This window comes from Mauremys reevesii, linkage group 8 (genome assembly GCF_016161935.1).
Source record: "Mauremys reevesii isolate NIE-2019 linkage group 8, ASM1616193v1, whole genome shotgun sequence".
In the NCBI taxonomy this organism is placed as follows: Eukaryota; Metazoa; Chordata; order Testudines; family Geoemydidae; genus Mauremys; species Mauremys reevesii.
This window is the reverse complement of record NC_052630.1, coordinates 69,658,081-69,730,169: the sequence shown is the minus strand read 5'-3', so window position 1 is coordinate 69,730,169 and position 72,089 is coordinate 69,658,081.

Sequence of the window (72,089 nt, the reverse complement as noted above, 5' to 3'; positions counted from 1 at the left end):
GACACTGCAATTGAACCATCCAGGTTACGTTTAAACAGGTAAGAGGACAACCAAGGCACCTATGATTAAGTAGTAATAAGCACTAAACAAGATAAGCAGATGGATTGAGGAAAAATATAAACCATCTGGAAAGAAGTAAGTTTGGGAGAGGGAGAAAAAAATCAAGTTGATAAACAGGAGTAAAAAGAAATTCTGACAATTAAAAGTGATGTGTTTTCAATTAGTGAGAAAAAGTTAAGCAAATGCATCTGCAACAAAGAGAAATGTGTGCAGCCCACTTTATAGAGATAGTGGGGATTGGGGGACAAAAGGTAACATGGTAAATTTATTAAACGTGTTGTTTTGCTTTTGTTGTTATTGTATTGGGAAAGGAGAAGTGAAATCTGCCAGGGACCATATTTCTTCATGTGAGTAAGCTATGGTTTGGAAAAGTACCAGGTAGAAACATACATCTGTGACTGTTAATGGAAATAAGTAAGCATAACAATTATAACAAGTTTGTTTTAAAGAATTACTGACTTCTTATGGAAACCTTTTCTAAATGTGTGGTTTTAAAACAATTCTGGTTATTTATTAAACTATGCGCTTTGATTTCTTTTCATTCTTTGTCAAAGTCATTGCTCTCTCTCTCACACACACGCACACACTCTATTGCTTAAAACTAATCTGTTTCCATTGATTATTCATACAGTTCTTCCCAATAGCATCATTAGCATGGATTAATAGCACGGTTAGCTCTTATTTTCATTGGAAAAAAATGGTTTTCAACTATTGTCTCTCAGCTGGAGCAATCATGTTATATCTCAGGTCATCTCATTCATGCCAACTCTTAAAAATAATCTTAATTGCATGTATGTTGCAGGATTTATAAAGAGAACATCATGAATCTCTTTAGACACTCCACAGTATGGATTTAATTTCATTTTTTTTTAATTTTTAGATTTTGATCAGGTTTAACAGATCATTCTTCAGGAAACTCTGTAGAGCAGAAGTTTATCCTCCCTAGAAGCCCAGTCCTGCACTCCCCTATTCAAGCAAAATTTCCAAAGTACTTCTCTAGAAATTCACCCAAGTAAAGATTGCTGGATTGGGTTTGGAAAATAAAAGATCAAGGTAAAAGAATTCTATCTTTCTAGCAGATTTTATAAAAGTGAACAAGATACTATGGCAGGTAGTATGGCCTAGAGAAGGGCACTGGATTTGGATTCAGGAGACCTGAATTCTATTTTGGGCTCTATCAATGACTTCTTGTGTCATCCTGGGCAACTCACTTCACCTCTATGTCTCAGGGCTGTTTTACACTACAAAGTTAGGTTGGCTTAACTACCTCACTCAGGGCTGTGAGTTTTTTCATGCTCTGCAATGTAATTGCACTGACATAAACTCCAGTGTAGACTCTGCTACGTTAATAGAAGAATTCTTCTGTTGACCCAGCTGCCACCTCTCGGAGAGGTAGATTTACTAAAGCAAAGAAGAACTCCTTCCATCGCTGTAGTGTCTACATTACACAACATAACTACAGCACTCCAGCTGTAGCATTTCTAGTGTACACATACCCTTAGTTTCCCAATCTATAAAACTGAAATAATGATACTTACCTCCTTTGTCAAGTGCTTTGGGATGTATGGATGAATAGTGCTATGTAAGTGGTAGGTATTATCATCATTAGTTACAAGTATTAATACAGAGATAAGGAATTACTGGAGAAGAATAAGCCACTCAGTCTATCTGTTTCTAGTTCTTATGTCCTTAATATAAACTGAAGTTTCCTTTATTATATCCAAAATTCATAGGACCTCTCCTGAAATGGTGCATATTGGACAGCTTCATTAACTTCTGCCTAAGGCCAAGTCTACACTTACAAGCTTACAGTGGCACAGCTGTACTGATATAGCTGTGTTGCTGTAAGATGGATCATGTAGCTGCATTATGCCGATGGGAGAGAGCTGTCCTTTCTACATAATGAGGAGTGGTAGCTATGTTGGTGGGAGAGCATCTTCCGCCGACATAACATTGTGCACATGACCGCTTTTGCAGGCAAAACTTATGTCACTCAGGGAGGTGGTTTCTTTCACAACCCTGAATGACAAAAGTTTTGCTGACGTAAGTTCTTGTTTAGACAGAACTTGGCCTCAAGAATATAGGATAATTATCTAGAGTGAAACTGACCCCTGTGCAGAGGACCACTTAAACCATTTTTTTAAAGCTTTAAGTGACATTTAAATAATGCATAGGCCTTATCCGCGTGAATTTTACTCTTAGCCCCTCTTGTCTGCAATTGGTTATGACCTTCTATTAGCGTATTCATGCTTTGCTGCCTCTTTTCCTGTTACTAAATTCAATGATAACTATGTCTAAAGCCAAATTAATGTAATCAACAACTTATGAATGGGAATAAAAAACAAGTGAGGCTTCCCTATCATCAAAATAACAGCAAACATTTCCATCTAACATCTGGGCACTTCTTTTAATAGAAAGATATCACAAGTTTAAACACAGAGGAAAATGACTCACAAATCCAATAAAATTTGGAATGCACAGTACCAGCAATACCAGGGGATTTTCACCCAATATATTTGCCAACAAATCAATAACAAGAGTAAATCCTTTTCACTGTGTGCAATCAAATGCTCACTAACAGGTACTACCGCTTAAATTAATATAATCCCCAAAGTGCTCTGTATGTGTCAAAGTTAATACCAAGGGAAGCTTACGCTTCACATGTGATAAGCTGAAGGATATTTCTTAATAATGGTTTAAATAGAAGGAAATTATGTGGAGATTTTGAATTAAATGATCCTGAACTGACTTGGCTCAGCTGAAGTCTCTTCCTTCCCTAGATGTTATGTTTTTTCAGCCTTGTGAGCCTGCTGGGCCAACAGATCCTTTATGCTGAACTTGAAAATGAAGTCCCAGTGCAGTTGATCTAGAGACTGATTGTCCTACAAAAAGTGACAATTGTTTATTTTAGCATAATGTTTATATGCACAATGTTTTCTGAACCTTGGAAGCCATTAATTTCTGCCTTTATTTCATAAACAATAATGGTAAATTATAAACCTTTTAACACTACGGGATAAAAAGAAAAGGAACTGTCGACATTTAGAATAAATACTTGATCAATATTCAGCACTCACTTTTCAGCTGGATTGTGATTAAATAAGGAGGCATTAGGCCACTCCAAATAATCTTACTTGAAGGGATTATTTCTAGGGATTGTCTTTAAAAATAATTTAAAAAAAACACGTTGGTAATAACTTCACCCTTAGGGTAAGTGTTTAAGAAGTCTTGGGACAAGTACTATCCTTTTGTTCTATGTTTGTGCAGTGCCTAGCATAACAGGGTCTTAATCCATGACTGGAGTTCCTAAATGCTACCACAATACAAATAACACAATAGCAGTCTAAATAACACTGAATATATTTCCAGAGGAATTCAAATATGTCAGAAGTCACTTGGAATACAATGTGATTGGCTGAATTTTCCTCAAAATATTCTAAGTAAGCAATAATGGGAACGATATTTCCTAGCAATTTATGAATGGCTGGAGGAACTGATCCATTGAGGAAGGATGACCTTGTGCTTAAGGCACTTAACTAGGATTTTGGAACTGGCTCACTGGTGCATGTCCCAAGTGACCTGGAAGAAGATGCATGATCACCCCTGCCTCAGTTTCCCATAAGTAAAATGGGGATAATATTCTCGTATCTTAGTAGGGTGTTGGGAGGCTAAATTTATTAATGATTGTGAGGTGCTCTAACACTACACTGATGTGGACCATTTGAATAAATACGTAGTTAGCAGCAAAAGTGTTAGGTCATGCATCATGTGAATTGTATGTACAGAGTATTGAGAAAAGTTCTTAACTAGCCACAATTCTTGATAATGGATCCTTGTGAGGCTTGGAAAACCCTCCTTGTTTTACATAGTGAAAGACTAGATGTTGAACTGCACATTGCTATGGATATGGTGGTTATTGATTTCTTCTGAGCATTTAAAGACCAGCAGAGCAAGGCACAGAAGAGCAGGAATTTCTTATTAGTGTCCATTACAAGTTTGGGTATTTATCTGTACTATTTGAGGGTCCCTCATCTTCCTCTCCCTATGATCAATCCAAGGTTTCTTGATGTCCCTTGCCTCGCTAATAGTCCCTCAGTCATTGGTTTAAAATTAGAGCTGAGAAGTAACAGGATTTTATGTTCTGTGAAAAATTCTGAGATTTTGGGGAAAAATTGTTCTGCAGTGGAAGAAAAAACAAATAAAAATAAAATCTCTCAACTTTTCAGAGAACAGCTGTCCAGCTCCCAGGTCAGCAGCTGAAGAGCCAGGTATGACGGGTTCGGTCACAGAGACCCCCTTGGGAATGTCACCTGGCGTGCTGGAATTACCAATCCTTTCCCCTGGTACAGTCCTTGTTAGTTCCAGCAGGCCTCTTAGGTGAAAAGCAGGGGCTCTCTCATGACTGGACCCCTTTGTCCTGCTCCACCTCTTTTACAGCTCTGGCCCAAGGCGGGAATCCTTTGTCTCTCTGGATCCCCCACCCCTTCTAAATGGAAAAGCACCAGAATTAAGATGGACATGGTCACATGTCCTGTGAGACCCCAGCCTTCATTCTTCCAAGGCTGCCCCACATGCACCCAGGAACAGGGTTGGCAGGTTTGTAGAAATTTTGGTGGTGCCCAGAACCCGCCCCTGCCCAAACTCCACCCCCCACCTGCCCAAGGCTCTGGGAGGGAGTTTGGGTGAGGGAGGAGGTCTGGGGTGCAGGCCCTAGGCTGGGACAGGGGATTGGGGTGCAGGATCTGGGGGGGAGTTTGGGGACAGGAGGGGTGCAGAGGGATAGGGTGAAGGAGTGAGGGCTGTGGGGTGTGGCTGCAGATGAGGGGTTTGGAGTGTGGGAGAGGCTCAGGGCAAGAGTAGGGGTGTAGGAGGTGAGGGCTCTGTCTGGGGCTGGTAATGGGGGGCTTGGGGTGTGGGAAGGGCTCAGGGCAAGAGTAGGAGTGTGGAGGGTGAGGGCTCCGGCTGAGACTGGGGATAAGGTGTTTGGGGTGCTGGAGGGGCTCAGGGCTAGGGTAAAGGGTTGAGGGTGTGGTGGGGGGGGTGTGAAATCTCTGACTGCCCCAGCCTCAAATTTTGGTGGAGGTGGGCCCTGGTCTGAATATTGCTGGTGCCCAAACGTGGGTTATGGAACTCGCAGCCTATGCCCAGGAAGGTTTGCAAGTAAACAGATCATTTTACAACCAATTGTCGCCATCAAACTTCCAAACCACCATTAATAGCCCACACTTTGAATAATTACAATAGGACCTCATAATTATACTTCATATTCCTAGATTCAGATACAAGAATGCTACATACATACAAATAGGATGAACACACTCAGTAGATTATAAGCTTTGCAATGATACCTTATAAGAGACCTTTTGCATAAAGCATATTCCAGTTACATTATATTCACACTCATAAGCGTATTTCCATAAAACATTTTGGAGTGCAGCGTCACACCAGGCAGCCCACCATGAGGGCAATCCAGAAGCCAGCCACCCCATTCCCTGAGGAGCTGGGGATCCTTTGGAGACCTGACTCCATGGCATCCTGCCAGACAAGTTGCTGCAGAGCCATGGATCCTGGGAGCCCTGAGAACCTGCCAGGTGTGCTGCAGAGAAGCTAGGGGTTTGCCTGGTAGCCTAGCCTGGAGGGAGGGATCCTGGAACCCTAGGAACCCAGGTTACTGAGGAGTTACAAACCTGGAGACTAGGCGCTAGGACTCTTGGTTCCCTGCTGCCTGCCAGGAAGGCTATTAAGAAGCCAGGAGTCAGGAAGCCAGAATACTCTAGCAGCCAGTCAAAATGGCTGCTGAGGAGCCAGGTGGGCAAGCTCACAGGAAACCAGGCAGGTTTCTGATAGACACCTGCTTGGAAAAGACAGTTTCATCAGAAACTTGTCAGGTTTCTGTTGTAATTTTGTCTAAATTGACAGGTTCTCACAGAACATTTCAATTTCAGTGAATCAGCATTTCCTGACAGAAAATTTCTGACCAGCTCTACTGTTATTGGTGTCATAATATAATATATGGAATCGAAGATCTTAAACAGCAGGTGTTTGTTAAAGAAAACACCTTCATTAATGACTCAAGTTCCAACTTTGTCTCTCTTGTTTACCAGCAACCATAGCTGCTTCAGACTCTATAAAGCTCCCAGAGCTCTCTCATGGCTGAGTAATATACTACACCAATCCATCTCCCCTCTGTTGTTCCAGATAACACAATAATGAGCCAATAGCCTGCCTTTTATTTCCTTCCTGTGATCCTACAATATCTCTGACTTTTTTCCTGACTGCATTCCCTGCAACACCACCTCATGTATCACAGGGCTCAGCAGCCTTTTGGCCTTAGTTACTTCTGAATCTAATTTGTGCATGGTCTGTGACTGTCTCACAAGGTATATTGCATACTCCAGGTCATCAGAGTTGAATTCAGCAGTATATGGGGGCCTAGCAGAGAAGCTTTCAGAACTTCTGGGAGGGCTATGGGAAATTTGCCATGGACATGGTGAAGATCAGATAGAAGGAGGGGGAGAAAGTCCTCATCTGAACTAATCTGAACCTGATAGAAAAAGTCAAGTTTGGTTCTGTGTCAGGCACAGGCAAAAATGCAACTGGTCCCTTTTTTGTATGAACCTCTTTGGCCATCCTTATATCGCAGTTCATTGCATAAAAATATATGACTTAACACTAGGAGTGACAGAAAGCAATGAAATGTGACAAAATTTGTTAGAAGTGGAACATTCTCTTTTAGCTAGGTATTATTGTTATCATGGTAATGAAGAAGTACTCTAATTGGAACTAGCTGAAGTGAGTTTGAGATGCCATACAGATGAGTCACAACCCCCCCAAAGTGTGGGTTTATATAGCTGAATATGATATACCAAGTCACCTTTCAGGAAACACTAAGTACTTTAATGATACTCTACAATCTGATGCAGTATGGAGGCACTTTTTGAAGAGCACATCAACAAATCAAAAGGAATTTTCCAAATGTATGTTTAGTGGATGAGAGGGAAAGAGACCTTTCCCAGTATAATTCTTCAAAAGCAGAACAAGTTAATGCTGGCTACATGGTTTAAGAATAATAAGAAGGGATTTTAAAAATATACCAGAGGAAAAGAAAGTGCTAGAGAGAAAGTGGAGCTGTTAATAAATGTAGAAGGAGGGGAAAAATCATGCTGATTCTAAAATGGCTGTGCTATTAAACTGCTTTTATAAATTGGCCTCACAACATGAGAGAGAGAGTGCAGAATCAATAATTAAGAAGTAATGAAGACTTTGGGCCTGATTCTGATCCTCCTTACACTGTTTTCCCCCTGGTATAACTGTCTACTTCAATGGAGTTAATACTGATTTATACCAGGATAAACAAGGTCAGAATCAGGTCCCTTGTCACCATAGCTGCTGATTATAATCTGGTAAAGTATTATGCAGAAACCTAATGTATACAGATTAGCCATTTTGGATGACGTACAGCCTAGGGGCTCATGGGAATTACTTTATAAGATTAACCAATGGTATTTATTTATGAAAATGTTTTAGGCCCTGATCCAGCAAAAAGTCATGCACATGCTAAAATTTGAACATATTAATAGTTCCATTCACTTCAATGGGATTCGTGTGCGTAAGGCTTTGAATGATCAGGCCTTTGGAGACAGCAGAGGGCTGGATGAAAATATGGTACTGAACTTTAGTAGACAAAGAGCAATCCTGGAAATGATATCATCTGGTAAATCAAATTACAATCCCTAGTAAAATAATGGAATAAATAGTAAGATTTTTTTTTAAAATGTAAGTATGCAGAAGATAGCAGAACTGTGAGCAAATGGGCACCACCGAGTGAAATAATGATAATAGCCATGCTTGCTGAAATGGAGGCTGACTTAAGTGGGATTGCAATGGTGTAATGAAGAGCAGCTTTTGGCCCAGTATCAGGCGTCAATAAGGAACTGGATAAAATGCCTCAAATTATACTTGAAAATTAATTTGAATTGGCTTGGAAATTAGCATTGTCTCATGGATTTTAAATTGGCCCGTTATGAAAAGCAATGATAAATGGCAAGGTATTGAGTTTAGGGGAAAAAGCAATGTAAATGTTTAAGGGCTAGGGCAATTTGATGGAGGTGGAATATTTACAAGAACTATGTATAACTTGGCTGAAGACTGACTAAGAGTGATATGACAGCCAATACCAAGCTGAGAGAAGAATTATTTAGAGAGGGCCAAGAGACATAACAAGAAATAATGGGATATAATTAAACGAATGACTATATGGAAAAATGTCCTGAGACATCTATATAGTATGGAACAGAACTGTCTCCCAAGGACATCAGAGCACATTTTCCCCCAAAGATGCCAAAGCACTGTACAAAGCTGGCTAAGCTTTATTACCTCAATTTTACAGAGGGGGGAACTGAGGCAGAGAGGCCTTGTCCTCCTCATTCCATGGAGTGATTTCAGAGCTACTCCATGGCTGCTTTCACAGTGCTGGGGCTGCTGTAGCAGTGTGTATTTTGCCCTTGCCCTGCTCATGCCTTGGTCACTTTCAATATATGCACTCTGGAGGCGCTGAGCTGTATGCCATACGTCCTGTGCAGCCTGACTCTTTTACTGTTATGTACCCCCTGTGCAGCCTGACCCCTTTACTGTCCTTGGACAGCAGAACCACATTGGCTGAACTGCAAGGGAATTCTCTGTACCACAGAGCAGGTAGTGGGATTTAATTCTCTGTGAAGTAGCAGATCAAAAGAAGAACAAGTGTGCATTGATTGGCTATATCATCATACAATATAGGCACTGAACTTTTCATTTGTTCTTTAATCCTCATTGCTAAATAATCAACCTGCCTACCCCTCTGCCTTCCCCTCTCTTCATATTGTGGTGTTTCTGGCTTAAAAATGCTAATGCAGAAACAAAGAACTAAAGCTCATGAAAAGCCATTAATCTATAGTATTGTGTTGCAAATGAATGTCGTAAAATAATTCTGACTGCTGTCTTTCCCATCCAAACATCTATCAGATTCTTCCAACTTAATAGGGGGCATTGATTGAACCCTATAAGTGCTGTCAAGGTAATGATATCGTGTCAAACTGGGAGTCACCACTACTTTTACTGCTTTAATAACTGGGGTAAAAACAAAAACTGACTGAAGCTATTTCGGAGAAAAAAGAAAGCAAACATGCAGCCGTGAAAATTTCACAAGGTAGATCAGTAACATCTACAAGCCAGCCTCAAGCTGTTTTTTATCCTCAGCTGCACTTCATGAATTGTGTTAAATAATACCATGGCACCACTTTTAAATTCACCTATTTTTCCATATAATCGAAGAAATGTTCACACAGCTTTAAATGAACGGCAGGGGATTACAGATTACTCTAACACTATCTAAGGTTGTTTTTCCGTCTATAGAATATTCAGAAAAGTAAATATAACCATGGACCAGGCAAGGAAAGCTATGGGAGAGGGGAGAGGGATGGAGAGAGAATATCTATTGTGAAGAATCAGAGAAGTTGATCATAAAAAGAAGGATGTATAGCAATTTTATGGTTATACTAACAAAAATCAAAATAAATTATCATATCAGAAAAGTGAGGGTCTGCTGTAACATTCATAGATTCTGATTTTTATGATCAAGGCAATTGTTCTGACAGATTTGAGGCACATATTATTATTATGAGTGTTCTAGTACTCAGGCAAGATTTTTTTTAAAAAAAGTTTTGGACTCCAAATCCAAGGAGGTCTAAATAACCAATATATTTAAATCCAGTCAACTAATAATCAAATTCCACAAAGTTAGGGGTTTTTTTGGATTTGACCAGTCATTAGCTACACATCTCTAATAGCTAGTATCCTATTCAGGCAATCTTATAGCTTTACTCTTACCATTTGTATAAACATTGGTCACCATTAAAAAGTCCTCATTCTCCAACAGTTACTACACAATACCAAAAAAGACAAAGTTAGTAAATCCACTACATTTTCTCAGTTTATTGTATCTCTCTCTTGAATCACAAAAAATGATGCTTAGTTTGAGACTGGAGTTCAGTATTCTATAGCTTGCAAGCATAGTCAAAATGAAAGATGCTGCAGTTTGACAATTCAAGATACAGGGCCCCTGCTTCATCCCCTTTTGCTCTGCTCCCTCAAAAATGTGCACGTCTGACACTTAATTATATAGTGCTTGTGTTATTTTATAGCCTTTTAACATGTATGACCATAAAGGAATGAAAGAACATTACAAATCCCTGGTTAGATCAATAGCATATTGAAAGGAAATCGTTACCCAGTCCTCATTAGGGGCCCAATCCTGCCAGGTACTTTGTGAACTTTGCAGGCAGTGCTCAGCACTGTCAAAAAATCAATAATTAATTTACCAGAGGGATCTGAACATGGTCTCATTAACACAAGTTCTTACAAGTCCCATTTTTAAATAATTCCAACTCCTAAACTAATTAGCAGATTTACTTGTAACTTCCCAGAAAACTAATTCTTCGCTCAAAAGAATAAATATTGAGAATTTGAGGATGGAACACTACATTATTCAGACACCGCAAAGAGGTTTAATCTCTGCTTTAAGTACAAATCTCAATGCAACATTGAGAATTTAAGGATGTAAGAAAAACCTAGCCTTAACTTATATCATAGAATCATAGAAACATGGAAATATAGAGCTGGAAGAGTCCTTGAGAACTCATCAAATCCAGCTCTGAGAGCTGTGGCAGGACCAAATAAAGCTAGACTATCCCTGACAAGTGTTTGTTAAAAACCTCCAATGATGGGGATTCCACAAGCTCCCTTGGAATCTTATTCCAACCTTTTTATCACATAAACTCTTAGCTACTCAATCAGTAACTGGCAATATTTCTAATGGTTACGACAAGGCTGGTCCTGAACATTTATTTCTACTGAACTTTACATAATGTCCAATATATCCACTTGTTAGATTGCTACTATCCCACTGAATGTGAACCAGGGTAAAATGGTAGTTTCTCCAGTGATTAACAAGATTCAAGCTCACTGACAAAACCTAGCCTAACTACAGGAGCCATTGTTACAATGCTTTCTCACAAACTTCATATTTTAGGGTCTGAGAAACACTGTGCAACATTATTATGGAAAGGCAGGGTTTATGGAGGCACAGAGTTATACCTGTGAGCTGTGCCCCCACCATACCCCAGAAGTGAACTAATGAGGCAATTTCTCTTCACAGTTTCACCCATCCTGATATCTCTCTGTTGTGTATGTTAAATTCAATAGACCTCTTCTTTTGCATTTACTCTTTTCCTCCTTCATGCATTTGAACTTCTTTTAATCACTAAATAAAAGCATTACCTTTCAATAAAATCAGAAAGGGCTGCAGCAATAAGTCCGCACACCACATGGTGGTCCACATCATATGCCTGACTTTTGCCAAGGACTCTGGGTGCAAGCCTTCTGAATTAAACAGAAATTTTTATGACAGCACTGTCCTGTAGTGCAAATCAATCACTCAATACCTTTTGAGCTCTCTTGGACCTTTAGGATTCCAAAGACAGACTCCTCTGCTTATATTTACAGAGGATACATGGAGACAGAAGCAGGTAGAGCAGCCACTAGCATGCCATGTTCAGGATCCCAGCATGATATGCAATAATGACCTGTCAGGAAAGCAGGCTGTGTACCATCATACTGTGAAATATCCTGGGGGACTTTCTTTATGAATTCTAAAAAGATTCAGCAGGCCTGTAGGCAAGAATGAAGTCACACATCATTTAAATATTGTTTCATGCTTTCCTTTTAGGATGTATCATTCTTTCTTTGTTCTGTTTTAATCTGTATTTCTAAAAATTATCAAAATTAAAATGATGTCTTGAAACCACCACCCCTCGCCTCCTGCAAACTTTTATCTCAGTAGGGGTCTGTAAAAGACACCCTGAAAAATATTTTGCTAACTATTATCTGATCATTTAAAACAGGAATTGATTTCTTTGTTTTCTTATCTTCAGAATTTGGCAGCAGTTTGCAAGCAGAAGTACATGTTTATGTGGAACTGGGAAGCACAGCGCATTTTAGAATCTGCTTGCAAAGACTGTCAGAGGGAAAAAAATAGAATTTAATTACAGAACGGCTGTCCATAGCACACTTACAATGAAACCTCTGTAAACTGAGAGTCCTTTACGTACCATGGCTTTCTTTAGTGATTTTTTAAAACCAAGCTAGAATTGCCACTTCAGTAATCTAGATTCTACAAGAAAAATTCCTTCCTTCCTTCCTTTCTTCCTTCCAGAGTACTGATGCATTACCACAGTCACATATAGATTGCCAACTGGTGCTTCACACAATTGCTGTTAATCATCTATGCCACTTTGGGAGCATCAGCAGTAGAGTGGCTGGGAAGAACTAAAAGGAGTGGTAGAATGTAGAAGCAACCTTTGGAGGAATAGAGTGAAACCTTGTGACATTTTTGTTGGCCATGTGACCACATGCAGTCTTTGGGTCACATGGTGAAGCTGTCTGACTTGACAGGTACAAAGCAGAAGAAACATATTTAGAAACAAAATGGCTGGTTGCTTGACCTTTTCCCCCAACCATCAAGGTACTGTAAATATAGGTAAGGGTCCTTTCTCTTGGGTAGAAATGGCTTGAGTGTACTGTGGATGGATAGTAGGAAGGAGTGTTCACTTCCTCTGTTGTAACCTTGTCTTGCCAAGAAAAAGCTTTTTCCTTGCCTAAAATGAGGTTAAAAAATTAATTGGATGGGTCAGGAATATTCTATGAAGATCCTTTCTGCATATTGCTCAAGGTGCTACAAATGAATCACACAGGCATGAGTCAGATAGAGAAATACAATTCAGACAGCTGGATAGGTATTCATGCAAGGCTGAAAATTATCTTACTTTACATAGAAAACAAAGGAGAGGTGTGGGTATGCACCTCATTTTCTCAGCAAGATATCACCAATAACAGCAATTCATAAGCCCCTTCATTTGGAACTACCTGTTGTTTCACTCTCTCAACATCCACAGAAACAATGTCACAGATGAGAGCCACCTCTGCCAAAGAAAATCTTTCATTTCTTTTCTCTTCTATTAGGAATTCAACATTAAAATGCCAAACAAATAAAGTTTGCTATAGCTAGCTGCAGAATAACTGTTACACAAGGAATTTCCCTTAAATAGTGAGTTGAAGTGCTATCAAAGTAGGGCTTGTAATAGTAAATACATATATTTTATTGAACAGTAGAGCAGAAAATCTACATAACTTGTTGAAATATACAGTGAGTCACTCCAGCCCTGGTGCTGCATTTTATTAGACACTCTCCTCCTAAATATACAGAACTTTTAAAAGGTTTTCAACACTATATATATATATCTTATACAGTAGATGTAACAGTCCTCTTTTGGCTGTTTCACCATTTCATGTGGCTGAATTGTGTCTGAGGTGCATAAATGCAGATGGGCTTATGTCTTTGCTGTAGAAGGAGGTGAATGACTCACAGAAAAGCAGTCTGCCATGGATAAAACATGGCCATTTACCAGACATTTCTTCTAAATAAAGAACTTAAGATCTGCATAGAAATGGCTTCATTTGAGAGAGAGGAGGGGAAAAAAAGAGCCAGGCAGAAGGATGCTCATTTTTAAAAGAAGGGTTCTATTCCATTTATACACCTAATTTAACTCCTGGTGAGTGCACCTCACTACCCTTGTCTATTCACATAAGCAAGTGAATATATGATTGTGAAGGGGGTGTTGACAGTTCTGTATCTATTATGTATTCAACCCAAGGTGCCCTTATACATGTATTATACACTTGGGTATTTTTAATATGCAGTTTGCAGCTATTTAAAGCCTTGCTAATACCTCATGGAAAATTTTGGAAAAGTCTATCGAGACAATTTTACCTATATAGCATGTATCTTCCATGCTTCTTTTGCCTCACTATTTTATAACTAGAGAGACAATGTGGGTGAGGTAATATCTTTTATTGGATCGACTTCTATTAGTGAAAGAGGAAAAGCTTTCAAATGACAGAGGTCTTCTTTGGGTCTGGGTCACTATAACTAGTTACTATAACTAGTGACATTTGCACTAAAGCAGAATCTTTGCCAGTAAAGGGTTCAACTAATTTTCCTCTCCAACCCTTGTATGAACCCATAGTTATCTCTGACATATCTTCAAGTCAACCAGTTGTAACAACCCAAACAGTGTGGGTGGCAGGAATTGTGTTCTAGTTTCCTTTATAAAATTAAAAAAAGATTTAAATTTGTTCAACTTCTGTCAGAGTAGCTTGCACATACAGTACTGCTAAAATAAGCATCCAATCCAATGGATTAATTTAATCTCTTCCTAGCACTATTTATTCAGCAGGGAACTTTTTGTGAACATCGCAATCAGTGTTTCATCTAATTTCTAATAATTACAGCATTCTTAAATTATCTGTTTGACAGCATTTTGTTAATAAGTGCATGTAAAAATTGCTTCATTTATCTGACCCATTTTCTAGATGACAGTTGTTTGGATTTGTTTTTTGATTATGCATGGCAGTCAAAGGCAATGACAATGATTAAAACATCCAAAATTTTCAGCAAATTGAGATACTATTTAATATTACAATACTGCATACATTTTCAGAGACTATCACTTTCACACTGAAATAAAAATATTATGAATAGTAAGGGTCTCACACAATTCAAATGTAACAGGGATACAAAGAGCTAAAATTGAACCTCGCTCTGTTTCTAATTTAGGTGTACATAGATATTATGTTTCAAATCTTATGTATATGTTAGAACTACAGCCTGTTAGCATGTGAATAAAGCTAATATTAATTTTGTTTGGCTACCTGTGGTTCTACAATACTGAGAAGAAATGAGATATAATCTGTCCTACCCTAAATTATAGGTCAGATGCTCAGTGCTTATTTGAACAATAATCTCCCAGGTTCAAAGATAGCCTTATCAAACTTACCTTGTTCCTATTATATTGTCTTAAAGATAAATGTATTTATAGTTTTTCATGGACATGGTAAAACTTTCACCTTTAGGATGCTGATCTGAATCCAACCCAGCTCAGTTGAAATGAACTAAAATGAACCTTATGAATTGATAGTAGTTTTGTATCCTTTGTGAAATGAGTTGGTGTTCTCAATCCATTTCCCAGTGGGCAGTTGTTCACATCACAAACATGATCACCACTAATTAATATCCTTCTTTGCAGACTCAGCTGAAAGGCCAGGAACTGAATAAATTGAATGACCGAATATCAATTTAGAAATAGTCTCTCCCATCCTCTAGACATGAGCCCTAAACAGAGTCTATTTGCTATACAAATAGAAAATATATTCTGCTCATTGATGTGGGTAGAGAAGAGTCTGTTGAAATATTATTGGCGGAGCTGATAGTGCTGCCTCTAGTTAAAGTTGTCCAACACTTCCTGTTATAAGACCTTGTTTTCAGTTGGTAATGTTCAGATTAAGTTTGTAAAGCACTTTGGGCTCTTGATATAGAATGCACTGTAAGAGTAAATTATTAATCATAATTAGAAATATGTATTATATATGATTGATAAGTCTGAAGTACATTGGTAGGGAAGAGAACTTCATTATCCAGACCTGTAAATCATAAGGCCTAAACTCATAAAATATATTAAAATATTCCTACATAGGCTACCACTACCAGGGATAAGTTGTTCCTTTTTACTGGCCTACGACACTGAAATAATGGGAGTTTTTTCCTTTGACTTTAGTGGGAGCAAGATTAACCCCTAAATGTGGATGTTGCTGTGTTTCCCTGGAACAAGATGCTCTATGGTATATAACTTTTGTATGTTGCATAGAGGAAGGGTGTTATAGCAAACGCTGGTCTTTAATTTTAGAGGTATCGGACAAGCACCATCACTATTACCTATATGGAAATACCTATGTTGAATTTAGGGGTTCCTCAATTGGTATGCAAAGCAAATAGAGTTCATGCATTGGCATTTATGCAACAAAGGCCCTGATATCTGGTAAGTGTTACTATCTAGCCTGGTAACTCAGTCATCTAAATGATGTGGAGTGATTAGCACACATAGTTGGGAATCATGCAAGATGGGTTCTATTCTTGATTTTGCCAACAACCACAGCTCAGATCAGATAAGTAACATGTTTTTAGTCCTTAGCAAGTGTGACACAGAAGCCCATTGGTGGTTCACTACTCTGTGTCAGCAACTCTTGTCAGGCCTGACATACTCAATTCGCCTCTCACACTGTTGTAATAATTCGTATCTAAAAGGTGTCATGTAAGATATTACATACAAACTAGTAACATACTGGTCCTGAAAATTGTTGCATGATATATGTATGGGGTGCGTACAAATGGTTATAAATGTGTGCTAGATTTATGTTCTTAAAATTTATTTGACAAGCAGTTTGTAAGCCATGCCTACTCCAGACAAAGGAATGTGGTTCAACCTTCTAGAATGTCTCCTATGTAAATTAGGTAAGGTGTGACTGAAGAAAAAGAAAAGCACATTTATATGCAAGATAAAGCCATCAGGAGAGCAAGTGTGGAAAGATGAATATTTAAGCAATCTCAACAAGGGATCGAGATTGTTCCACCAGGGAGCCTTCCTGCCTCTTGAAGTAGGGTTAATGAACTCTGGAAGACAGCATGATGTCTACACCCCAAAGGAGCTTTGTCCGGGACTACTTTTCAAAGAATACATTTCAAAAGTTTCCTGGGCTATAAAGACGGGGGTCTGAACCTCAAACAACAAGCAATTGAATCAATTGATTGTACACAATATTACTGTACTATAAAAGTGTATTGAGTAAGGTCTTTTATGAAAGCAGGTCACACACTGGTGATTAATATCATTGTGAAATGTATGTAGTACTGACACTATATGAGGAATTATGGATACTCACTGATATTATGCTTTAAATTCTGTGACCAAACAAAGGAAGAGAAAGATTTTCTCCAAGACTGGAGGGAAGGCAGCTATCTACCTGTCTCCAATGTAAATGAAGCAGCAGAGGCAATGAAGTTTGGAGTGATACATGGGAGGCAAAAAGACATTTGAATTATCTATCATGTGAGAGATTAAAGGGGCCAGAGCTCTTGAAATTACAGAACGGTAGATCCTTCAACCAAGGATATTGAAGTCTCTGGGAACTGAGATAAGGTGAGAAATTTGCTTAGGCAACGATAGTAACTTGCTGAAATTAAGTTTTAGTCCTAGAAACATATTTTTACTTTTGTTTGCTTGTGACCCTCTCTCTTTTTATTCCTTATACCTGATATCACTTAATCCTATGACTTTTGTTTAATAAACTTGTTTTACTTTTATTATAAACCAATGCAATGCTGTGATTGAAATAAGAGTTTGTCAAACAAAAGAACCCTGGGATCAGGTCAGCTAGATGTCCCCTCCTATGTTTATGAGTTGGTGCAGTCACATTTTGTCCATTTGCTCCTGGATTTCAGTTTGTTGCAGAGGCAGAGCTAACACTCCAGAAGCCCTACAACAGGGGTTCTCAAACTTCACTGCACCGCGACCCCCTTCTGACAATGGAAATTACTACACAACCCCAATAGGTGGGACAAAAGCCTGAGCCTGCCTGAGCAGGGGAGGGCAAAGCCAAAGCCCCACCCTGGGTGGGAGGGCCAAAGTCAAAGCCTAAGGGGTTCAGCCCCAGGCAAGGAGCCTGTAACCTGAGCCCAACCACCCAGGTCCTTGTGCTTGAAGTCCTTGGGCTTTGGCCTTGGTGGTGGGGCTGGGGCTTCTGCTACAGCCCCGGGCCCCAGCAAGTCTGACCCACAGTTTGAGATCTGCTGTTCTATGCTTTGAGCAGCTGCTTGGAGCTAGGCTGAGACCCTGGATCTCATTGGCATCTGGGGAGAAACATTGGTACGGGAAGCTCTTGTGGCCAGCCACTGAAATAAAGATCTTTTTGTGGCCATTGCAAGACAGATGTCTGCAAGAGGACATGGCTGGACACTGAATAGTGCCAGATAAACAGCAAACAGCTCAGGGGCATCTACATTAAAACAAGGGACAACAGGAAAAAATTCATCAGGCAACATGATACCTGTCCATTTGTTGAGGAGCAAATGGACAGGTATCATGTTTGCTCCTCAACAAATGGACAGGTTGTTGGATTTTACATAACTACATAACTACCCAATCTAAGCAGCTTGCAGTGCGGCCACCTTCTCCCTCCATCTGCCTCTCAAGGATGACCAGCAAAACCAGCAAGGCTTCTCAAGGGATAAGCATGAGGAGGCCAGAGAAGAAATCTATTTGAAACGCCAGAATCTAGTCAGCACTCAGGACCCTGACACCAGCCAGATAGAAGGCAAACCTGATTCCTGCCCTGCAGCAACCAATCCTGATTCCCGGGCAGCAATCTAGATTGGGACCAAGGAGGCTGATTGTGTGGAGGGAATCGCAGCACATATGGAGTTTTTTTGGTTTTTGTTTTTAATAATTTACGATCTACGTTTTAATGTATATGCTATACTGCCTAGCAAGCTTCCATTCTGGGTACCCGGGTAGGACCAGGGGAGCTAGAAGCCTTTCTAAGTCCAAGCTCTACATCAGCCTTCCTCCCTGACTTGGCCTACATTGTCCATCTGAGACCCCGTCATATTCCTTTTCAAAATGGCAGCTACTCTGGACAGGCAATCACACTAATGCACTGACAAAGGACCATTTCAGTCCCACATTGCAGAAGGTTTATGATGACCATGTACTACAAAGAGTACAGCTCCCCGCTGAAGTATAAATGCACTGTAACACCATTCTTACAGACTAGTAACAGTGAATGCTTCAGGCAGTCCTTGCAGATCCCTAGCTATTTTTCTCTTCACTTTGAACATATCTGCAGGGGAGATAAAGCAAAATCTAAGGCAGAGAAATGGCTCAGTTTTTAATCAGAGATTATGAGGAATAGTTGGATGGCTTTCCCTACTGGTATAGCTTGCGTCTCCCTTCCACTCCTGCAACACTTCTGGGGGGGACCATCTTGGCAAATAGTTTCACAGCAGGTCTGCTCTTTTTACCTTTTTGAATAAGGCCACTCTCTGACTTCTAATCATCTGCCTCAGTGTAAAGTAATTCAGTCAGGACAGCCTGCATGGGAAGTAGAGGGGATTACTATACAGCTCATCCCCATATTCACTCCTCCAACACCATAAAAACACCTCCAAAGCATAGGAAAACTGTGCAGTGAGACTGGGAATATAATTCCCAAGACCATCCCCAGATGAAGAACATAATTCCCCACCCAATCCCATCCTACCCCCAGCCTCCAAAGCACAACGGCAAAGCTACCTAGCATATACTGCACACACCACATCTCTGAGGTTCCTCCAAGACTGGGAAGAATCTCAGGGAAGTAAAGCCAGAAATGCATGTAAAACAAAATGCTACCACAGGCTCCTGAGAATATGAACAACAGCTATGTCATTTTCTTAACACCCCTTGTTATGGAACATGCACTGGCCAAATCCTTAAGGAAAGGCCCCTTATCAACAGCTGAGTATCTGGCAAACCTAAATATATAGAGATATGCCTATATCTCATAGAACTGGAAGGGACCCTGAAAGGTCATTGAGTCTAGGCCCTTGCCTTCACTAGCAGGACCAACTACTGCTTTTTGCCCCAGATCCCTAAGTGGCCCCCTCAAGGATTGAAATCACAACCTGGGTTTAGCAGACCAATGCTCAAACCACTGAGCTACCCCCCCATGGGGGAGAAAATGGGAAACTCATGATGAAATGTTTGCAGACACCTTGGCTGTGCCTTTAAGTCCTTGCATTGTGCCCTGCACTGTTACGCTTTTCTGTTTTGTTTCACTGTTGATTTACTGAAAAGGCACTTTGTAGTTAGCTAATAGATTGGTTTTTAATATATTGTTTCATAATTAAAAGCTGTTGATTCATTTTTGTTTCAGTTGAAGGTTCCTTTCTGTTTGTTTCATCATAGATTAATAATAAAAATCTTTAAAAATTCCATTCCTAGAGTTGACAGTTCATTTTACACAGAAAATAATTAAGTTTGCACTAACTTATGAATTTTTACAACCATATATAGGCAAAGACACAATGGGACTTGCTACAACACTGAACAGCACAAAAACCTTCCACCCACCTGCCCCTCCACGAGTTAGTGGCTGGATGTACAACTGCACATTTTCAGGCCTGAGACAAAACAAGAGAAATAGGCATCCCTCCCTGACAATACTGCACCAGCTGTTTGCATTTTGTAGTGGACTCCTTACTAGCTACTCAAATCACTTAGCAAGTCTCTGCACCTCAGTCTCCTACACATCACTAACATTTTCTTCCTTACTTTCACAAATACTGAGCAAAATATAACATGCTGCTTTAATTGTTGGGATGTTTTCTTTTGCTGCTTCCAACCTATTCCACAAACAGTGCCATCTCCCTTTCAAATGGTCACATTCACACTCCACTGTCATTCTGCAGCTACTGAGGCAGAAGTTAAAACAGTTCCTTCTTTCTGTCCAAGCTGCCTGTGAATGGCTTCATTAATAAGGGAAGCAGAGGGATAACTGGAGCAATATCCACAGCATTAACAACCATAGTGTTCCCGGGGGCAAACTCTCCTTTCTCTATTAATTTAAATAGAGCTGAGTTCCAAAAGATTCTGGCATCATGAACCCTTCCAGACCACCCATCATGTCTGTAAACCTGCCATGGTGGTCGACAAGCTCATGGAGCATCATGGAAAAATACCCCTTACTGTTTATGAGTTATGAGCCCTGATCGGTGAGGGGGTAAATCACATCAGTTGCCCCAATACAGTTAGGGAATCCCGTGCATGCAAAACCGTCAATAACTTTCTGAGCATTATACAAAGGTTTTTTAACTTGGTGCAGTAGTACCTTTTCCACAGTGTCACACACCTGCTTGATAATGGCCCTTATGCAATGGTGAGCTGGAGCCGGTTCCCACAGGTTCCCAAGAACCGGTTGTTAAAATTAGACCTCTGTGGAGAACCGATTGTTAAAGGGCCAGGAGGTTGGCAAAGAACTCCGGTCCGCGGGCCGGACCATCCTGTTGCTCCCAGGATTCCCAGCTGGGGAGGCTGAGGCTCCCCCGACCCTTCCCCGCTTCCCCCCAGCTGCAGCGTGGCCAGCCGCTGGCATCAGCTGGGCAGCTCAGCTGAGCTCTGGAATCGTCCTGCTGCTGCTTTTTGAGCGGCCCGGCAAGGTGTGTGTGGGGGGGCCTGCTGCAAGCTCCAGGGCTGGCCAGAGAGGAGGGAAGGGGAGGGGGCAAGTGGGTCAATTGGACCCGGGCCCTGCAGGGGCCCCCAGCCCCACAAGGATGTCTCCCCCGGGCCCTCCCCTGCTCCCGCCCCTTAAATCAGAACTTTTTATAGGGAACCGGTTGTTAAGATTTTGGCAGCTCATCACTGCGGCCTTATGGTCTATCTCACCATGCCAAATTGGTTTGCTACAGACTGGTACTATCCAGGGATGGGCAGCTGCCATACGGCAATTACAATCTGCTTGTCCATTGATAGGGGGCACTGCATTCCTGTATGCTGCTGTTGTAACTGTGGGGTAGCTTTAGCACATACTTCCAAAAAGGTTGCCACCTCATTCTGAAATTCTCTTGCTGATCAAACCAGGTCTGCAGAACAATCCTTTCCCAGCTATCCATGCAGGTTTCCAAAGCCCAGAAATGGCCCTGCACCAGGAATGCATCCTCTACTATTGGTTGCCTGGTGTCTTCCTTTTGCCCTTGTCCACATCCTAGTTCCACTGCCGCTGAAGACTCTCCTGCTGCTGGAGGAACTGTTGCTGTTGCTGGGTTGTGCCGCAGGCAAAGTCCCAAGCTGAATTCATCCAGCTCTGAGTGCTGAAATACAGTCTAAGCAGCCTCTGCGTATTTGAGCATGGAGTATTATTGGGTCCACGCTGGCTGACAGCAATTTGAAAATGGCGCAGGCCCACCCATAAAGGAAGACAGGGTAGAGATAGATGAATCACAGAATCTTAAAAAAAATCTGAACAGCAAGAAAAGTCTGAGAATACATGATGCTCAGAAGCAAAGAAGCATGGGATACCCTTCGAGAAACCCACATCCTCAACTCCCAGCAAACCACCACTGTGTGTGCACAATGATGTGCACTGACAGAAGGCACACCATTCGAGGTGCATGCTATTACTGCAGCTTGCATAATGCACATTACCTGATGGAGAGCAAAAAGCTGTGGATTAACCCCCCCAACCCCCATGCAGACAAGTCCTAAATCTGCCAGAGATTGATTTTCCCCTTTCTCTCATAGTGGGAAGCAGAGAGTTATAGCTCTAGGGCAAATATCTTTACAGTAGTTGCAAAGAAGGCATAAGGCTAAATTCAACCTTGGTGTCAAAGGAATTACATCAAGGGCACATTTTGCTCACAGATCACTACAAGAATAGTTGAATGAATAAAGATCTGCAGTCCATGACATCACAGTCTCTCTCTTTTAGCCAGATTTGGAGAATAATCACATTTCTTTCTTCTCACTCCTCTCTTCTTTTGCATATGCTTTATATACCTCTCCAAAAACCTCTGGCAATGATGCTGGACAATACTTGGTCAAAGTCTCCAACCAGAACATTCAGCTACACATCCCACTTTTTGATTTACTAAGGGCTTGTCTTCACTTACTGGGGGGTTCAACATGTGGCGATCGATGCATCGACAGTTGGTTTAGCGGGTCTAGTGAAGACCCGCTAAATTGACCAACAATAGCTGTCCTGTCGACATTGCGTAGTGTGGACCCCGCGGTAAGCAGCTGAAGTTACGTAACTTAGATCAATCTCCCCCCATAATGTAGACAAGGCCTAAGTAAATCAGCAGGGCCAGCCTTTAGATTTCTGGATGGGCCAACAAAAATTGAAGATTCTTTGCTCCTCTTCCAAATTTAAGTACAGGATTTTTGAGTTGCCATCACTGTGGAGGGTGCCATGAATAAGCCATCATTTTCTTTTAGGGAAAGAGTGAAAAATGTTCTGTCCCAGTGAGTGCTTTCCATTTTGAAGTTTTATTTTTCAGAGAAGAGACCTAGAAACGTATTACTTTAAGATGTGAAAGCTGAGGTTGCCATCAACATTTAGAGAGACAACCCTCACCCCCAAATTTGGAGGAACAGTAGCCTCCAGTGTTTCACAACCCAAAGGCCAGCTCTTCAAACCAGAACCTCTTTACCTGTTGGCATTTTGATGGCACTTGCACATGAGTTGTGACTGTCTATGTCTATGTAAGCTTTGTTTCTTCATTTAACTCTAAAATAACTGAGAGAGAAAGAGAAGCCCTAATTGATCTGACAATTTAGTTAACTGAAATGTTAAAACAAAGGCTTCTGTTTACATTAGAATAAAGTCTTTCATGAAAAGCTTTGTCCATCTTAAAAGAGTGATCACAAAGCAACTGAGACATGTGATGGTGGCCATTAGAGAAAGGGGGGATGGATGCCAGTTTGTGAAGTGCTACTTCTCCTGTCTCAGGAGAGCAGCTGCCAGCTACACTCGAGAAAGAAATCTGAAATCAGACATCTGTATGTGCATTGCATCCACCATGTTTGCTCTGAGGAGAGAGAACCATATGAAGCAAGACAGCAAAGGTGAAATCCAGCAAGACATCCTATTTGATTGCCATGGCAACCCCACCCTGATGAAAAGGAGAAAAACAATAAAGCATCTTTAGGGGGGGAAAAATCAGTGCTATCTACCAAGAGAATTGAGGGAAGATGCACTTTAAGGAATAGCTTGACATTTTCACCATTTGGTGACTCCTTGAAACAAAGGTACAGCTGCAACGTTTGCAAGCTACAGAGTTAGAACATCTTGTATGTATTAAATTATTTAGTTTGTTTAGCAGCTGAATTCTGAATTATGAGTGAAAGCTGTAAATAGATATTAGACCCTTTAGTACCACTGTAGCAGGTCAGAATATTATTGTTACAGTTTTCCTTGATGCCTTTTGACATTTCTCATCATATTGCACTGGATTAAGCTTTCCTCTATGTGTGTGTGCATGTGTTTGTATGCACACACACACACAAAATACGGTCTGTAGAAAATATATACATATCATAAAGTATTTTGTCTAATATATCTATCTAGATTAGAGTTATTTATGTAAATTAGACTAGATTCACCCCAGGGTCTACGTAGACTTCCAAGAGTGAAAAGTCTACTGGGGAAGAGAATGCAGTTTAAGAAAACAGTGTAAGGAAGCAGCCACAACATTTCTTGTACTATGATAGCTGTAGGGGACCATTATATGATAAAACAGTGGGCAATGCTAGCTGAATGGGGGCATAGCCTGGCAGAGGCTCTTGCAATGCATTTTCTTTGCAGAGCTCTGGTGGGAGTTTAAACTGCTTTCTCCAGAAGGCTCCTGAAAAGGAGCAGCAGCAGTGACACAGCCTGCCCGACCCTGAGTTGAAGCCTATTTTTGCAGCAGGGGACTTAGTGGCACACAAAGGTATAATTTATACCTGCCCCAGTTTTAGTGACTCTTATATAGTATATTTGTTTTCCTAGCATACTCCTTTCATTTTCATCTGTTATTTGCAAACAAACATTCTGGTTTGAAACCTGATTTGCATGGACAACAAATATTCTAATTTGGTATAGCAATGAGAAAAGCAATACGGTGATTTTATTATAGGGCAGTGCCAGGACTTTTAAACAAAATATTGCTTTAAAAAAAGTACATAAAGTTGATGTGGCTATTATTGTGAGTAGTAATACTAGTAGCAGAAATGTTACAGTAGTGTCTAGAGGCCCCATTTGAGATCAGGACCCATTGTGCTAGGTGCTGTACATACATTTAATAAAAATCAGTCCCTGCCTTTACCATCTGCATAGACAAAGAGTAGGCGAAAACAAGTATTTTTATCCCCATTTTACAGATGGGGAACTAAGGAACAGAGAGATTAAGCAATTTCACACGCAGAGTCCATGACAAAACTGAGAATTGAATCTAGACCCCTAGAGCCCCAATCCTGTGCTTTAAAGACATAACTCTCCTCCCTCACCAAAAGAAATGGGGCACAATACAATGGCAATAGATAGATTCCTGAAAGTATATTTAAAATACAGCACTGTAGACTAGCCTGTGGTTTGGCTAGTATGACCATACAATTTTAATATGGACACTGAAATATCATTCCTTGGTGACAGAAAGGAAGAACATACATTTTGTTGCAGAATGGACACCACCCATTTTTTTTGCAATCAAGAGGCTGCCTTCATGCTCAGGTGTAAATAGAAACTGCATGCAAAAGTAGAAACAATCCGTAATTATTTGGCACAGTCTGACAATACTGATGTTCCTGGTGGCCAAAAAATTGCTGCTTTTTTTCTTCTTTCTTCTTGCTGGCATCATACATTAAAGTTTACTCTTAGGTGTTTCCATGTCCCACCTCCTATGTGTCACAGTGCGAGGTGGATCAGGCTTACTTTCACCATTGGCCCTCCTCCCCCATGTGTCTCCCTCCATCCAGAAAAAAGTGTGGTGAGGAAAGGGGGAATTCATTAAATAAATACTGCAAGTGTCTCTATAACATTATAAACTTAGAGCCTGATTCTGACACTCCAACTCACTTTGAGTAGCCCCTTAATCCTCAGGGTCACTACTCACCTTGAATAAGGGTGCCAAAATATTACCCTTGACAATAGACTCCTCCAACAGACACAGCAATACTTGCTGTATATAAGCAGTAAAGAACAAAGTGCCAGATTCTGAAACCCTCTGAATAGCACTTTACTCAACAAGGGCTCCCGCTGACTTCTAGGGAGCAGCACTCTGAGTCTCACATTGGTGGAAGATTCAACTCTGATTGAATAAGTGGAGTTACTTTAGATTTTCACAGGTGCAATTGAGATCAGAATCTAGCCACAATATTCCCATACAAAAAAAAAATAAGTTCAATAGAGGTATCCAGTCACACCCACCACCGGTTACTCCAGACATTTTTTTCTCATGAATGGATGGCAGGATACTTATTAGCTTACCCAGATCAGTTCTGTAGTAAATTTCAGTGGAGCTCAGATTTTTTAATGTTTTTTCCTATAAAAGGAAGCATATGGCCCCTAGTCCCTACCACATTTGTCGAGAGCTATGTCCTGGATTATCACAATACTGTGTTAGTGAGTGGTGTAAAATGGAGTTATGATCACAAGAACTTGCAATAAATTTTGTACTCTCCTGAGCAATAACTCAGCAGCTGGTGTGTGTCACCACTACCCTGTGAAAAGTATAAATTTGAATTCAGATGTTAACAGAGAGGGGGATTCTCTCTGAAATAGCAGCAATACAGTAAATATATTTGATTAAAAAAAGAGAAAAAGTGTAGAGATGACATGCTTGCCTAATATTGAAGAATAGGCTATTTGGCCTTGTTCAAGGAACAGCTCACCCAGGGGAAAAAGAGACCTGTATAATATGTTCAAGGTCAGTGAGATCTATGGTGATTTGCTGAGAAAGGCTAGTGCTTCCTGAGAACAGAATGAAAAGGCAAATTCAATTTTTGCATGATTTAGAGAAAAAATGTAATAAAAGGAAAAAATTTCTTCTTGTAATATGTACATGTCACTCCAACTAATGTTAATGAGAGATGTGCCTTCCTGCAACTGCTATCAATATTAATGAATGATGCACATGCCATTAATGTTAATGAGAAATGTGCATGTATACAACTCCCATTAATGTTCAGAGATCCACGTGTGGGTAATCTCCATTAATGCTAATGAGCATTGCACGTACACGTAACTCTCATCAGTGTTCATCAGAGGGCTACGTGCATGTATTACCTATTAGTGCTAATGAGAGATACACATGCATGTGTGTGAAGCTGCCATTAATGTTAATGAGATGAATGCAGTTACTGCCAAGAGAGAATGCTTTATCTTGAGTGGTGTGATTTGCCCTTTGTGTTCAGGTTCTAGCATATGTTCTTCTTTAGAAATGCACTTCTTCATATTAATCTAGCTCAAGTATGGTGAAGGCCTTGCATCTAAGCACCAGGCAAAATTAAAAAAACACACCAAGGTCCATCCTCAAAATGGTGTTACCTCTCTCTGTTTCCCATGAACGGGATGTGTCTGTGTCTTTGTTTTAGACTGTTTCTGGACAAATAGGTTATTCAAAAAGTGTTTGTTAATTGGGACTAAACACACCCAGTGTGGTCTCCTCTGCCAAGGACCTCCATAGATGTGGTCTACCAAGGAGAGTGCTCTGTCCCAGCTCCTGGGTCTCCTCAGTGGCACTGTCAGACTCAGAGTTGAAGGCCAGAAGGGACCCCCACATCACCTAGTTGGGTCTCCTGTATATCACAAGCCACTCACAACACCCAGCACTTGCATACTAAACCCAACTATCAAATTTAGACCGAAGTATTACAACCCACAGGAGACTAGACTATTATGTGCCACAGGCAGAAAATAGGAGGGACCGAGATGCACCAGTACTCGAGGCCCCCACAATAGCAGGGAACTGATTAAATCCGATATACCCAGATAATTCCCTGACAAGTGACCTGCACCAACACACTGCAGAGGAAGGCAAATCTCCTACCCCCATCCCCTCACCCCCCAAGGTCACTGCCAACCTGGCCTAAGGGAAAATGACTTCCCAACCTCACATATGGTGATCAGTTAGACCCTGAGCATGTATTCAAGAACCAGCCAGCCAAGCACATTAGAAAGAGAATGCTAGCTAGCTCCCAGTCCATTTCAGGTTTTATAGGGTGGATTAAGTGAGGGACTTTGAATTCTGTTCTTAAGTGGACAGGGAGCCAGTGGAATTTGCAAAGTACAAGTGTGATGCATTTGCATTAGCCTTCGCTGCTTATAGGGCATACTGCTTCCAGCTGTTCCTGTCTTTTTGGGGTGAATACACTGCACACGCACTGAGAACTGTGCTATATTCCTGTTCATATTATACAAAAGTCTCACCCACCCAGGGGGTGAACACAAGAAGAGGAGAGCACTAACGGTTGAAGTGAAAATTAGATTAAAATTGTTGAAAAATCAACAGCTACTAAGCGTTCTTTTTTTAATTTTAAAAGAGCATATAACACACACAGACTTACAAAAATCCCAGAGCTTCTTTATCCAAAATAAGGGACTGATTCTGCACTGGCATGCACGTTGTGCAGTCATGTATACCTCCTTTAAGGGGATGCATAATACTATCAATTCAGCATCATAACAGTTCACACCCACTTTACCCAGTTATAAATGACTACAAAAGGAAAAAGGCAAGGGAGAATGTATCTCATAGCAATATAAGTAACTAATTTCTCTGTTCTACTTTTATTTCCATCTGTATTCTTCATTAGCTTTATGCCATCCTAATGAATTGCGGGGTGACAGTGTGGCAAAGAAGAAGGGCCAATAGCTAAATGGTCCATATTCTTGTAACAAAAGCAACCATTCTGTAACACAGTGTTACACAGATTTGTATCCAGTAAATCTTAGGAGAGAAGAAACACAATTTAGAATCTTTATGAGAGGGGATCAGCCTGAATTAAATTCTGAACACATATCAAACACTTAGAACCAAATTCTGTTCTTAGTTACACTGATGAGGATCAAGAGTAACATCACTGAAGGCAATGGAGTAGCATTAGCCTTAGGATTTTAATAGACTATTAATAATAATAAATAATAAAAATAATAATAAAGATTCAGAAATAACAATATCAAATATTTCTTTTTCTATATAGTGGTCTCCTTCCTTGGTTGTATCACCCTCTCATGTAAGCCAGTCTTTCATAATGACTTTTTTCCTTTGTAAGAACATCAAATAGGAAACAGGGACAGCAACTGAGAAGGGCAAATGTAAAATGAAAACCAAGAAGAAGTGAACTTCTGGAGGTTCATGTCTTCAAATCCAGAAATAAGGAATTTAATTTGGTAGTGCTTCAAATCAACAGCAGCCCGAGAGCTAACAAAAGCCTATCACAAAACATGACTTAGGGCTCAATTTCCATTTCCGAGCATGTAATCTTTGTTTACATATTTGCAGCTCTAGAGATCGGCAGGGTAATCAAGTGCTCATGATTTTAATTGGGGGAGTAACATTTGCACATCCAAACTCCCATCTTTCTGCTGGTGATGCTGAAGCAATGCCAGCAGCACTGAATAAACCAACAATAAAAATAGATTTTTACACAAAGGAAGGAATAAAGATGAAAATATAGAGTATTTCCATGTGTGAGTATTAAATATAGAGTATTTCCATGTGTAGTATAGAGCATTAACATGTGTGAACTAAGCTAGTGGTCTTCCACAAGTTCTTAACAGGTGTTTTCACAGATCACAAATGTTCCCAGGGCAATCACAATTGGCATAAATGGTCATACTGTAGCGGTATAAGCTCAAACAATGCAGGCCTACATCAGCGTTTCTCGCATGCGGCCACCAGGGGCTTTTCTTTTGGCCACAGCCTTCCGACTGGGGGTTGGGGGAGGGCAAAGTAGCACCCCTCCTCCCTCCCTGTTGCTCCTGGATGCACCACCTTGGTGTTGGTTACTGGGGCCACCAGCAGGGACTGGACCCTGCCCCCTCTGGAGACACCTGGGGCACAATGCTGTAGGTGCAGGCAGCTGGTGAGTTCCTGAGTTCCCCACCTTCCCAGGGGTAGTGGGGCACAGGTTTGAGTTTCAGCCCTGAGGTGGTGGGGAGGCAGGCTCTGGCCACAGCGTCGAGCTCCAGCCCTGGGCTCTGGCTGCATGGTGGCAGGCCCCAGGCTCTGGCCACATAGCTTTGGGCACCATCCCTGGGCTCCATCCTCAGGCAGACCTTCAGGCTCTCGCTCTCTGCTGCTTCCCCCAACCCTCCATCCAGGACTTGATTTGTCCCCAGGCTTGCCAGGGCTGTAAGTCTGCTGTGAAAAGTGATACTTGTATCTTTGTTAATATAATTTTTCATATCAGACTTACTAGCTAGCAATAAATAAATTACAATGATTTGGATGTGTATATGTGCATATAGATTTGGTTTTCCTAAAACTAATTAAGTATTTTAGGAAACAGTGTGTGAGCGGTGACCAACAAGAGTTGGTGGCCACATTCTGAGGCCACCCAAAAATTTGCCCTGAAAACCTTATGCCATCCCATGGGAATGCCAAAGTCAGGTGAAAAACTGCAGTCTTGAGACAAAGCTTTCACTATATCATGGATGCTTACCTCTCACAGAACCACCCTCCCAACCTGCCCCATAGTCTGATGAGAAAATCTCACCAATTTTGGCCATTCAAATGGAATTCCAGGACCTCTGCACTAACACCCTCTCTCTTGAACCCATCTGGAAATAAAGATACTTTAGCAGGGGTGTTGGTGGGAGTCAATATAAGACAATGCTACTGACAGTGTTAGTATTAACTTACATGACAAAATAAATTGTTGTGGGTTTGATATAGGATAGTGCCATGGACCGCATGTGCTTACATGCCCCAAGACACAGACCCCCAAGCATGCATGCAGGGACTGCCACAGGATTGGCGGGGTGTGTGTGTGTGTGTGTGTGAGAGAGAGAGAGAATTTGGCACAATCAGGCACAATCACAACTCCTTTCAACAGAATTCATAATGCTGGCCAACAACAATGATTTCTTACGCCCACTGACCTCTTCACCATTTCTTATGGAACAGACAGGAGAGGAGCACAATTTAATGCAGCTTGGAGCAGCATTAATTTCTGCACTGTTAGGAGGGAGGCATTGCAGAGAGCATACAGAAGGAGCATACCACAGAGATCGGTATATCTGTATTAACGTTGGAATTGCTCCATACCACAAAATATAATACAACATAACAGGCTCCAAAGGAGCCACTACTGTTTGTTGAGTAAAATATTCCCTTTACAAATTGTTCAAACCCATATTTACATGATAGGCTTAAAATACAGAGCTGGTCTATGAATAAACACCGCCGTAAGCTCAGAGCTGTTACAGTCTATTGAGTAAATAATAATACGTTTTTAAATGGTCCAAATATGTATTTTCATAACAGAACAGAATCACTTCAAAGAAAACTATTCTGTCAATTCTAGGTGTGTCCACAAATTATTTTCTTTCTTTCTCTGTTTTTGTTTCACCATTTAGTTTAGATATTATATATGCTACATACATCATGATATACATACCCACTTCAGCTCTTTCCAGTCCCTAGAATGATTAGAATCATCCTGGAAATTCACCCTGATGCTAAAGAGAAACATTTTGCTACTGGGTTTTTAAGTAACAGCCTTAATATTACTTTAACATAATTTAGGGATTTGTCAGGATGTGGGGATGGAGGGTGTCAGAAGGGACGAGTTTTTTTGGCAAAATGGGGCAAATTGAAATTTTCATATATATTTTTCCTGTGCATCATTTTAATGTAGCCCTTATTTTCTCTTCCTCTTCCTTTTTTTTGGTTTTAACCTGGCTACTCTTTTCTAAAATAATAATAAAAGGAAGCCCTTTCATAGTACTGCATTGAATGACTGAGATAAAATAAAAAGAATCTTGATCCATGCTCACAGTCAGACTCAGTATTCATTTTATTTCATCCTTTAACTTCAAAGGGCTTACAGAGAATGAAACTAATCACTAGTTGATGCCCCTACACAGTGAAATACAATAAATTAAGAATTCCACAAAAATTGATTGCTACCAATGGTAGTTTGTTGTCTAATGATCCAGGACCAAACTATTTGATGTTAATGTTCTAATAGATTAGGAACAATTAAATTCATAGGGCCATATTCTGTTCCCTCTTCCATCTGTACAAATCCAGAATAACTCTGGTTTTATTCTGTTGCAACTGCGTATAGAATTTAGCTCACTGAGATTATTTTAATGGGAAACATGCTCATTGGTTTTCAACACAAGAAGGTATTAAAAAAAGAACTAATCCTTCCTTGGATGCACCACAGTAGACTATAGATTACTCAAAGTTAATAATAGTATCTAGAGCTCAGCAAATATAATGAATGTTTTTCAAAAAAATTCCTGTAAAACTCTTTTCCATTCCAAACTGGATTATTTCATGGCTCTGAAATCTTATTTTGCTGAAGAAAGTTTAGACAATGATTATTTTCCCCAATGAATCTTGTGAAAATGCAAAAGCCACTTTCATACAAGAGTCCATGATTGTGACATTCAGAGAAGAAACATGAATGGCTTAGTGACTATGTTTGAAAGATTTCTTTAGTTGTAAGAGAGTGTCCTGGGGAGGAAAAACATTTTACTTACATACATATACACCACAGACAGACACATACACATACACATTATTTTTGTAATAGAGGAGAGGAGTAGAGAGAAGGCTACAAATATAGATGGTGGTGATGGATATGGAACAAAATGTCTAAGGTTTTGCTTTGGATATGAAATGTGGTTTGTTATGTTATACTAAGTGCAAACAATATGGAAGGGTTTTTAGATATGATCCAAGGCCAGACGTAAGGAACACAATTCTGGTGCATCTTAATATGTGTAGTCTGCCTGGGGTACACAGATACAAGGTCAGATAGACCTCCTGGCCTGGTCTTCAACTAACAGTGAAAGTTGCAATCTGTACAGGCAATGGAAGCCATCTTGCTAGAGAGTGTCAATACAAACTGCAGAGAAAAACAAAGAGAAAGAGACTCTCAAGGATTATGAAGAGATGATGCAAAGCATGCAAGGATTAATTAGTCAGGATTTAACATAAGGGGTTTAACATAAGGAATATGCAAGGATCTTGGCTAATTAAGGTCAATCTTACATATACCATACACAGTCCTTGCACTTTTCCTGGTATAGACCATCACAAACCACCCGTCAAACCTTAATTTCCTTTTCCTGGTGGTGTCTTCTTATGGGGAGGACCAAGCAGCCTTCCCTTCCCATCCAGTGTCTTTATTGGATAAGAGGCCTACTCCCTTGGAGATAAAACTCCTCCCTAGCTCCTACATAGGCTAGAGAAAACAAGTCAAAATGGCTTCTTTGGGCCTTCCTGAATATATGGGGTAGATTCAGCCAATCAGGGATCTTGAAAAAATGCTGTAGAACAAAACTGTTCAGTATTGCCACATCAACTCTTCAAAAATCATCATCAAAGCCCCCAATGAAGCATGACATAGACTTAAAATCATGAGTTTTTTTGTAAGGAGTAATACATTTGCGGTTCTTTCTATTTGACTTCTTTTTTTGTATCTTTAGGCTACACCTGGGCTCCTTTTTTCAAGGTTTTCTCCACAACCATTAAGACAAGATTGAAGGGTGACATTCAGATCATTAAAAAAAATAAGTATACACCAGACCCACCAATTGTTTACTGATGTGAAAATGAAAATAAAAATAAAAATCAGGAAGCACTGAACTTTCATGGAAGCTTTGTGAACTCAAAAGCAGGCCAAATTTTGAGTGATTTTAATTTCACAATGTATATTTCACAGCACTAATAACACAGCTTCTGTAAATCACAGGATGCATTACACCAGATTTGTAAAAGCATGCAGTGGTTCTCATATGGAAAGGAATATTTCTAGTATTGAATTGAATACTAATATTGAAAAGAACTCTCAAGCAGCTGTTGTGACTGGCTACTGGTTTCACTGGGACTTGCACATGTTCTTAAGAAGAAATTATTCAATATCTCTAGGGTTTCTATCTAGTAGGAGGATATGGCTGTTAGGCTCTGCCACAGTAAAATTTTTAAAATGCTATATAAAAATGCTTAAAGGAACATCTTGGGAAATTTTATTTCAATATACTGTTACTTGGATTGAAATGATATGCAATGTGATATTGATATGATTATCCTTACAGATAGGAAATTGAATACTTTTTCTTTTCTATGGTAAGTATATGTGATTTGTCAGGTGCTAGGATTTCAATGTGTTTATAAAAAAAGGCATATGCTTATAGTAACAGACTATAGCTAAGTGACTTCTTCAAGCCACACACAGAGCCTGAGCCAGAAGTAGAATTCAAGAGTTCCTGGCTTCCAATTATGTGCTTGGTCCATTAGGCCACAGTGCCGCTCAACATTAAAAATGGGTTGAAGTCATTCTTCCTCAGACTGCAGTGACACGTATTGCTTGGCAGCCCCACAGCACAAGGAGACATACTGAGCTAGCCCAAGGGAGGTCCACGCACAGCAGGAGATGTGGACATACGCTTCTGGTAGGGAAGGAAGAAGTAAATGCAAGGTAGTATGGAGGTAGTATGCACGCAAAACTTATGCAGAGGTGTGATTGTCCATGGAAATTTGGGACCATACAAGTTGTAGTTATCAGAATTACTTGCACAGAATTGGACAAGCCTGACACTGTATCCAGTTGTAGTGATACAGACACATTTGCTAGTCCATTACATATACCATGATCCTGTTTGGATCAACGGTTGCCCATGATGAACAAATTCAAACAATTTGGAGGGAGAACAACAATTGTCTGTAGAGTTTGTAAATTCCGTGATCTGAAGCTACTTGGTATGATGCCTGATGAATGCTGCCATCCTTAGCCAATGCCACTGAAACACCATGACGCTTGACCAAGGCTTCCTGAATATTTACCACTTTGTTTGACACTAGCTAAATGAATCCCCATTAAGTAGAACTTATGCCAATACTGTCTGGATTAACTAGCAGCCATTGCTATTCACTGTCATCGGTTTCCAGAGAGATACCCCAGTAAAGTAGACATCCCTGTTCAGCATGCCCCAATTAAGCAGAGTATACAGTGATGATAATTTATATTTACATAGATCTTTCATCCTATTGAACTTTAAAGATTATATAGGGCTCAGATACCTCTGCAATGAGTACATTTTAAATACCTAGATGCAACTAAGATGAATTGTAGAAGCCTTTAAAATGGAGGGCAGCAGCCAATTGGAATACCTGTTTCTGCACCACATTGGGGGATGGGAAATTTGTTACAGTGCCCCTAAGCCAAAGCCTTACAAAACAGACCAGGGACTCTTCAATACCCTCTGAAAGACACAGAAGGAGCATCAGTTTGTAGGTCTACTCAGAAAAATCCACATGGTAAACTGCACTAAACTCAACTAATCTAACTTGAGGAAGACAGCCAAGGTATCCTTTGCTAGCCTTGAACCTACAGGTCCTGGGGGATTAAATATTTCAAGTCTGATGTTTAGACTACTAAAGTATCTCTCTCGGTGCCTGAAAGCTCCATTACTACAATGTTTTCCTTGTCTGGAGATAAAGAAGTTTATAAAAAGTAAAATAAGACAATATTTCTGCCAAATGTCCCACTTTCCCTTAGCCCTTCCCAATTTATAACCCAGATAATATCTCATCTCCGTCCAGGTTCTGCGGAAGGCAGTGGAACTATGACACAAAGGGGGATCAACTACTTATCTTTAACCTCCCTCAATTTGTGCCACAGTTAACATGTAATATGTGATTTGTGTACACTGCATGTGCTCAGTATGGCATTCAGCTTGATCCAGCTGTAATCCCAACTACCTTGTATTGTCTAAGTGTCCCCCACCAAAGCTGATTTAGTGGGTACACAAATGCATACAAAGTAATTGTTCTGACAGATTGGTCCAGACATCTGTTGTGTGGTGATCTGTCCATACCACTTAACTCCTTCAACAAGTGGAAATACCAGTAAATCAAGGTCCAGTTCTGGATTAATCAAGAGGGCTCAGTGAGGGAATGATATTTTAGAGATGGGAAAACTGAGGCACTCAGGATATGTCTACACTATAAAAATAAAACATCTGTGGCAGCAAGTCTCAGAGCCTGAGTCTACAGACTCGTGCTTGTGCTACGGGACTAAAAATAGCAGCATAGATATTTGGGCTTGGGTCGGGTCTTGGGCTTTGAAACCCAGCAATAAGGGTGGGGGGTCTCTGAGACTGAGATCCAGCCCAAGTGGGAACATCTATGCTGCTACTTTTATCCCTGTAGTGCAAGCCCTGCAAGCCCCAGTCTATAGCCCTGGGCTCTGAGACTTGTTGCTGCAGATTTGTTTTTTGCAGTGCTGATATATCAAAAAAGGTTAAATAATTTGTTTGGGTGGTCCTGTGGTCTAATGGATTAGGTATAGGCCTACTAACCAGGAAAGCTAGGGTTTAAGTTTTCAGAAGTACTGAGCACCTGTGGCTTACACTGACTTCAATAGGACTTGTTATGGAATACATGCATGTAAGAATTTAAAGGGTCATTTATTTAAACATTTATTTATTTTCATTCTCTCATAATTCAACCAGATTTAGAGATCTTGCTCAAACTTCTAAACATAAAAAGTCACTTTTGGGCAGAGACTAAGGACTCAGTTCAGGGAAGTATTTAAGCACCTGCTTGGTTTCAATGGCATTTAAACACTTGGTTAAAGATAAACATATTTATGTGCTGTTCCAGAATAGGGATGCTTTCCTGAATCAAGGTCTAAACATTGAAAAATTCAGCCCCGAAGGTGAATGTTTTGGAAGGTTATGAGTCTGTGGAAATAGGGGATTACAAGGTTATGTTTAACAATTGCTGTTGCTGAAAGCCAAAATAAAGAATCACTTCACTCACCCAGTGAAACGGAGCCACCTGTGTGGAGTAATATGCCAGTACATTAGTGCAAAAGTTTAGAAAGAAATGAAGCATTATGCCACAATCCAAAGAGAATGTTTGCCATTGGTGTTATTGAACATGGCACTTTCTCTCCTCTTAGAGGGTAACATTGATAGAAGGCTCTATTTCCAAAGGATTAGGTTTACAGAAGATGGAACCTTTGGTAAAGCGTTCAGAGCATCAGTGCTAACCAATATCTAACTGACATAGACCAATGAGAGATATCAACAAGAGAGATATCAACATCTTTCTGAATCTTCTTGGGGAACAATGCAGTTGTTGCTAAAGGAACATTTAAAGGAAATTACCATTTAAAAGGGACACTTTCATCACTTCTTATTTTTGTAATTTTTAAAATGACCCAACAATGTTATATAATAAGCATTCTTGCTGTGGCTGGCAATGATGCTATGAATTATTTCCCTTTCTTTTCCTGAAATATTATGAAAACATATATTGTCCCTTCATAAGACTGAAGTCAGTTCCCCATTACAAATCCTCTGATTTCACTCCCCTCCCAACTTCAAACAAACCATCCATATGAAATTTCACCTCCCTCCTCCTTTGACTGGTTAAGATGTTTTGGGTTATTTAGTGTCCTTTCATGAAAGAATGACAAGTCAATAGAAACTGGAAACAGCACACTAGCAAGAAGTGTTGTGTGTGATTTTCATTTCTTATATGTATTTATTAACAAATATTTTAAAATGGATGAAATGTATTATTACTATAAAGATTTCATCACTAGTGTCTTTTCTTTCTTTAAGCCCAAAGAAAATACCCAAATTTTCACAATCTGTGTACTGTCTAAAGCATAAAACATACTTTCCCCATGTGAATACTCAGAGCGAAACACTCTACAGTAGTTTGAAAGTCTAATTATGCAGAAATCATTAGCTGCTGCTCTTACCCAGCCAGCCTTCCCTACGTTTTTATACACACTTTGGCCTCAAGGTGGCAACATTGAATAATATTCTACAAAAAGACATTCCACATACTGAGGCCTTTAATGAACGTTTTATATTTTTAAATGAATATCCATTTTTCCTTACTTATTCACAATGTGATTAGAAGGGAATGTGATGGGGTATCAGATATTTGTTTCAAATAACCTTGCGTGCACATGGTATGCAAAATTATTTGCAAATTGAAATATAAGCAAATGCACATAAAAGGTATACATAAGCTAAGCCTCTTCCTCTTCAATTTAAAATAAATTTGAAACATAACCTACTGTGTTTCTTTCACACAGAATTTACATCAATAGAAGTGCTTAACTGGTTCTTTAGAACGGAAACTTGCTTTCATGTTATTTCACCCGTATTCAGTAAACATTGTGTTTTAGAATGTGATGCATTAATCAAGCAATAGGACATGGCATACAGTGTATTGTGCTAGATATTGATACAACTTGGGTGCATTGCAGAGCAGCAGGTGAAGCTCAATGTTTCTAGTACACCCAGGAAGGGCTGATAATCAGCACAGTAATATAGTCTGGAGTGTTTTATGGCAGCTACAAAGACAAGATGAGTTTTATTTATTATCTATACGTTCTTAGTGTTTTTTTTTTAAGTTTGGGTTTATTTTAACTTTGCTCCTAAAATAAATTCTCCTTCAAAAAATAAACATGCCAGTAGATAGATATCTGTTCCTCTGGATGTATGGTTGTGTACTGAAGAGGAGTATCTATCAGTGATTTCCAAGGTATTGAGAGATTTTCCCATCATTGATGTAAAAAATCATTTTTTCAGGATCTCTCAGTGTTCCCTATCCTTGTGGCTATATACAGAAGGGTATGACATACAGAATCAAAATGATAATATGCTTTACACAGCACTGGCGAGGTCACATCGGCAGCACTGTGAGCAGTTTATGCTTCCATACTATAAAAAGAATTTTGCTAGATTTGAAAGGATCTAAACTAGGGCAGCAAAAAATGTTCACAAGATTTAGAAAATAGCTCTGTATTAAGAGAACTTAAAAATCCTGAATTTGCCCTGCCTAGAGAAAAGATGACATGATAACAACATCTGAGTACTTATGAAGAATTAATAGAAAGAAGGGGGTGGAGGCTGGTGTGGGAGGATTGTCAGCAGTGTACTGAATGCAGGTAGAAGTAGTAGTAATGGCTTAAAATTACAGAGGGGAAAAATGTAGACTAAATAATACAGAATGTCAGATCAGGGAAGTAATATGTCAAAAGGGATCACAGACTTTCTGTCATTAAAATTACTGAAGGCAAAGCTAGATCACACCAATTTTCATGACTCTCCTACCTTGATTCAAGGGGTTGGACTAGATGACACAAGAGGTTTTCCCCAGAGTTGATATTAAGGGTCAGATCACCCCTGCCCATGAAAATTGTTCAAGGAGGGGCAGTTTCCCTTAGGCCTGGTCTACACTGGAGGAGGGGGAGGGTGTCGATGTAAGATACGCAACTTCAGCTACGAGAATAGCGTAGCTGAAGTTGACGTATCTTATTTCGACTTACCTCCCATACTCACGGTGCAGGATCGATGGCTGCAGCTTCCCCGTCGACTCTGCTTCCACCGCTCGCCCTAGTGGAGTTCCAGAGTCGATGGGAGCGTATTCAGGGATCGATATATCGCGTCAAAACGAGATGCGATATATCAATCCCCGATATATCGATTGCTACCCGCCGATTCAGTGGGTAGTCTGGAGATACCCCAAGAACATTCTGATATGCATAAGGAGCAGGTACGGAGTTTGCCCAAGACCAGGAATTCTCCACCTCGTAGGGAAATGTTTATGTAAATAAAGTATAAACAAGAACCAAAGAAAAATTAGGAGGATCCTGTGGCCACAAAATTAGTTGAGTTGAGAAAGGAGCACATAATGAATCACTTGATCATGAAAGCAATGTAGGTTAAGCTATTTTTGATAAAGAGGGCTAACATTTTACTGAGCAACCCTGAGCAAGAAGTAACAGTAAATTACTGCCCTTCTGTGTTGGCATAGTTACTCTGGCCATTGAATAAAGAAGGAGGTAGAGCTAAGGCTCTGGTCATTCCTCTGCCTATTCCCATCCCTCCCCACTCACGTCTTTGACAGAGGGAGAAAGCAATCAAACAAAAATCCCGTGCCCCAAGACGCACCTTTGGTAGGAAGTTCTTACTGCCTTGCACATGTGCATAGTATGAGTCACAATCCAGCCCTAAAAAATAGCAAAAAGTCATACATTTACAGGGGTTCAAATGCTTTTTCAAGGGATGGGAGGGGTGGCAAGCTCTAAACCAAAAATTTGGTTATTATTTTTAAACACATTTTATGATTTTGAAAGCAGTTAGTCATTAAACTAGACATATTGTGTTTGGCATGTCCATTAAAACTTTCTACAATGGAAGTGCAGGGGCTGAGTGAGTCACTCACAAAAGAGGACAGGTATCACAGAGTGAAAAAAAAAAAGATTATTTCCAGAAGCACTACTCCAGCAATTGAATAGCTCTTATAGAGACGTGACAAAGGTGCAGTATAAACCACAACATCACAAGCTAATAGGTCAGGAGAGCAAAATTAGCATAACCATAGACCCATTCAGTTCAATCCTCCTGTTCTAAAGTAATAATAATATTAAGAACACTAACAAATGAGTTGCCATACAATGTCATGCCAAGCCATTCACAGGGCTGGTCTACACTGCGGGGAGGAGGAATCTAAGATATGCAACTTCTGCTAGGCGAATAGCGTAGCTGAAGTCAAAGTATCTTAGTTCGACTTACCTGGCCATCCTCACAGCAGCAAGTCGACCACCGCGGCTCCCCCCGTCAACTCTGCTTACTCCTCCTGCCGAGGTGGAGTATGGGTGTCGAGACGCGATAAATTGATCCCCAATAGATCGATTGCTACCCGCCGATGTGGCGGGTAGTATAGATGTGGCCACAGAGGCAAATCTGACATCAAGCATTACAGTGCAACAGTGTGCAATCTGCTCCTACTAGCCTGGAATTGTAAGGGCGCTCAGAACATAGCTGTATGAATTAAAAAATGCGTTAGTAAACTGTATGCCAAGGGTCAGCAACCTTTCAGAAGTGGTGTGCCGAGTCTTCATTTATTCACCCTAATTTAATGTTTTGCATGCCAGTAATACATTTAAACATTTTTAGGTCTCTTTCTATAAGTCTGTAATATATAACTAAGCTATTGTTGTATGCAAAGTAAATAAGGTTTTTAAAATGTTTAAGAAGCTTCATTTAAAATTAAATTAAAATGCAGAGCCCCCCGGACTGGTGGCCAGGACCCAGGTAGTGTGAGTGCCACTGAAAATCAGCTCGCGTGCCACCTTCAGCAAACGTGCCATAGGTTGCCTACCCCTGCTGTATGTTATGGTCCCTGTCTAGGTATCTCTCAACAAGAGAAATTAAAATTATTTAAATTCAGATATAGACATGAAAATAATAGATAATAGTTAAACCACTGTGTCATGCCAATTTTTTTCCTTCTTCCTGCAGTGAGTCCATCCAACCCCAACTCTCCTTCCTGACTGCCCCCCCGGGACCCCTGCCCCATTCAACCACCCTTCTCCCTGTCTCCTGACTGCCCCCAGATTCCCTCACCCCTGCTTGCCCCCTGCCGCACCATCCAACCCCTCCTCTCCTTCCTGACTGCCCCCCCGGAACCCCTGACCAATCCACCCCCCCAACCCTGACCACCCCCTGAACTCCCCTGCCCTCTATCCAACCCCCCTCCCCTGCTCCCTTCCCCCTTACCATGCTGCCTGGAGCACCAGTGGCTAGCGGCACAGCTACATCAGGACAGGCAGCCGCACCACCCGGCTGGAGCCAGCCACACACCGTGCAGCACAGAGCACCGGCTTAGGAGCTTGCAGCCCCATTGCCCAAAGGCTGCAGGGGAAAGGGGGACAATAGGGGAGGGTCCTGTGATGGGTTGGATCACAGAAACCCCCTGGGAGCTGCCACCTGATGTGCCCAGACTATTTCTACCCTGGCCTTCCCAGCCAGCTCAGGACCCCAGCACCCTGTCTTGCTGAGCCAGACACTCCCGTCTGCTCCAGCAAAGACCTAGGGTCTGAATTACTTGCCCCAAAGCTTCAGGTTTACCTGAAAGCAGCGAACAGAAGTGTTCTTGTCTTTAACACTCAGATGCCCAACTCCCAGTGGGGTCTAAACCCAAATAAATCCATCTTATGCTGTATAAAACTTATACAGGGTAAACTCATAAATTGTTCGCCCTCTATAACACTGATAGAGAGAGATGCACTGTTGTTTGCTCCCCCAGGTATTAATAGATACTCTGAGTTAATTAATAAGTAAAAAGTGATTTTATTAGATACAGCAAATAGGATTTAAGTGGTTCCAAGTAGTAACATACAGAACAAAGTAAGTCACCAAGCAAAATAAAATAAAATGCTCAAATCTATGTCTAATCAAACTGAATACAGATAAGATCCTCACCAGTTCCACAATGCTTCCTTTTACAGACTAATCTCCTTTTAGCCTGGGTCAAGCAATCACCCTTTGCAGTCACTGCCCTTTGTTCCAGTTTCTTCCAAGTATCCTGGGGGGTGGAGATGCTCTCTCTTGAGCCAGCTGAAGACAAAATGGAGGGGTCTCCCAGGGGTTTAAATAGACTCTCTCTTGTGGATAGAGACCCCCTCCTCACTCCTATGCAAAGTCCAGCCCCAAGATGGAGTTTAGGAGTCACCTGGGCAAGTCACATGTCCATGCATGACTCACAGTTTTTACAGGTAGCATCCATTGTTTACATGCTACCTTGAACGTCCTCAACTAGACTTCTTATGTGGATTGGAGCATTCCAAGATCCCTTGTCCTTTAAGTGTTTCTTGATTAGGTACTTAATTTCAACATTCCTTTCTCCAGGAACTGACCAAATGCTCTACTATTATTTGGAAATTAATCCAATACACAGCCAACATTCATAACATTCATAACTTCGAATACAAAAATTATGCATACATGCATGCAAAGAGGATGAATAGATTCAGTAGATCATAACCTTTACGGAGATATGTTACATGGCATATGCAGCATAAAACACATTCTGAGCATATTTCCATAGAGCCTTATGGGAGGTTCCATCACAGGAGCTCAGAGGCTGGGCAATACGGTCCTGTGGGCTGGATGTGGCCTGCAGGCTGTAGTTTGCCCACCTCTGCCCTAGACCCTACACAGTTGGTTCCAACAAAACATCTCCGTCCATTATCATGTCATCCTGACCTTATCTTATGAGAGGCCAGTGTGTCCCTGTACTATCTTCAGGGAGTGTGTTTATACCATAACTTTATGTTGAGGTGTACTCGTACTAACCTCCTGAAATGTGTTTATGTGAATACTTACTTAGTGCCTAGTATTTCTTAAAGAGTGCCGGTGTTTTAGCAACGCCAGCCATGTTTTTGCCAAGTTCATTAACTGGACAGTGAACTTGTAGGCAGGTGTCTGCTTTATGAATTTTGCTCTTAGCCATTATGACTTTGATTCAGGCCTCAGACCTTGCAGCAGGCCTGTGTTCCAGGCTCTCTCTTTCTATTCTGTTCTCCGAAACAGCTTGGTGTCAAAGTGGGAAAAAGATTCACACTCAATTTGAGGGAACCTTTAGTGAATGGCTATGACAGAAGTGTTCTCTAGTAAGATTTAAAACAGTGTGGACCTCCTGTAAAAAAATGAATATGGCAAGACATCTATAGGGAAACTTATGGGAGCTAGAAATTGACCTTTCCCCCTCCATTATCAAGAGACAGCCATGTGTTATAGAGAAAGGTTTACTAAAGGGAAATGTCCCATCTTTAAACTGAAACAATACAAGAGTTTGTCTCCTGTTTCTGTTCATACCCACCAAAAAGAAATATTTATTGCAATTGGAGGTTAGACTTAGAAGAAAATAATTAATCAGAGACAAAAATAATAATAAACAAACATCCTTATAACTTTAAGTCATAGTTCCAAAACCCAGGATTTATATTAGGTTTATTTAACTTGTCTCCTACCAATAACCTCATACTGATAGGATATCTGGGGGAAGCTTTAAGGAAGATTAGAAAGATAATCCTTTCATGCTGGGAGTTGCATTTCTCCACTTAAATATCCATTGCTAGCAATGAAAACGCTGGCAGAACTGAGAGAGAAAGAAGATATCAATGGAGCTCTGAAGCTGAATTCTTTCTGGAGTCAGTTTAAACTATCGGTTAACAGATAGCTATTACACTTCTCTCTTTCAGGGGAAATATATGATGTATATTATATCCGCATCATTTGTTAATGAAGTTTCATTAACACAGACAACATCATATTAATTGAAGTTGCATATTTAATTTTTCTGTGGAGAAATTGTCTGAAAGTTAGTGCTCAAATCTTTTATTTCCAATTTAAGATGAATACATTTTGAAACATATAAAGGAATTCCACGGGCACTTTTTAAACCTTGTGAGGAATATAAAGATTTTGTCATAATGTTTAATAAAGCTGAATTTTCCTTCAACCCCATCTACAATAACAGATAAAGGAGATTTTCCTTGTTTAAAAGACTGCCACCAGTTGTCTCTCTCTCTCTCACTCTTTAGAGCACAAATAAATGGATAAGATCCTTGCTGCAGTTAGCGGTGTAAACAAGAATCCATGACCTGATAACTTTGTTAAGTAGAAATAATTATCCTCTTTAAATAATAAATTAAACAACTGGCTGTGAGTGAAAAGTATGGGCCTGATTCTGTTCTCATTTACACTAGCATAAATCAGGAGTAATTCCATTATTATCAGTGGTGTTTCACTACTCTAAATCTGGTGTAAATTAGATCATACTCAGGCCTAAAGTCTTATGGACAATGTAACTGATCTCTCAGATAGATAGACAGGTATATAACATGCTTACAACCCAGTACTATTTATATTAGCTTGGTTGTAAAATAGTCATAGTCCAGGGAACACAAAACACCATTACCATTCATTTGGAGTGAAATTGACCTTTTTCTGCACAAAGGCTGTAACTAGGCTTTGTGGGGTGAAATCTAAACAGGGCCAATGAGAAACAACTGACTTCTCCAGCCTAGGCAGGCTATGGGGATGAAGCCAAATACTTATGTGACTAGAATTGGAACCTATGAGCTGAATATTTAGTTGCTGCCCTTCTGTTCTCCCTCTGTTTCCAGCCATCACATCTGCATAAGTATGAATATATTGGACTCTCACCTGCCTCAGCACCAAACCCATCAGCTAGTCTTTGATCTATTTGGACTTCTGTGGAGCTTTCTTCCATGGAACCCCTTCCCCTGAAGGTAACTCTCTCCTTCAGTCACCCCTCTTGCTGGGCTTTCTTGAGGCTTATGGGGTAAAAAGGATCTTGTATGGTCTCCATACTTAGGTGGAGGCCACCCTTGCTGTTTGCATGTCAAATATCTATTGGAGTGGTAGTCACCTGTCTGTGAGAGTACTCGACCGTGGCAAACATAGTCCAAATCCTGTCATCCTCCTTACTCAGAGAAAACTCATATTGTCTTCAGGAAGACAAATGGCAGAATTTGTCCACAAATTTCTTTCATCGCATGAGCTTAAGGTGGTTCTTCTAGTAATCTGACTCTTGAAAATTGTCAAACAAAGGTACTTATTAGGGTCATGATAAACAGTGAACATAAAAATAAGAACAACTGTGACAACTAAAATGCCAAAATATCAGTGTAGGTCTCTCGTAGAGTTAGTTGTATATATTAAAGCATTCATGAAAAAAATCATACATGAATGACACACATATATATATAAAAACACACAAATGCTTTTTTTAAACTGAGAAGTTTATTGCAACTTATTGAAGTTCCGTTCACCTAGGCCAGCAGCGGGCTGAGCGGGGCCTGTGGCCAGGACCCCGACTGGCAAGGATACAGCAGCCAGAACCCCAGACTGCTAGCAGGCTGTGCGGGGCCAGTGGATGAGACCCCACACCAGCAGTGGGCTGATGGGTTCCTCAGGGGTTCCATCCGCCAGCTCCTGCCAGCGGAGATCCCGGCTGCCGGACCCACTCAGCCCGCTGCCAGTCTGGGATCCCGGCCCTGCCCACATACAGTGGGTACCTACCTTGTCCCTGGTTCTGGCCCATTCTCTTCCTCTCTCTGCACTGAGCTGAGGGTGGGAGCACACTGAGCACAGGGCTGGGGGTGAAGAGTCTGGCCAGGAGCTAGAATGAGGGAGGGGGCTCAGGGTTGGGGCAGGAGGTTTGGGTGTGTGGATCTTACCTGGGCAGCTCCCATTTGGTGTGAGGGGTGCAGGTGGGAATATGGGTGTGTGTGTGCAGGAGCTCCCGTTTGGTGCTCAGGGTGGGGGTGGAGATGTGGGGGGTGCAAGAGTCAGGGCAGAGGGCTGGGGGCATGTGAGGGGGGTGCAGGTGTCAGGGCAGAGCGGGGGCTGGGTATGTGTGGGGTGCCAGAGTCAGGGCTGGGGTCGTGGCAGGGTGTGTGTGAAGGAGTCAAGCAGAGGGCTGGGTATGTATGAGGTGGGTACAGGGCTCAGGGCAGGAGTCTGGGGTGTGTGTGGGGTGCAGGGCTCAGGGCAGAGGGCTGGGGTGTGTGTGAGGGGGGGTCAGGGCAGAGGGCTGGGGTGTGTGTGAGGGGGAGTCAGGGCAGGGGGCTGGAGGGGATATGCCCCTATTCCACCCTCCCTCCCCAAGGCCCTGCCCCCGCTTCTTCTCTGCCTCCGCTGGGAGCCGCGAGCACACTAACTCTGCTCCTTCCCGACCCCTTCCCTCTCAAGGGCCATCAGCTGATCGGCCGGCAGGGAGGGAGGGACAGAGAGGTGGAGGATGGGCAGGAACCCAACACACTACGGGAAGAGGCAGGGGAGCTGGCAGGACCAAGCTTCTGGCCCCTGCCCGTTGCCCCCACGGGGCGGGGCGCGGGGGGAGCGGAGGGCGGAGAAGAGCGGGCCGGGCCGGGCCAGGCAGGATTTTTAATGGCATGCTGCTGCCTGCCGGGACTCCAGCAGGCAGTAGCGTGCCATTAAAAATCGGCTTGCATGCCATCTTTGGCACACGTGCCATAGGTTGCCGACCTCTGGTCTATTCATTTCCTACAGTTTTTAGCTTATCTGATTTAGACTAATGACCTCACAGCTGAAATTAACCAGAGAGCCTGTGTTTTACCTTCTTGGCAGCTCCAACTGGGCTCAGCATATAGTCCTATTCCCTCAGGGAGGCTTTTTCAGCCCCTTGGTCAGGAGCCTTTGGGATAAGTCTGCCCTCCTCCTCAGCATTCCTCTTCTGAGCTGGGTTGTTCCCTTTTCAAACCTGTCTCTAGCAGGCCAATGGGAGCTGCTGGAAGCGGTGAGGGCCGAAGGACATACTGGCCGCTGCTTCCAGCAGCTCCCATTGGCCTGGAGAGGCGAACTGTGGCCACTGGGAGCCGCGATCGGCTGAACCTGCAGACGTGGCAGGTACACAAACCGGCCCAGCCCGCCGGGGCTTTCCCTGCACAAGCGGCAGAACAAGTTTGGGAACCACTGTCCTAGATGTATCCATGTGAGGAAAGGAAGGGTTATTATCATCCCCATTTTACAGATGAGCAACTGAGGAACAGAGAGATTAAGTGATCTGCCCATCATCACACAGGAATTAAACTGAATGCTTTAACTGTAAGACCATCCTTCCTCCCTGTCTTTTCAATTAGTAATAATATTTCAACTTTCATAAAGATGTCTACTAACCTTTCTAAACATGTGTGACTGTATTAACAAGTAAGATTTTTAATTTTAGAATAACTATTAATGTAAAAAATAAGGGAGGGTCAACAGGGCCGGTGCAAGGATGTTTCATGCCCTAGGCAAAACTTCCACCTTGCGCCCTCCCCTATCCCCGAGCCCCCGCCCTGAGGCGCCCCCCACAGCAGCTCCCCCCCTCCGCCCTGGGGCGCCCCCCCTGTGGCAGCTCCCCACCCCCCACCCTCTGCCCTGAGGCACCCCCTCCATCCCAGCTCACCCCTGCTCCGCCTCCTCCTCGAGTACGCCGTCGCTGCTTCACTTCTCCCGCCTCCCAGGCTTGCGGTGCCAATCAGCTTAGGCGCCGCAAGCCTGGGAGGCGGGAGAAGTGAAGCAGCCACGGCGTGCTCGGGGAGGAGGCGGGGTAGAGGTGAGCCAGGGTGAGGAGTTTCCCTGCGTGCCACCCCCAACCCCCATTTACTTGCTGCAGGCGGCCCTCCCCACGCTCCCCTGCCCCAGCTCCCTCCGCCTAAATGCCGCCGGCGACCGGGGTGGCCGAAGATCTGGCCGCCGCTGTCGCTGCTGAGGAAAATGCCTCCCCCCCAAATCCTAGCGCCCTAGGTCGCCTAAATGGTTGCACCGGCCCTGAGGGTCAAGTTTAGGAATCAGAAAAATCTCAGACTTGGAACACTCATGAATTGGTATTGGGACATTCAGAGACATCAGAAAATGACAGCTCTTGATGACATAACTTCCAAATTCCACATACAAATGACAATTTTTCAAATACCTACAAATAAAAAAGTTGTATAAAATCTTCAAATAAAATTACTTTGTTAAAAGCTTGCTCTTATATAGATACTAATTCAGTAATGTACATTTGATGTACTTTGTGACCATCTAGTAATTAATCTATGGTGAAACCCTTCTAGCTTTTGAAACTTTTTTAGTTAAGCTAGGAGTCTTAATCTGTACAATTCACAGTCGGTTATATTACATATTCCCTCTATCATTTTCCTCTGCATTACATGGCGCTAAGATATTTTATGATCTAATTTTAGCTTTCTACTGACGAGTTTTATTACTGTGGCACTTTAAAGCCTTGGATTCTGGAGCCAGTTTTAAGATAAGACAAATAGTTTGGGGCTAAATGGAATTTGCCCAACATTGCTTGTCTGTTGTTTTCACCAGAAGTTAATTAGCATTATAACAAGCAAGGATACAACATTAAAAAATCACAAGAATATTTGATGATTTCTCTCCCTCAATGACTAGAAAGCTTTAAAATAACGTTCAAAGGAAAATTATAGAAATTATCTCATAGCAGAACTTGCTGTTTTTGAAAGCCAAAAAGGATAATGTTGAGCAGGGTGGGAGGAATGATTTATCTGAAAAACAAACAAAACAACCAAAATCCTATTAATGATGTTTTATAATTGCCTAATGTCAAATGTAGATTTAAGTTTAATTAGTATGAGTTGGAAATTAGAATTCCTTAAAGTGTTGAACATTTCTTAATTTGCCCAACCCTGTTTTCAGGTCATTTTTATTTTTGGAATCATTAAAGCTTCATCTCTTGACTGTTTTCTAGTATTCATTCATCCCAAGGACCACATTCTGGCCACTGCAGGGAAAAATAGCATAAACACAATCCCAGAGGGTACTAACACAACCCTAGATGATAGAAAAGTGCCTGTATTCTGGCTCTAAGAAGCCATGAGGATAAATCACCCATAGATTCTGTTCAAGGGGCCAATGCTAAATCAAGGGGCATATGTACATAAATATTTAGACCAATACCCTTGGTTCCTAGACCTCACCGAAATGTTTCCATCACAACAGGCCTGCAAAGCCACCTTGACATATTTTCTTGATGGAGCTACAATAGGCATAGACAGATTTGCCCTCACTCAAGCTGTTGAACTCAGATTTTCAGGATGAGGTAAACTGGGGTTAGAAAGGTGAAGGGACAGGGTCAGGGGAAGGGCACCTCTGTGCACCAACTGTAATAATTTGACCCCAAGTAAAGAAACTTTTTAAAAATCTCAGCACTTCAGTGTATAAATAAATTTTCACTGTTCATAAGACTTTGACCCCTTAGTTTGAAAGCTTTTGCAACTAAGTCCAAGTGACAGTTCCCCAGGGACACTGGACTAAAGTAGCATCAATAGATGAGTTGCATGCCTTTAGCCAGCTACCAGATGGGTATTCCTCTAATTAACATTCTGAAGCTCGTTGTGCTAATACTGTTATTATTTTTGTCTAAAACTAGTAAATGGCCCAAAGTCTGGGTCCAGATCTGGACTTTCTCGGACAACTTCTGGTCCCTGGCTACGTCCCTCAGGTGCCTTTATGCCATTTGCCCCTCCCTGCAGAGAAACCATGGAGGAGGTATGTTGGAAGAGGTCTCTGAACTGCATTGTGCTCCAGCAATTCCTAGTCAGCATAGCAGTCACTAGGAGACCATTCCTGCCAGCATAACTGACTGTTTAGACTGCTCCAAATTATGAATGTGTGTGTGCGTGCGTGGAGGGAAGGAACCAGGCTACCCCGGATCAGGGAAGCAAGGAAGTTGCCTGACAGTCACTTTTCTCCTCCCCCACTGGCAGGGGCGGCTCTAGACATTTCGCCGCCCCAAGCACGGCGTCATGCTGCAGGGGGCGCTCTGCTACTCGCCGGTCCCGCGGCTCCGGTGGACCTGCACGCAGGCATGCCGCTGAAGGCACTCTGCCTGCCGCCCTCCCGGTGACCGGCAGAGTGCCCCCTGCGGCATGCCGCCCCAAGCACGCGCTTGGCGTGCTGGGGCCTGGAGCCGCCCCTGCCCACTGGGTCCTGCACTGAGTACAACTCAGCTAGACCCAGGAACCTGGTCCTGTATCTCTAAAATGGTCAAAGGTAAAACCTCTGAATATGCCCAAAGTAGGGATGTGAAATATTAACTTTTTCAGCCTGTTTGGATTGGGTACATTATAAAGATAGGTACATGCTAGTAATCCTGTCTTGAATCCAGGGTTTGGATCTTGAGCACTGCTCTGGAGCCATCTCCAGTAAAAAAAAAAAAAAAAAAAACAATCCACCACATTTTTGTAGATTAAAAAAAGTTAGTTAACTCTTCCCACTGCCCCCAGTTTCATGTGTCTCTTCACTTCCAGACTCTGGCCAGGAGCAGAACCGGAAGGAATGAAAGAGTGCAAAAAGCCTTTTGTTTCATTTCCAGAGTGACTGGATGCAGGAACCACTGGAAATATTGCAGCAAAGCCTGATCTCCCAAGATTGCAAATCCATTATCTGGACCAAAGTTGGGTGTGTTTTTCTAAATGAAAATTCTTTCTAAACCTTTTGACATTTACCCATCAGGAGCACACACTTTCATTTGAAACAGAAAAAAACAGAACCTGATCCTATGTGCTACTTCGAATCTTAGAGCCTTTGGACCAGATTCTCCACTATTTTGCACAGTCATATCCCATACATTCATAATAATGTAGGGCTGGAAGGTACCTCAAGAAGGCATCTAGTCTACCCACAAGTAGAGGCAGGACCAAATATCGGGGCCACCTGGGGGCGGGGGGGGGCAAGTGGGCAATTTGCCTCAGGCACCGTGCTCTGCAGGGGCACCGTGCTCTGCAGGGGCCCCGGGAGCCGCTCCGGGTTTTCCGCGGCACTTCGGTGGCGGGCCCTTCACTCGCTCCAGGTCTTTGGCAGCGGGTCCTTCAGTGCAGCGGAAGACTCAGAGCGAGTGAAGGACCCGCCGCTGAAGTGCTGCTGAAGCCTCGGAGTGCCACCCGGTAAGTACAAGTGCTGCTAGCGGCGGGGGAAAAAAAAAGCCGCCATCGTTACCACCGCCGCTTCATTCTTCGGCGGCAATTCAACGGTGGGTCCTTCCCTCTGAGAGGGACCCGTCGCTGAATTGCCGCCGAAGACCCAGCCCTGCCCCAGGCCCCCTGAATCCTCTGGGCGGCCCTGCCAAGTATACCTAAGATGATCCCTGACAAGAATTTGTCCAACCTTTTCTTAACAGTCTCCAATGATGGGGATTCAACAACCTCCCTTGCTAATGAATTATCCTTATAGTTAGAAAGTTTTCCTAATATCTAATGTAAATCTCCCTTACTGAAGGTTAAGCCCATTACTTCTTGTCCTGCCTTCAGTAGACACGGAGAACAACTGATCAATGTCCTGTTTGTAATAGCCCTTAACATACGTGAAGACTACAATCAGGTCCTCCCTCAATCTTCATTTCTCAAGAGTAAACATTACCCAGGTTTTGGTTTTTTTAAACCTTTCCTCAAAGGTCAGGTTTTCTAAAACTTTGATAATTTTTGTTGCTCTCCTCTGGACCGTCTCCATTTTATCCACCTCTTTCTTACTGTGTGGCCCACAGCATGGGACACAATTACTCCTCACCAGTGCCATGTAGAGCAGAACAATTACCTGCTGTGTCTTATATAGGCACTCTTGTTAATACACTCCAGAATGATATCTGCCTTTTTCACAACTGCATCACAATTGGCTCATACTCAATATGTGATCCACTATAACCCCCAGATCCTTTTCTGAAGTACTACTGCCTAGCCAGATATTCCCCATTTTGTATTTGTGCATTTGATTTTTCTTTTCTAAGTGTAGTTCTTTGCACTCATCTTCTTTGAATTGCATCTTGTTGATTTCAGACCAATCTTCCAATTTATTGAGGTCATTCTGAATTCTAATCCTGTTCTGCAAAGTGCTTTTAACCCCTCTCATCTTGGTGCAAATTTTATAAGTGTAGTCTCTACTTTATTATCTAGTCATTAATGAAAATGTTGACTAGTATCGGACTCAGGACAGACCCCTGGAGGATCCCACTACATAAGTCCTCCCAGTTTGAGAGTGAACCATAAATAAATTCTGAGTATGGTTTTTCAACCAGTTGTGCACCCACCATATAGTAATTTCATTTAGACCATATTCTCTAGTTTGCTTTTGAAACTGTCACATAGGACTGTGTCAAAAGTCTTACTAAAATTAAGATATATCATGTCTTTTGCTTTCCCACATCCACTAAACTAGTAAACCTGCAAAGAAGGAAATTACATTAGTTTGGGAAAAGTTGTTCTTGACAAATACACGTTGGCTATTACTGATAACATTATTATCCTCCAGGTATTTACAAATCGATTGATAATTTGTTCCTGTGTCACCCCAGGAACTGAAGTTAGGCTGACTGGTCTATAATTCTCCAGGTCCGCCTTTTCACTTCTTTAAAGATAGGTACTATATTTGCCCTTCTCCAGTCCTCTGGGACCTCTCCTGTCCTTAGTAAATTCCCAAAGATCCTTGCTGATGTTTCTGAAATATACCATTCTGATTTGGATAGTGTTTGTACACTCATCCTGCACAGGTGAAAATGCTGGCACAATGCCTTGCAGAATCAAGCCCAAAATACAGATTATGATATTATTGTTATTCACAGTTTAAGTTGGAGTCCCAATTGTGATGTTGCCAAGGTGACATAAGATTTGCCTTTTTATAGCCTACACACTGTCATTATTGGGATAGTTTATGATGTCCTAGCCCTCAATCTCATTGGCACAGGGCTAGAAATTGCATAGCTTGTGAAACATGATAAAGATTCATCAACTTCTCCTTGGTCAAATACAGCAACAAATGCTGAGTTGCTTGATCATTTTCCCAAAAGGCATTGTTATCTGCCATTCTATGGTGGGAGATGAGGACAAAGAATAAAATATAAATAAAAAAAAGCACAATTTGCCAGGGGCTAATGAATTCATTTCATTGAATGTCATTACATTACAATATTTTTTTCAAATGCTTAAATAAAAAACAGCTCTTAGAGATAAAAGACATGTATTCAGACAACATATATTTCCATTCCACCACCATGGCCCCTTTTTCTGCAACATCCTGTGTTTTCTTATACTGATCTGTCTTGTCATTCAACCAAAATAGGGTTCAGAATCTTTTTCTCACCATTAGTAATGAACCCTTGCATACCCTGGGAAATCCACTTCTTTGTATATAAAAAAATACTTTACCAAAGCTTTGGCTGTCAGTAGTAAGTTTGAAGGGACATCTCTACCACCTAATAAACACAGAATAGATTTAGCAAAGAGATTCAGAAAAGTAAGAAAAAGGCAGGAGAAATTGTAGCAATGCATTAAAAGAGAGAGCCTTGAGACTCACATAGAAGATTAAAGGATTACGGCTATCTTGGAAGCTTTTGAGAATGAAGGACCTAGCTAGCCTATGCTATCACCAGCACTGTTAAATTCTCTAATATAGTTTTCTTTTTTGTTATTCTGCATATGATAAAGTAGTTATCTGAATGATGGTGTCCTGACGGATTTCAAATAATGAACTCACCATCAATGAGATTAGAATAAATTCAGACACAAGGGAGTATAGTCCACCACATTTTAACGAAACCTCATTGTGTTGTAATCCAATTCACATCTTTATTCTTTATCTAAGAGATTTAGCACTTATGAATTTTATTTTTGTCTATAAAATAATACTTATAGTACAAATATTCTCTACTGGGAAGCTATCTGAATAGCCATTCCTCTAGAATTTTTGAAAATCTCATAATAGTCTGTATTAAAACACAATCAGGGGTTCTAGTGTAGTAGTAAATTACTAAATAGCCACTGATAGCATCCGAATTGTCCAGTGAAATCAAGGTAGAGATATCCATCTATGCAAGATATAATTAAAAGTGTCACTTCAAATATACTACAATATTTTATAACTTCTCATTTCACATAAAGAAATTATTCTTTACTTCCTCATCTCATTCTTTATATATATATACACATACAGACTCTACTTAACATAACCTTCTATTTGAGATTCTTCCACCAGCTTTAACACATTTAATTAAAGCCATCGTCACAGTCATTGGATTGCGCTCTTAACGTCACCTCTTTTGTATATTTCATAAAAGTTCTCTTGCTATACTCACTCATGTCATCCCATCCTCTCACTTGCTCTTTGGACATTACTGTGTACCAAAAACTGGCTATAAATAGTTTATAGAACTGGCTAATCAATAAGTGAGACAACTTATTATTTCCACAGTTACACGGGTAAAGCATCCTTTATAAACATGTTATTAAGTGCTGGGACAGCACTTAACCTATTTGTTATTAATATGTTATTATTTACATCTTATACAGTATTTATTCATGAACAAACAGGAAGAAAAATGGAAGTTATCTTGTTGCTTTCATTCCAGCCCCATGTTGCAACTTTATGCTCTCTATTACTTTGATTCCATCTACAGCAAAATTGCTGAAAATCTGCCACTGTTATGCCTCCACTGTTGGTAGCAATATTATATCGTGAGAATGGGAGTGCTAGTGTAGGCCAGCTATTGGTGTTTTAACACATGGCCTACTAGAACACATGAGCCAATGCCCTCTAAAAGTCAATGAGCAAGCATGGATAATGGCAACTTTTCTAGAGGGAAGATTTCTTTCAGCTGGGATTTTGCCCTTTTGAGATTTCAGGGTCAGACAACTGGCTTTACAATATATCATACCAGCAAGGTCACTGCAAATTGATCTTATCCTGTAAAGTACTGAGCACCATCCTGTGAAGTGCTGAGCAGCCTCAACATCAGTGGGAGTTGAAAGCACTAGCACCTACCTAGCAGAAGGTTTTCAGTATTTTACAAGATTTTGTCTTTATAATATGCTTCTCAGCTTGTGAATACAGGAGATTTAGTTATTTTCATTAAATAAGGAGGTGATTGTACACAAGCTTTGAGGGCCACATATATAAGTTGCTTCTGTAAATGACAAAGATGAGATGCGGCCTTGAAAATTTGTGTAGTTCAATTTCTGAGTTGTTTCACTAACGAGTGTTGCAGCATCTTCTCCATCTCTCCACTTCTCAAGGACTAGTAGAGCTAAAACATTTGCTTTGCACTTCTAGGTCATCTAATTCAGTTCTCGTAAGAGAGAATGAACAGTGCCTATGTATCATAAAGATGCCAAGCACTAAAGCAGGTTTGCAGGTAAAATGGATTTTCCTACCCCCATTTTCCCCCCAGCATAAAGCAATAGGTTTTTATTACGATAATCAGATTTACAAGGAACTATTCCTGTCACAACCTTGGCAAAGATGCTGAGTATAGAATTTAACCTGAGCTATGAAGGCAAATTCATATAAACCAATAGTCAAAATTAATTTCCATGTTAAATGAAGGAGAAAAAATACTCACTTTATATCCATATATATATTATACATAAAGATACCAAACATGCCCTACTAAAACCTACCATATTATATCTCCCTACTTTGGATTATCATAATTTGCACAAGATGTGCTTGTATTTGTATTTATGTTCAAGTTTATAAAAATGTGGCTATTCTCAACAGTTGTATGTGCAAAAACTATAAAAGATACAGGGATCCAGATTCCTCTCTTTACAACTCTGTTGACTTCAGAGGAGTTATTCCTTATGTGTACACCTTCATTAGAGGGAATAAAGTCCATAAATTAATCAGAAATGAAATTTGCTCCAATGCAAAGGGCTCACACAAGGGGTCCCAGGATAGGACTTATGTGGTACAGAAATGAGAAACTTGTGCTGTCTTCTCCCCTCATGTGAATTTAACCCTAATTCAAATGAAGGTCAGTTTACAAGAAAGAAATTACATTACCTCAACCACTCTCCAAAAACCCTTCAGACCTACCCTCAAATACCTCCTTACAGAGCCACCCAGTAGGGGGAAGGGCAGTTTGCCCTTGGCCCCCTATTTGAGAGACCCCCCAAAGAAAATGTCAGAGACTGTAATATGGGCTGTCTCACTTAGTGGTTGGAGCCAGGAACAAACTCAGGGTCTTGGTCACACCAAGGGTCAAAGCCAGAGCCAGCAACTGGGGTCAGGGCAAGGAAGCAGGAACCAAGCCAGGACACAGGGACTTGGACTAGGCAGTAACAGACCTAGCAATTTGTTGCTCAGGGTATGTCTACACTACAAGAGTAGTTCGATTTAACTTAGGTCGAATTTGTGGATTCGACCTTATGAAGTCAAATTTGTGTATCCACACTAAGGACACTAATTTGACTTTGTGAGTCCACACTAACGGGGCAAGCGTCGACATTGGAAGCGGTGCACTGTGGGAAGCTATCCCACAGTTTCTGCAGTCCCTGCTTCCCATTGGAATGCTGGGTAGAGCTCCCAATGCCTGCTGGGGGGAAAATGTGTCGAGGGTGGTTTTGGGTAACTGTCATCATTCAACCATCACTCCCACCCTCCCTCCCTGAAAGCGCCGGCGGGAAATCTGTTAGCGCACTTTTCTGGTCAGTGACAGCGCGGACGCCACAGCACTGCGAGCATGGAGCAGGCTGCGATCATCGCTGCACTTATGGCCGTTGTCAACTCCTCGCACCTTATCGTCCACCTCTTCCACAGTCAGCTGCTGAGAAATCGGGCTAGGAGGCTCTGGCAGCGCGGTGAGGACATGAAGTGTCAGAGTGGCACAGACCTCTCACAAAGCACGGGATCCCGCACCGCGGAGATCATGGTGGCAATGGGTCATGTTCATGCTATGGGACGGCGATTCTGGGCCCGGGAAACAAGCACGGACTGGTGGGACCGCATAGTGCTGCAGGTCTGGGATGAATCACAGTGGCTGCGAAACTTCAGGATGCGTAAGGGCACTTTCCTTGAACTGTGTGACTTGCTGGCCCCTGCCCTGAAGCGCCAGGACACCCGGATGCGAGCAGCCCTGACTGTGCAGAAGCGAGTGGCCATAGCCCTCTGGAAACTTGCAACGCCAGACAGCTACCGGTCAGTAGCGAACCACTTTGGCATGGGCAAATCTACCGTGGGGGTTGCTGTGATGCAAGTAGCCCACGCAATCGTTGACCTACTGCTCTCAAAGGTAGTGACCCTGGGAAACGTCCAGGTCGTCATAGATGGCTTCGCCGTGATGGGATTCCCAAACTGCGGCGGGGCTATAGATGGGATTCACATCCCTATCCTGGGACCGGCCCACCAGGCCAGCCAGTATATTAACCGAAAGGTCTACTTTTCAATGGTGCTGCAAGCACTGGTGGACCATAGGGGACGTTTTACCAACATCTACGTCGGGTCGCCGGCAAGGTTCATGACGCGCGTGTTTTCAGGAACTCTTGTCTGTTTAGACGCCTGCAGGAAGGTAGTTTCTTCCCGGACCACAAAATAACTCTTGGGGATGTGGAGATGCCTACAGTGATCCTCGGGGACCCAGCCTACCCGCTAATGCCCTGGCTCATGAAGCCCTATACAGGCGCCTTGGACAGTGACAAGGAGCTCTTCAACTACCGGCTGAGCAAGTGCAGAATGGTGGTGGAGTGTGCTTTCGGACGTCTCAAGGGGAGATGGAGGAGCTTACTGACTCGCTCGGATCTCAGCGAAACCAATATCCCCATTGTTATTGCAGCTTGCTGTGTGCTCCACAATCTCTGTGAGAGCAAGGGGGAGACCTTTATGGCGGAATGGGAGGTTGAGGCAAATCGCATGGCTGGTGATTACAGTCAGCCAGACACCCGTGCGATTAGAAGAGCCCAGCGGGAAGCGCTGTGCATCCAGGAGGCTTTGAAAGCTAGGTTCCTCAGAGAGCAGGGTAACCTATGACTGTCCAGTCTCTTTACAGAGAAGCTGAACCTGCCCCTGTTTCAGTTACTATTGACTTTTTTCAGCGGTTACATACCCCGTTCACCAGGTTTCCCCCCTTCCAACAGACGTTTAAAAATAAAGTTATTGGAACATTGTTAATTAACAAAGTTTTCTTTACTAACGAATTCGCGTTAAAGGGTTCAAACAGGGACGCAGACTGTGGTGGGTACGGTGTGCAGTGATGTACAGACCGCTTCTACACTCAAGGAATGACAGGCTCCTGCTCCTACAGCGGTCTCTGGGGGGAGGACGGTTACAGGAGGGTGTGCAGGAAGGGGTGGGTTTGCAGGAAGGGGTGAGGGGTGTGTGGGAAGGGTGAGTAGGTGTAGGGGGATGATGGCTCTGGCTGGGGCTCAGGGCATCGGAGAGGCTCATGGCTAGGGTGGAAGGGCATGGTAAGGGCAGCCTGCCTTGCCATTTGTGGATGCCAGGCGCTCGGACCCTGGGGCAGCATACACCTCCCAGACTGACCTGGGGCAGCAGACACCTCCCAGAGTGACCCGGGTGCCTAGTGACTGCACTCTGTGTGTGACCTGCTGTTGATCCTGCCCCCATGTCTGTACCCTGGTAATAGTGGCTGTCCTATGCAATTAACAAACCCCTCCCCCCCCCTTCACACAAAGTCTTCTGCAAAGAAACATGACGGAAACAGTAATTAACAGCAAACTATTTTTAATACTCAACTACACAGTTGGGGGATGAAACTGGGATTTGGGATTGGGTGAGCCAGGAAGGGAAGCAATTCTCATCCTTTAGGGAATGAGAGCTGTTTGGTACATGAGCGCTCTGCTGGGGTGGAGTGACAGTTTTCACGGCCCCTACCGCCCCTCCTTCTTGTGATTTTGGGTGAGGGGGGGACAGGACTTTGTGGCGGGGGAGGGTGGTTGCAGATACAGTGCAGGGGGGCTCTCTCCTCCTGCCTGCGGTCCTGCAGAACATCCACAAGGCGCCGGAGCGTGTCCGTTTGCTCCCTCATTAGGCCAAGCAGCGTTTGAGTCACCTGCTGGTCTTCCTGCCGCCACCTGTCCTCCCGTTCGCTGTGTGAGCGCTGCTGCTGAGAGAGGGTCTCCCTCCACTGGCTCTGCTGGGCCGCCTCGGCTCTGGAGCAGGCCATCAGTTCAGCGAACATCTCGTCCCAAGTCTTTTTCTTTCGCCGCCTAATCTGCGCCAGCCTCTGTGAGGGAGATGCCGGGGCAGGTCGGGAAACAGCCACAGCTGTGTGATGGGAAAAAGGAAGTGATTTCCTTGCAAAGATATATGTTTGCGAACACTGAACACAGTCTAGTCTGTTTCTGTGAACAAGACCATACACGGCACCTATCTCATGCGCTCTCAGGACAAGTTCGAATTTTCGGCATTCGCTTTCATTGCCTGGGGTCTTGCACTGGAGATCAGACAAGCGGGGCAGGACAGCAGAATCCGTGTAGCAGCCAGGCCTGGTAAGCCGTAAACTTTAGGCTGCTTAAAAGTTAATGTATAGCAGTGCCCTCCTGCTGAAGGCAATCTGGAAAGCATAAACTCTGACCCTGTTGCACCCCCTCGCGGCTGTCCCCGGGAAAGATCCCTGTATGCTTCCCCTCTGCAGCCTCCACCACGTGGCTGTTAAACGACGCTTATTGTTATGCAAAGGAAAAGTGAAGCATTCACAATAGTAACATTACAGTAATTCCCCTAATTAGATGCAGCAGTAGCTGAGCGAGATCACCCTGAGGCGGGTCACTAAAAGAGACAGAGAGCGCATGCTGCGTGAAACCCTGCACAGACCAGGGCCCTATGCTGCCATGCTCGTCGAGGCAATGCTCCCACTGTACGTGAGGATAGCCTGGTGCGGAAGAGTGTGCTTCCACGGAGCACCCAATAAGGCACCTCTCCCCAGGAACCTCCTGCGGAGGCTTTTCGAGTACCTCTACGAGAGCTTCGTGGAACTCTCCCAAGAGGATTTCTGTTCTATCCCCATATGCATTGACCTTCTTTTCATATAGTGTTTATTTCTGTTTTTTAAAAAATAAATGTTTACATGTTTATAGCACTTACCGACTGATCCTTCCCCTGATTCAGAGTCCGGGTTAACGGCCGGGGAGGGTTAGTAGGGGATCTCTGTGAGGCTGATGAAGAGATCCTGGCTGTCAGGGAAAGCAGTATTGTAAGCGCTGTCGCCTGCCTCGTCCTCCACAAACTCTTCCTCATCTTCCCCATCGGCGAACATCGCCGAGGAACTGCCCGTCGACACTATCCCATCCTCAGAGTCCACGGTCACTGGTGGGGCAGTGGTGGCAGACCCACCGAGAATGGCATGCAGTGCCTCGTAGAAGCAGCATGTCTGGGGCTGGGCTCCGGAGCGTCCGTTTGCCGCTTTGATTTTTTGATAGCCTTGTCTCAGGTCCTTGATTTTCACGCGGCACTGCGTTGCATCCCGGCTGTATCCTCTGAGTGCCATGGCTTTGGAGACCTTCTCGTAGGTCTTTGCATTCCGTTTTTTGGAGCACAGCTCCGAAAGCACAGACTCATCGCCCCACACAGCGATCAGATCCAAGACTTCCTGGTCAGTCCATGCTGGGGCCCTCTTTCTACTCTGAGATTGCATGGACCCCTCTCCCGGAGAGCTCTGCATCGTTGCCGGTGCTGTTGAGCTCGCCCCGATGTCCAACCAGGAATTGAGATTCAAACTGGCCAGACAGGAAAAGGAATTCAAATTTTCCCGGGGCTTTTCCTGTATGGCTGATCAGAACATCTAAGCTCGGACTGCTGTCCAGAGCGTCAACACAGTGGTGCACTGTGGGATAGCTCCCGGAGCTACTAAGGTCGATTTCTGTCCACACATAGGCTAACTCGACATAGCCATGTCGAATTTAGCGCTACTCCCCTCGTCAGGCTGGAGTACCGAATTCGAACTAAAGAGCCCTCTAGGTCGAACTAATTAGCTTCCTGGTGTGGACGGTTGCACGGTTAAATCGAATTAACGCTGCTAAATTCGACATAAACTCCTAGTGTAGACCAGGCCTCAGACAAGGAATGGAATAGGAACAAGGAGCTTTATACCCAGTGGTGTCCAATCAGCAGGCCCCTGTTATTCATCTGACTCTCCCGAGTCAGCAGGTGTAGCTTCTGGTGGTAGGGTATTAGCAGCAGTTTGCTCAGCAGTCCTTACGGCTTGGTGGTGCAGAGGATAGGGCTCCTACTTAGCAGCCCCATGGCCCTAGAAACCTATAGTACCTGACATGTTGTAACCTGTGCCAGGTTGCAATGCTACTTGCTGAAATTTGGCCCCATCATCATGACAGAAGGGCAGGGAAGTCAAAGCTAAATGATGCTGCGCTAGGTTACAACAACCAGGAGCCACCTGTGCTAGGGTGGCCTTGCTCTCCCTATAGCCGCTTCCACGGAGGCCTCACTGTTTTGCACCCTCAGTTTCAGATTATTCCCTGCCCCCCACTAAAAATTTCTATGCAGACCTATCTCCTTAGGAAATCTACTAGACCCTGGTATATACTCTGCAGGTCCGCAACCTCAGGGACCAAATGGTGGAAGCAAATGACCTGCCTTCAGCTTCCAAACAAATCTGAAAACTGACCCAGATGATCTTAACTGCAAGGATGGAACATGAAGAAAGTCTGCTGACACACAAGCTCTAAACTATAGATCAAAATTAATACCTTAGATTGCACCTGGAAAGATGCTGGAAAACAGTGTACACAATCTATATAGCAGTAGTGTAATATGCTGCATGCATGAAACATTTCTGAGTGAGCAGGCAGCTAAATTTTGCACTAGCTGAAGTTTCCAAATTAATTTCAAGAGAAACCCCATGTAATCCAATCTGGGGATAACAAAGGCATGGATAGCTATTGTACAGCTCTCAAAGAGTAAAGGTCACAAGAGCTATGCCTACTGAAGATAGAAAAAAGCGCTTTTGGCTTCTGTCTGGACATCCAGAACAGATGAATATCCAATAAGTCACTGAGATTGTGAGTTTTATTATGACAATTGTGTGCATATCTTGTCACTTAAGGGAGGAAATATCTTTTCCACTATCTGCTCTGGATATTTCACCTTATAGTGGGTATATGTCTGTAACCTAGTAACAATAAGAAAATCTGTTTTTTAAAACCAGATGTTCCCCCCTCATCCCCCCAGTGGCAGCCCTGCCGGTAGGGACTTGGCAGGGCCGCCGATGGGGGGCACAAAAAGGGCAGCAACGCTAAAGCGTCAGCTGAGTACGGGCCAGTACTGGCTTACTTTCACCCCATGATGAATACAGCCCGAGACAACAGCTCTGAGACCCGTGAACTGCTCCTTTCATGCCAGTGGGTGTTTTCATCCCCCTTCCCCACAATCAACGCCTGTGAGCCTTTGGTATGCACCAGGCATGCCTGTTCTCAGCTCCTCACCCCACGCTCAGCACTGAGTGCTTGGTGCATGCTCCAAACATGCCTGTTCTCAGCTCCCCACAAAGAGCTCACATGAGGGTGTGGAGGCAGAGAAAGGGGCTTAGACTGTCAAAGGGCCAGGGACACCAAGATCCTATGGGGGAGGAGGGAGAGGGACTCAGATCTCCCCAGAGCTGTAGAGTCCTCCAGAACCCAGAACACATATATGGCACAGGGAGAGACTCTCAGGCACCTTATCAGAAGCAGGAGTCCTTCAGATCCTTGCACACACATGGGAGGTGAGAATGTGTCACTGACAGCCCCCCCATCTTTAATTCCCTCAACTCTGCCACCCCTGTTGATTTTTTAAAATACTTGGGGTTTCTTTGGGTGGGGGAGATAGTTTCTCAGAAACACATTTGCTCAAACAACCCCAAAACTGGGTCAGTAGGAATACACCATGAGGCACAGCAATTCTCAAGACAGTTTGAGTAAGCATGTGGATTTTAGAGTACTTAGAAGAGCAAATCCTTCAACCAGAAAGTGCTTCAGAAGTTTAACTATAGACAAGCTTGGAAGGATTAGACTTTTATTGGTAAAAGTTAGTAAATGTCAATTTCACCATACACACGAACTGACAAAATATATTTCCATTGATAGTAATAGAAATGGATGGTGTCATAGGTCTCACCCCCACTCTGAACTTTAGGGTACAGATGTGAGGACCTGCATGGACACTTCTAAGCTTAATTATCAGCTTAGATCTGGTATCGCTGCCACCATCCAGAATTCTCAGTGTCTGGATCACTCCCTTTCCCCCCAAAACCTTCCCCTCCCTGGGTAGCCTTGAGAGACTCCTTCACCAATTCCCTGGTGAGTCCAGATCCAATCCCTTGGATCTTAACACAAGGAGAATTTAACCATCCCCCCTTCCTTCCCCCACCAATTCCTGGTGAGTCCAGAGCCAATCCCCTTGGATCTTAAAACAATGAAAAATCAATCAGGTTCTTAAAAAGAAGGCTTTTAATTAAAGAAAAGAAAGGTAAAAGAAAGAAAAAAAAAACAACCTTTGGGAGACAGCATATCAGCTAATCTCACAGACAATAACTTGAAAACACAGGATGTTCCCCTGGGCAAAAATCTTAATACACACAAGAATCCCCAAATTTGATAATTCCCTTAATTTGCACCAAGACAAGTACAAAAGAAAATAAACATAAACCTATTTATTCCTTTCTAAAACTTACTACTCTGATAAGAGGCTGGTTCCTTGATCTTTTTCACTCTGGCTGAAACTGAAAACTGACTAAATAAAGGAAACTTCCCTCCTTCCTTTTGAAACATCTTGTTCCCCCATTGGTTCCTCTGGTCAGGTGTCAGCTAGGCTAGGTGTACTTCTTAACCCTTTACAGGTAAAAGAGGCATTAACCCTTAGCTATCTGTTTATGACAGATGGATAGGCAAAGTAAGAAACATGCCGCTTGAGAACTTATAAAGAATTTGAGTTAAGGATATTTACTTTGTATATTTTGACATGTGAGGTTGATATTTTGTGTTTTAACAGTTACAGAATCATAGAAATGTAGGACTGGAAGGGACCTGGAGAAATCACCCAGTCCTGCCCCCTGTGCTGTGCCAGGACCCAAGTGAGTATAGATCATCCCTGACAGATGTTTGTCAACCTGTTTTTAAAAACCTCCAATGTTTTCACATCATCTCTTAGAAGCCTATTCTAGAGTTTAACTACTCTTTTAGTCAGAAAAATTTCCCTAATTTCTAACAATATAAAGCTTTAATTTTTTGAAATTACCATCCACTACTGTTATTAAATAGTTATTGTTTGACCCTCCCCACGCAATAATTTCCCCAAACTGTGAAAATTTAAATGGATAAAAAATCAACAAAATAAAATCCATATTTTTGCAAACTGTGAATATTTAAATCAAAATAAAAAATGCTAAAAAATAAGCATTTATATTATCAACATTATAAACAATAAAAATTGAATTCTGCCAAGCCTAACTACAGAAGAGTTTGCCAAGAATGTCAATTTATAAGAAAAAAATGTCATTAACAAAATATATTGGATTTCAGTATTAAACTGATTATTTTGCCCTGAAAATGCTTTTACACAGATGACAACATTAATTCATGTCACAGATCAGTTTCAGCATCCTACCAAAATTCAAGATGTCAACTGAGGGAATTGAAGAGTTTGCCAAATGATTTTTTTTCCATCAGAAGTGTTAGTCTTTGACAAACTGCTTCTTTTTTTAATTGGTGTAAGGCTTTCATGGAGCTGACAGAATTTATTAAGTAAACAAAATAGATCAAGGTATTTAACAAAATCATTTTGTTTACAGCATATCTTCTAGTTAGTTGACAGGATGTTTTTCCTTGCTGAAGTATTTTGTTAATATGCCAGTATTAGTTTTCATAATTCTACTGTAGTGAAACTCATTTAAATATCTGATCAAAGAATGAACATTAAAAAAAAATACAATTACTGGCACAGTACCTACAGATCACCTATTTATAGTTAACACCTTTAAACTACTGCCTGACAGAAGAATAATGAAAAAGTTACATGAATGATCATGCAAGGACCAAATGGGGAGGTACTTTTTACTTGCTAGTAATGACAAAAGGACTTCTTAATATACACCTTGATATAACGCCACCCGGTATAACGTGGTAAAGCAGTGCTCCGGGGGTGCAATGTGCGCACTCTGGTGGATCAAAGCAAGTTCAATATAACATGGTTTCACCTATAACGCGGTAAGATTTTTTGGCTCCCAAGGACAGCGTTATATCGAGGTAGAGGTGTACTAAGATTTACATATCAGCATAGAAGTTATCCCTAGGATTACTTTGGAGTTAAACTTCCACACCATCCTTATTGATTTACTCCATACTGTCTACTGTGAGAGTGACCTGTTGGCGAGAATAAGGGATGTGGAATTAGGACTCATGTGTCCTACTCCCAGCTCTGCCACCACCTTGCTGTGTGGTCTTGTATAAATCCTATAATCAGTTTATCCATCTGTATATTGGGGATAAGAATATTTACCAACCTCAAAGGAGTGCGAAGGGTTAATTAATTAATATTTGTAAAGTTCTGTGAAAAGTCTGTATGACTAGGTCAATATAAGTGAACAGTACAAATATTAATTATTGCAGCAGTTATTGTATGGAATTTAGGATAACACACTTCTTATAAAGTCCAAGAACAATGTGTGCTAGAATAACTAGAAACAAATAACACGTAAGTATGATATGTTAGCCCTAAGTTAGAATTTCCTTGTTTTCCTGGTGTGTGCATGTGTCTGAATTACAATGCTCTATAAAATACAGAATCTTTAAATGTAATTTTAACATACATAGACATCAGTTGGCTTCAACTTAAAATTGTAATATCTCCTTCCTACAGTTGCTCTGATGTCACCTTACTTTCATGTTATTGTCTCAATGGTTTTGCAATGGGGTTGTTTCATTTTTGTCTTGCTAATATGAGTGTCATCTTTCTAGATTTTCATTTTGTTATGGTGACACTAAGATGCAGTAAAAAAATAATTTCTACACTGGCACTGAAATATTTTCCCCATTTTAATGACATCATATTGAGCTCATCACTGAATATCTGAAGAACTGCACTAAAATTATTTTTCCATGGCAGTAACACTCTGAGTCAACATCCTTATGATCAGAGGGCATTATATTGAAATGAAATATTTGATGTTTTTGTGGCAAAGAGCAGTCCTTATGTAAGTTCAATAACAAAAAAAAATCTCCCTTTGCATAGCTTTTTCTTAATTATCTTGCCAATCCGAATACTTTTTCATGACCCTACATACATCAAATATTATGGAGCTCATTTTTCCCTTCACATTATTCCCATTGACTTTATGGGAGATACATACACATATTGAGCAGAGAAAAGGCTCATAAAAGTCACTCCCCATACTACCCCCTATACAAGTGATTTAAAAATAAATATCTAGGGCTTTAGTGTGCAGTATTTACTTTCTAATCTCGTCCCTCCACACATTCTCCTTGCCTCCTTCCAAGTCACCCCTGCTCCTCCTCCACACTCTTTTCCCCTTCCTCCAAATCCCCCGTCTCCTCCACATTCTCTGCTCCCCTCCCTCAACATCACTTTCTTTCTCATTCTCTCATTCAGCATCCATCTTCCTCCTTAACCTTCACACACACTACAGGTCAGATCCCTAGCCCTTTTGGCAGGGCAATGGGATCTTTAGCCTAACTAACAGCAGCTTAGGTTTCACCCAACTGGCTCCACATTGCAACAGCCAACTCTACACTAGTCCCCACTTATGAAGGGAGTGTGCTGGGGCATTCCAGTGGCAGGGCTGAAGTAAAAGTACTCCAAGTTCCTCACTAGTATAAGAGCCCCTAGAGGGCTATTACAATCTGGAAGAAGTTAGAGAAGCCATTAGACTGCTCTAATTTGGGCCAGAAGCTGGTTTAGATCAGAGGAAGTGGGCTATTTTGTCCCACTTTTGACTTCCTTCTTTCAGCTGAATCAAGCCAGAACCCAGCACAGCTGAGGATTCAGCCCTAAGTTTACAGTTGTACCATGAGGCCAGACCCATTCACACCTAATATTACCTTATAGCTATGCAGCTAGGGAGCTGCATGGAGCCAGGTAGGGAGCCTGCCAGCCCCAAGTCCACTTTTAACAGCCTGGTCAGCAGTGCTGACCAGAGCCACCAGGGTCCCTTTTCGACCGGATGTTCCGGTCAAAAACCAGACACCTGGCAACCATAGAGCAGAGAGGGAATCATGTGCTGCTGTTGAGGTGTCACACTAACACCCTTCCTCATAAAAACTACAGCCAAGACCTATGTTTGTATTAAAAGCTAGGTTTCCCTTCAGTTTGTTTCCTCATTGAAAACAGGGGGAATCCCACAGAAGGAGCAATCAGCTGTCGATTAGATTCTGAATTAAGACTATGGTTAGTCTCAGAAGTAGAAAAGGGCATTGAGGCAAAATGTGAAAATCCCACACGTATTTGTGAATCAAATACACCAAGAAATTGAAATGAGCATAAAAGACTCCAAAGAGAAAAAGAAATCAATCAACATGTAAAGAAAAAGGTGTCTGCTATAGAGCAACCTTTCAATAATATGCCCTAATTTTTTTAAAAAAATCCTATTAAAAATATTGCAATACAGGTATTTTCTGCTACTCTATGTTCATCAGGATCTTTGGGATTGGCTTGAGAACATCACCACCAAACATGCTCAGGTGTAGCCCCGCCCCCCCGACACACTCCTTTCTCTCTGTGCCCACACCTACCAGCTGCTTGCTGCTTATTCACTTTCATTTTCGGCTGTGCTGTTACTGCTGAGCTTCTCTTTGCAGGACCTAAGAAAGAGTGCAATTCAAGTGAAGCTCACTGTGTGTTTGACAGATCTTTGTCAGGAAAGCAAACTGAAATAAAGAAAATTCTCTCTGCCCTTTAGCTACCATAGTTTTAAGGTCTTTTTGTAATAAGAGAAGACACAATATTTTCAGATGGAAATATGATTTTCAAGTTGACAGATCGCGGTAAAAGCATGTAATTGTGAAATAAATATCCTAAAAGGAGAAAACTACCAGTATGGATTACCAGGCAAATTAAGGGAGAGCACACAAAAGAGCAAAGACCACATGAGACATTGACTATAAACCATCAAGATCAATGCTACAAGTGGAGATATAGACAACTAAAGTGAAAGATTACAGAAATAATCAAGAAAGCAAAGATTAAACATGAAAGGAGATTGGCAGATTCTTGCTCTTTTGAATTCTGGCTTGGCCTGCACAGAGGAATTTAATTTTATATTGCTAAACTAGGTCTCAGTTTACAATCAGCACTCATCTTTGCCATATAAGCAGCTGTAGAAAGCAATTATATTACCTTCCAAATGAAGATATTGATCTCTCGCTCGCTGTCTTTTTTGTTGTTGTTAAGAATGTGCTGGCTCAACACACAGACAAGCATGATGTACTGGAATAAGCACATGGCTGAGAACCAGTAACTTCTGAGTTCTAATCCCAGTTTTTATGATGACCTTCTGTGCAGCCTTGAGCAAATCACTTATCCTCTCAGTCTTGGTTTTGCCATTTCTGATATGGTGATAATGGTTACTAGCTAGTGATTGTAACCATATGTCCCTATCATGGTTACCCTTGTTTTCCTTCCATTTTTTGGGGGTCTTGCCATTATTATTCTTATTTAGTATTACCCCAATACCTACAGTTTACAGTCTACACATTAGGCAGGATGCGACAGGTGTACATGTGCATGTTTGTACATCATCATATATCTAGCACAGCACTGTGCAACATATTCACAACACTAACAACACAATTAACTATCAGAGGGGTAGCCGTGTTAGTCTGGATCTGTAAAAGCAGCAAAGAGTCCTGTGGCACCTTATAGACTAACAGACGTTTTGGAGCATGAGCTTTCGTGGGTGAATACCCACTTCGTCGGATGCTCCAAAACATCTGTTAGTCTATAAGGTGCCACAGGACTCTTTGCTGCTTTAACACAATTAATGTGTGTCTATTCCTAAAATAATAATAGTTATATATACACACACAAATACACATACATATATACACATATATACACATTTATATATAGAAAGTATTCAAATAAATCATCTGCTCTGGAGTGAGATTTTTCTTAGCTCATAGTTAGAAACACTCTCTAACCAATTAATAACATTTTTGTCCCAATTCCTCTCCCCAGTTTGAGGGCTTTATTTCTTATTTTTTGGCTTCTACTTTTAGCTCTCAAATTGGAAAGTTGCAGGTTTCCCGTTCACGTATTTAACCCTGCAATTTAACAACTCCCCTTTGAGAGAAAAATGAAACACTCGAAAACTGACAAGTTCTGAGTAATTCTATCTTTTTTCATTATCTTAGAGAAAGATTTCAAAAGAACAGGAATATTCCTGTTTCTATGTTTGTAAAAATCATATTCTAAGAAGGAGAACATTCTTTGCAACTCACCCTTCGCTTCAAATTTAAAATGAAGAAAAAGCAAGTACAAGTTATTAAATGATGTCTTTCTGCCCCAAATAGAATTAAAGAAGTCTATTCTAAAGCAATAATGAGATTAATTTACTCATATGAAGAGTCTCAGAAGTCAATGTGGCTACTTGTGTGAGCAATGGAGACAGAATTTGGCTTCAAGTGTCAAAGGGTATGTCCAGACTACCCGTCGTATCGGCGGGTAGCGATCGATTTATCGGGGATCGATTTATATTGTGTCTCGTTGAGATGTGATATATTGATCCCTGAACGCGCTCCCTGTCGACTCCGGAACTCCACTGGAGCAAGCGGCAGTAACGGAGTCGACGGGGGAGCCACGGCCGTCGATCCCGCACCGTGAGGACGGGAGGTAAGTCGGAATAAGATATGTCGACTTCAGCTACAGTATTGCTGTAGTCGATGTATTTTACATCGACACCGCCCCGCCCCAATGTAGATCAGGCCTAATTTGCAAAACATAGTATATTCTTTGCAATATCTAAGGACATCTTGAAATATGGTTAAAAGTAAGCAAAGAGGATATAAATTTTGCACTGGTTTTCACCATGACTTATATAGCCCTTGTACAATTACACAGAAACTATTATGCTAAGTTCTGGGCAGCTTGATATTGACAGACCATAGGGAATTTAAAGAGGAACAAAAAATGGATTGAAGTGATAGACTTTCAAGGAAAGATTAAAAAAGCTAAACGTATTTACAATAGCTGAACTAAGCAGAAACTAAATGGGAACATGACAACAGTCTACAAATATTAGAAGAGTGTTAATACTGAAGTGGGAAGCAATTATTTTTTATAATTAAGAAGCAATGAAATGAAATTAAAGGAAAAAATAGGCTGACTATAATTATATTTTTCCTGAGAGTAAGGTCTGTTAGGCTATGTCTACAATGTGCATCTTACAGCCGCTACAGCAGTGCCGTTGTAAGGTACGCAGTGTAGCCGTTGCCAGGAGAGCTCTCCTGCTGACAACAAGGGGCGGTAGCTTTGTTGACAGGAGAGTATCACCTGCCAACAAAGCGCTGTCCACACTGGTGCTTTTCATCAGTAATGCTTTCGTCAGTCAGGGGTGCGTGAAAAAACACACCCCTGACTGACAAAAGTTTTACCAACAAAAGTGCAGTGTAGACATAGCCTTAGTCGGGGGAATTATTTCTCCAAAGAAGAGAGGAAATGTTGACTTTTTAATAGCTACTACAGGACTCAAATGTGCATAACAGGATAGGAGGATAACATGGTGACAAGTTCAGTTGCCAACTTTCACGCAGTAAATAAGCACCCCAATTTTCACAATAAGCCAAAAATCAAGCTAATCTCATTTCAAAACAAGGCCAAAACAAGCCAATCCCTAAGAACCCCAACACTCTATGTGACTAGAACCCCCCAGCATGCAGTCTGGGACTGTGGTGGACCCGCTGTCCACCCCTGACTCTCTCCCCGCCTTGCCCCTGCTTGCCAGGAGCTGATCCAAACAAAAAAAAAAGGAGCAACAACCTACAACAAGCAACAAGCTACAAGCCAAGAAAGCAACAAGCTAAAAACGAACCAACAAGCAACTCACAAGCCAATTAAGACAAAAACAAGCCCAATTTCTGTGTTTTTTTCCGCTGGTTTGGCATGTCTGGTGACAAGTAATACCCAACATGGATTTTTCAAAAATAAAACATGACAAACCAACCTAATTTTCTTCTTTGACAGGGTTATTTGGCCTAGTGGATTGGGGGATGGGGGGAAGCATTGGCGATATATCTTGATTTTAGTAAGGCTTTTAATACAGTCCTATATGACATTCTCATGAACTAACTAGGGAAGTATGATCTAGATTAAGTAACTATAAGGTGGGTGTACAATAGATTGGAGGAAAGGATTAGAAATTCAAAACAACCTTAGTACATTAACTAGAGAAATAGTCTGAAATTGACAAGATGGAAAAAAAATCAAATGCACAACTATAAATTGGGAAATAAAGGGCTAAGAAGTAGTACTGCTGAAAAGGAGCTTGGAATTATAGTGGATCACACAAATGAATATGAGTCAACAATGTGATGCAGTTGCTAGGAAGGCAAATGTCATTCTGGGCTGTATTAACATGAGTGCTGTATATAAGACACAGGAGGCAATTGTTCCACTCAACTCAGCACTGCTGAGGTCTCATATGGAGGACAGAGTCCAGTTCTGGATGTCACACTTTAAGAAAGATGTGAACAAACTGGAGGGAGGGATAATCAAGATAGCCCATTTCAGAGAGTTTGACAAGAAGGTGTGAGGATACTTAACATGGGGAAATAGATTCAATGTGTGTAATGGCCTAGGCTTGAACAGAGACTGGGACTGGCTGAGCCATTACACACATTGAATCTATTCACTACAAAAGTTTTTTCTCTTAATTAATTAGCCTCTTAGAGTTGGTAGGACAACTCCCACTTTTTCGTGTTCTCTGTATGTGTATATGCACCTCTACCCCGATATAACACGACCCGATATAACACGAATTCTCATATAACACGGTAAAGCAGTGCTTGGGCGGGGGGGGCTGCGCACTCTGGTGGATCAAAGCAAGTTCGATATAACACAGTTTCACCTATAATGCGGTAAGATTTTTTGGCTCCCGCAAAGTGTTATATTGAGGTAGAGGTGTATATCTCCTTACTATATGTTCCATTCTATGCATCTGATGAAGTGGGCTGTAGCCCACAAAAGCTTAT